Source organism: Cebus imitator, unplaced genomic scaffold (assembly GCF_001604975.1).
Source record: "Cebus imitator isolate Cc_AM_T3 unplaced genomic scaffold, Cebus_imitator-1.0 Scaffold548, whole genome shotgun sequence".
Classification (NCBI taxonomy): Eukaryota; Metazoa; Chordata; class Mammalia; order Primates; family Cebidae; genus Cebus; species Cebus imitator.
In genome coordinates this window covers 210,462-279,767 of record NW_016107863.1, presented here as the reverse complement: position 1 = coordinate 279,767, position 69,306 = coordinate 210,462, and the positions used below count along the sequence as shown (strand labels likewise).

Below are 69,306 nucleotides of genomic sequence, written 5' to 3'. Positions count from 1 at the left end.
ATGAGCCACCGCTCCTGGTCCTGCTGCATTTCTCTCTTTCTCTCTCTCTCTCTTTTTTGAGACGGAGTCTTACTGTCACCCAGGTTGGAGTGCAGTGGTGAGAGCTCAGCTCACTGCAGCCTCTGCCTCCCAGGTTCAAACAATTCTTCAGTCTCAGCCTCCTGAGTAGCTGGGACTACAGGCACGCGCCACCATGCCCAGCTAATTTTTATATTTTTAGTAGAGATGGGGTTTCGCCATGTTGGCCAGGCTGGTCTCAAACTCCTGACCTCTTGATCTGCCCTCCTTGGCCTCCCAAAGTGCTGGGATCACAGGTGTGAGCCACTGTGCCCGGTCTTTTTTTTTTTTTTTTTTAAATAAAGTCTTGCTCCGTCACCCAGGCTGGAGTGCAGTGGCACAATCCTGGCTCACTGCTGCCTCAACCTCCCAGGCTCAAGCAGTCCTCCCGCCTTGGCCTCCCAAGTAGCTGAGATTTCAGTTGTGAGCCATCATGCTTGGTTACCTGTTGTATTTATGTCTGTTATCCAACTAGGAGCTGCTGCCGGGCAATGGCTGGTGGGATCCAGGCCAGGACCACATAGGGCTCACAGTGAGCAGGGACCTGCAGGCCTGGCAGGGGCATCCACCTCCCCCAGAGAGAACTTTCCTTTCAGTGGGTGGACAACATGGAGCTGGTCTCCCCCTTCCCAGAGCTCTCCCCAGCCATACCTCGCACCACCTTCTGTCCAACATCCGCAGGTGTAGACTGTTAGACACTACACATAATGGATGCCTCAGCTTCAACTGAGGAAAAAGTCTGTTTTCACAAATAATTTGTATGATCTCTCCTTCCTGGAAACAACCTTCTCTCCTTTCTGTCCGTACTGCCAGAACACTCAGAGACAACCCCACCCAAATGAAATTGGCTCCTTTTGAGTATGTCAAAACTCTGGCTCCCTGCTGCAAGCACCCGCTGCAGAGAAGGCTGGTGCCTGCCTTGGAGTCTCCCAGAAACTGCAGTCTTTTATTTATTTATTTATTTGTTTGTTTATTTATTTATTTATTTATTTTTGAGACGGAGTCTTGCTCTGTCTCCCAGGCTCGATTGCTGTGGCTTGATCTTGGCTCACTCCAACCTCCACCTTCTGGGTTCAAAAGATTCTCCTGCCTCAGCCTCCGGAGTAGCTGGGACTACAGGTGTGTGCCACCACACCTGGCTTATTTTTGTATTTTTAGTAGAGACAGGGTTTCACCATGTTAGGCAGGCTGGTCTCAAACTCCTGACTTTAGGTGATCTGCCTGCCTCAGCCTCCCAAAGTGCTGGGATTACAGGCGTGAGCCACTGTGTCTGGCCTGGAAACTGCAGTCTTAAATAGACATGCTACGCAATCTAACTTAGTGCTTTCCAACAGGAGCGAAAGCCAGAAATGCAAGCCACTTACGGAATTCTAAATATTCTAGTAGCCACATTTAAAAAGTGAAAGGAAATAGGTGAAATTAATTTTAGTAGTAACCCAATACCCAAAACATTATCATTTCAACATATAATCTATAGAAAGTTATTAATGAGGTATTTGCATTCTTTTTTGTATAAAATCTTCAAAATATTATGTGCATTTTACGCTTGTAGCATATCCCAACTCACACTTAGCACATTTCAAGTGGCCAGCAGCTACCGTGTTGGTCAGCATAGGCAGAACTCATGTCCTGGGTCTGTGCCCATCTGTTTGTCTCTATCCTTCTGTCTCTCTTTTGTCACACACACACACACACACACACACCCCCAAACACACACACACCACATTCTACCCAGTTTATTCCAAATAACACTAATACAGACAGTTGGTGTGGAAAGGGCTAACCTTATCAGACAACTACAGCAGAGTGTGAAATGATAATATTTTTAAAGCAAAATCTTGACTTGCACACAAAGTGGACAACTGCCAAATATTTTATTTAGTTGTGAATTCATGTAGGAATCAATAAGATGTGACAGTCCAACGAGCTGGGCAGTGCCCATCTTGTGGCTCATCCCTGGGCCTGGTTCAGAGAAGAATTCAAAGAGCCAGTGCATGTGTAGACAGTCAGGAATGCTGAGATGAATTTGCTTAATAGATGAAAAATTGGCTTCTTCCACAGAGAAGGGAAAAATCAACTGTGCTTCCACTGGACAACATTTAACTGCGTGTCTACGGAGAAGAACCATCGCCTCGCTATTGGTTATAATTTACAGAGTTGTGGCGGGGCTTGGTGGCTCACGCCTATAATCCCAGCACTTTGGGAGGCTGAGGTGGGTGGATCAACTGAGGTCAGGAGTTCGAGACCAGCCTGGCTAACACCGCGAAACCTTGTCTCCATTAAAAATACAAAAATCAGCCAGGCATGGGTGCACACTTGTAATCCTAACTACTCAGGAGCGTGAGACATGAGAATCACTTGAACCTGGGAGGTGGAGGTTGCAGTGAGCTGAGATCATGAGACTGCACTCAAGCCTGGGAAACAGAGAGACACTCTGTCTCAAAATAATAATAATAATAATAATAATTGGCAGAGTTGTGAAACAGCTCAAAGGCTATGAAAGGAGCAGATACCCCATCAAATCGTCAAATCAGATAACTGGACACCTATGATCTTTTTGGTTCATTTCAGTCTTTCACAATTTATCTGGTAGAGCTTGGATTATAACATGATCCCTTACTTTATGAAATCAGCTTGTTGAACAAGTAGACTCACGTGGTAGAATCCTACTGGTACTTGATTTTGTTCACCCACTGTCCCAGCATGCTCAGTGGAGTGGGCTGGTGGCCTGCTCTTGGGGTGGAAACTCAGGCAGCTCGTGACTTTTGTAATCTCTTCTAAGCAACAGAAAAGACTTTAATTCCTTTAAGTCTCAAGTTTCAACTTAGTAATTAAATTACCAGACCCCAGATAAAATCAAAACTGACCACCTTTCTGGGTGAAAATGCCTTTCCTCAGCCGGGCGTGGTGGCTCATGCCTGTAATCCAAGCACTTTGGAGGCCAAGGTGGGTGGATCACCTGAGGTCAGGAGTTCAAGACCAGCCTGACCAACATGGTGAAACCCTGTCTTAAAAAAAAAAAAAAAGAAAATGCCTTTCCTCTTGGGACCTTCAGGAAGGGGTGCCCCTCCTTTCTCGCTCAGCTCCTCCCCACTGACCCCCAGTTGCAGGGATAGCAGCAGGGCTTGAAGGGAGGGGAGGAGGCAGGCTGAGCTCTTATCAGACAACTACACGAGGAATTTGTATGCTTTGGGTCTGGCCGAGGTTTGAGCTGTCGCTGCCTGTCTCTCTGTCTCTTTCTCTGTCTTTCTCTCTGGTGCTTTGGACATGCCCTGCTGCTCCTCTGGAACTCATGATAAGGATCACCCTCTCCTTTAGCTCCTGGGTTCTCAGATGAAGGGTGATGGGAACACTCTTCTCTCCTGAGAAGTGATCTCCCCACCCTCCAGCTGTCTGACCCTTTTACCCTTCATGGCACATGAGGGGCTCAGAAGTGGGGTGTGTATGTGGGGTGGGGTTGGGGGGCTGGGATGGGATCTGGGGCTGCTGGGAGTGGGCACGCATGTCCATGATGCCAGTTTCTGGGCATTTCCTCTAAAACTTTGCATGTACCCTGGCCCAGCCTTCAATGTCCATGTTCCTCGTGTCTTAATGCCTTGCCTATATTTGCAATGAGAAGTTGTTGTGTTTCAAATGGGTACCTCTGTGCCTTTCACAAAGGGCCCATGCAGGGAGGCACCTGAGCCAGTGTGCCAAGATAGGGTGCAGGCAGTGGGCCAGGGGAGGCTGTGTGGTTGGGGGTTGTCCCAGGGCCACTGCCCACCCACTGGGCTGTTGGGGAACGTTTGCTGAGCACCCAGCAAGTAGCCTCTTCTCTGCACAGCCCCAAGTAGCTGGGCAGTACCCACCTGTGGCTCATTCCTGGGCTTGGTGGAGGTGGTGTAAATCCCACCATCTCCTCTTCTAAAAGTCTGGCCTTGGCGAGATGCTCACACTCTGAGGGCCTCGGTGTCCTCATCTGTAAATTGGGCATGATCATAGTTCACATTGCACTTGGCAGCATCGGAGTGAACCAAGGTGAGCTGGTGAGGGGCCGGCTCCTGGGAGGTATATGGTGGCCATGATCAGGACGATGCCTGAACTGGGACCCTGGGATCCCCTTGGCTGGCCCCCAGCCCATCTGTCACAGTCAAGACATCACAGCAATTCCAATTTGGCAACAGAGTTTATTGAGGTGATCCCATGGGCCTGGTCCTGCCCCTCATTCCTCTTTCTCATCTCCGTGGGTGATGATGTAGCACAGGGACTTATAGTCGATGTTCCCTTCCAGGTCCATGGGCGTCAGGGCAAACATCTGCTCCACCTGGGGGAGGCGCTGGTGAGAGGCCTCCCCCTGGCTCCTGGCCCAGCCCAGCAGAGACCTGCCCTGAGTCTTGTGGCCCTTCTGCCTGCCCTCTGCACCTGTGCTTTCTGCCTTAGCTTTTCAACCCCAGACTCCAGACTCTGGGTGACTGCTTCTCTGTTGGCTGACTCTGGGCAGAGTGAGGAGTCAGTGCAAACTGGGGCCAAGGGACAAACAGCGTCCCTCCAGCCACAGGCACAGGCCCACCCCAAGTGTGTGAAACCTCTCCTAATGTGCTTCCCACCCCCACTCCCGGGGCTGTGCACAGTCTCCCTGTCTGCAGGGAGAGCAGCACACCCTGCTCTCTTTTCTGACTCCACATCTTTACCTTCTAGGTCTCAACAGAGATGGCACCTCCTCCAGAAAGGCCCCCCAGGTCACCCTTTCAGCAACTGCCTTACTGGTACTGGTCATGGGTGAGGGCCCAGAGAAGGTGCTGGGGATGGATATTGAAGGCAGTGGGCAGCCTCACCTCAGCCGGAGAGAACTTGTCTGCCTGGGTCAGGAGAAGCTGCTTGAACCTGGGGGGAGTGAGGAGGGTCTGAGGAGGAGACTGCAGGGGAATGACTGCACAGGGAAGGTGGGTACGGAGGCTCCCATGGTGCAGGGAAGGGCTGGCTGCGCCCCAAAGAGCAGTGAAGGCCCCGAAGTACCGGCAGCCCACCTCACAAGGGGCCTCATTCCCCTCTCTGCTTCCACCACTGTGCTCTCATCGTGCTGGGCCCACACTTACTCATCCTTGTTCACTACCCCTTTGCCGCTGGGGTCGAACATGCGGAAGGCACTCAGGATGGCTTCCTCGGGGTCTGTCCCTGGGAGGCCGAGGCAGGAAGGTGAGCATCCATGTCTCCTCCATCCCAGGTCCCACCCAGCAGGAACCGGGCTGTACGAGGAGCCACCCCCCCAGCCCCGCATCCCAGGAGGGGTAGGTCCATTCCTTAATATAAATTGTTTCTCGGGGATCCGTGGGGCTGGGAATAGTCATTCTCCCAAGGTGGGCAGCCTGGCTGGGAGATTGGAATTTGGGAGTGGAGGCTGAAGGCACATTTCCTGGCCCCAAGTCAGCACTGGGGTGACCAGTGCACATGGGATTCTGGGGCAGAGGATGGGCAGGGGCGGGGCCCACATGCTTTGAATGGGCCATGGCCAGGAAGCGTCCAGGTGGGTCCAGTGGGGTTCAGTTAGGGTTCAGATGGGGTTCAGGCAGGGTGCAGGCTTGCTGCATGGCCAAGGGTGCCCAGCTCTGTCCCAGGCTCACCATTGAGCTTCTCCCCAAAAAGCGTGAGGAAGACAGTGAAGTTGATGGGGCCCTTGCCCTCCTGCAGCATGGCATCCAGCTCCTCCTCTGGGACACTCACTTTCCCTGGTGGGGGTGGGGAATAAGGTGCACACAGGGACCCTGGGTGTTCCCCAGAAGGGCCCAGGCTGCCCTCCCTCCATCCTGGCCATAGGGGCTGGGGAGATGAAATTAAAGGAAGGTGTGACAAGAGGGGAAGGGCAGTGTGAGGAGACGGGGAGGAGGAGAAGCAGAGGACCAGGGTGCTGTCCCCCCAGCCACTCCCACCCACCCTGCAGCTCCAAGCAGGGACCCCGGTGTGCAGGGTGGGGCTGGGTAGGAGGTGGGTGCACGCACCTAACTGGGAGTAGGTCTCCCTTAGGTCTGCCTTGCAGATGATGCCATCACGATTCTGGTCGATGCAGCTGAAAGCCTATGGATGGGGGCCTTCAGGAGGGAGCAGCCCCCAGCTGTAGGGAAGGTGGGAGGCGGGGAAGAGGCCTGGGCGATGTGAGGGGCAAGGTCAGGGTAGAAGTGGGGTGTGTATGTGGGGTGTGTATGTGGGGTGGGGTCAGGGGTCCGGGACAGGGAATGAGGCTGCTGGGAGTGGGCACTCACCTCCTTGAACTCCTGGATCTGGGCTTGTTCAAACATGGAAAAGACGTTGGAAGAACCACGTTGGGCCTGCTTGGTGGCTGCCACCTTGCCCCGGGTCCCCGCCTTCCTGCTGGCCTGCAACACCATGCTTGGGGAGGGGTCCTCTCCCCAACTCCTCAAAGTCTCCCCACCCTACCCATCATGCACAATCCCAGAGCATTCCCAGAAGAGTCAGGGTCAGGATCCTTTTCCTCTCCCCGGGGACCACCCTGAACCCAATGCAAGCACAGAAAACTCTGCTACCCCAGCCCAAATTCCAGCACTTGGGAGACCACCAGCCTTTCTTCCCCGGCAGGCACTCACCATTCTCTCTGCAGAGGTGTGGCTGCTGTCGTGGAGGCAGGGCCCAGTCTCCTTTATGTCTCGGCCTTATCACCTGAAGTTCCAAATAAGGAGAGGAACAGAGGACAGGCCCAAACTTGGCAGCCCCTGCGTGGGCTGGGGGTGGACGAAGGCCCTAATAGATTCCAGCCACATTCCTGATGACCTTCATGTCCTCAGTGTGTAACATCCTGGTGTCTATCCATCCTGGCAGGGCTAAGTACAATGCCTGCCCAGAGCAGAGCAGGCTCGAAGCTCTCACCACCCTAGGTACTGATGAAGGGATCCAGTTGCCCCCATATCTGACCACCCTTCCTTGCTGGTCCAGTCAGAACACTAGCCAGTGCAAGAGGACAGCTGGGGAGGGCCAGTCCAGGGTGCCCGCCAGGCTTGGGAGGGCAGTGGGTAGTTCTGAAGATGGTCTGTGGCCTGAGACCCCCCAAGGATTTCCCAGAGGTTTTGGTGACCCTAAGCTCTGTCCTTTTCCCCTCTGACCAAGGGACAGAAGGCATCCCTGAGCTAGCTGTGACCCCAGGCAGAACATTGCTTGGCTTTGGGGCAGTTCTGTAGGGTGAAGGAGCTCCATCAGCTGCCCTCCCGTGCAGTCTGCCCTGCCCCGAGTCTGCTCTGCTGTTTGGAGCCTTGCCTTCCTCAAGCCCCATCTCAACCATACTCCTTCCTAACATCCTCAGTGGGGAGCTTCTGGGGCACGTTTCCCATTTGCCTGGTGGCTGCTGTGTTCGTCATTTCTGGCTTCTGTGCTCCTCCTGAGCATCCAGTCAGGTTGTCAGCTGCATCCCCAGAAGGCCTGGTGCACAGCGGGCTGATAGGCAGGCCTGCATGGTGCTGTTCCAAGAAGCAGCCTCACCAGCTTCTGGGGTTGAGGGCACAACAGAAGGGCTGGGGAAACGGGGGACATCCTGGAGGCAGCAGGAGCGGGCCACCCCTGCCTGGGCTGACTGGCCGCTCCCGCTCCCCTAGGCCAGACCCATGTCTGTCAGTAGCTGGCTGGCAAAGGGCCAGAGCTCTCATCTGTCAGACCCAATGCCCTTTTTATACAACAAGAGTTTTCTTTTAAATTTCTTAAATTCCTTTTTTTTTTTTTTTTTTTTTTTTTGAGACAGAGTCTCACTGTTGCACAGGCTGGAGTGCACTGGCACGACCTCGGCTCACTACAACCTCCACCTCCCAGGTTCAAGCGATTCTCATTTCTCAGCCTTCCAAGCAGCTAGGATTACAGGCAACTGGCACCACATGCAGCTAATTTCTGTATTTTTTTTTTTGTAGGTTTTGTCATGTTGGCTAAACTGGTCTCAAACTCCTGACCTCAGGTTATCTGCCTGCCTCAGCCTCACAAAGTGTTGGGATTACCAGTGTGAGCCACTGACCTCTGTCACCCAGGCTGGAGTGCAGTGGCATGAGTGGAGCTCACTGCAGATGATCTCCTGGGCTCAAGCGCTCCTTCCTGCCTCAGCCTCTGGAGTAGTTGGGACTACAGCTACATACCACCTTGCCCAGTGTTTTTCCTCTTTCTTTTGAAACTTAATTAATTAATTTTTTAGACAGAGTCTTGCTGCTCTGTTGCCCAGGCTGGAGTGCATTGGTACAATCTCTGCTCACTGCAACCTCCACCTCCGAGGCTCCAAGTGATTCTCCTGCTTCAGCCTCCTGAGTAGCTGAGATTACAGGCACCCGCCAACACACCCAGCTAAGTTTTGTATTTTTAGGAGAGACGGGGTTTCACCATGTTGGCCAGGCTGGTCTCAAGCTCCTGACCTCATGATCTGCACTTGAGCCTGGCGACAGAGCGAGACTCCATCTCAAAAAAAAAAAAAAAAACAGCATATATCTGGGCCCCCATTCACTGTCAAACCTAAGTGGCTCTGACTGGACAGGACAGTGCTGAGACTGACCTGCAGCAGGACCAGCCTCACCCCCTAGTTTCCCAGAGCAGCACCTGGCCTGGCACTCCCTTGGCACACATTCCATGGGCAGGCAAACAGGAACCTGGGCCAGGCAGCGTACTGTCCACTGCTCTGCCACCCCCCAGGGCACCCCATTCCTGTTCCTACAGCCTGGTCTGTCGCTCCTCACACTCCCCTGGGCACAGCTGGCCAGAGGAGCTGTCTGAAAGGCATGGCCAAGATACCCCTCAGCCCACTGAAGTGTCTTCATGCATGCAGTGATGACTCTTTGTATATTGTCTCCACAGTCTTATACACAGAAGTCAAAGAAGAGTGGACAGGCCATGTTTTAAAACTTTTAAAATTTTTAATTAAAAAACCCACGCAGTCTCAGGTTGGGCATGGAGAGGGTGGCATGTCATATGATGGGGTCCGGGTGGTCCCTTGGGGTGTGCTGAATGCTGCTTGGGTTTTCTTCCTGAGCCAGTGCTGTGGGAGCGGAAGATGCAGGGCTGGCCCTTCTTCCCTTCATGGGCCCCTTGGGGCAGGGGCTTGGGGGCTCTGTCTCTTGCACTTGCTGTGAGGGTCCATTCCAGAGCCACAAGCCACTCAGGGATGGGGGTATGGGAGAGAAAAGGTCTCTGGGGGTATTCGCAGCTTGGGACATGTCCTCCATGGAGCCCTCTCCCATTGCTCCCTGGGCCTCTTGAGCCTCAGGCAAGAAAACGGCCAGGACTGCGTGATCAGCAGCCCCTGGCTGCCCTGTTGGCCCAGGTCTAGGTCTGGTCAAGCTGTTGGAGCTGCCTCTCCGCACAGGATGAGTTCTCAGGGAAGTCAGGCCATAGCAGGGTCCAGAGGGCACTCCCTTCTCAGAGCCCCGGCCCAGGCGAGGCAACGGCTCTGACAGTGTGGAAATGAAACAAAGTCCTGAATGAGCAACTCCCTTCTGGGAAGTTGATTCCAGAGAGACACGTGGGGGGCTTCCAGAGTCTCTGTCCTCGCTCCTGCTGCACCCCTGTTAGGGCTCTGGGGCTGTCCCACCGAATGACTGAGGGTTCCCTAGCGGGATGGCAGGCTGCCAGGGTCTTTACAAGGCCAGGCCTCCTGCCCCCTCAGGCTGGGAGCACGTGTGGGGAGCACTTCCCCCGTAGATCCCGGGTGCCGTCGACTGTGGCATCCTCCCTGTGCTTGCCTCCGCTCTCACTGGCCCAGCATAGAGGCCTTCTTACAGGCCACCGCCGAGACCAGGGCCGCGCCCCGGCCACTGCCCTCCTCCGACTCGATGAAGGTGATCTCGCAGCTGGGCGTCAGCAGGCGCACGCTGGCATGGAACCGCTCCTTGAAGCTGGGCAGAAGAGAAGCAGGCTGCCGTCCCTCCTCCCAGCCCATTCTCCACAGCCATCACCGGGCGCCCTGAAGGCAGTCCACCCTTCCCCCAAATCTAGGCCAAGGGGGCCGAGAAGAGGCTTACGAATTCTTGGAGCTTGGGAGCCACAAGGAACCTCGGAGCGCGCGCTTTTTGGGCCCCACTTTACCAGGGAGGGGCAGGAGCGGGCTCACCTGGGGTGCAGCTTGTACACGGAGCCGTCCACGCCCACGGTGATGCGCATCACGTCCTCGCTGCGGCTCTCCCGCATGCGATTGATGACGCCAGCCAGCCCGGCGGAGCACATGTGCGCAGCGCGCGTAGACACGCTCTCACAGGCTCGGCGCACGATGTCACAGTCGGTGGCCGAGGGTCGCAGCCCCAGCGTGCTCAGGATGTTGTAGATCTGCTTGCGGTCGCCCGTGTCGCTGCGGGGTGGGAGGAGGTAGGGCGATCGCTGAGTCTCGCTCCGCCAGTCAGTCCCCCTCCAGCGGCGGCCTCTCCTTCTCCAGGAAGGGGCCGCGGCCAGCCGTGCCCCCAGCGGCAGCCTCTTTCCCTGGCTGAGGTGGGGCCCCTCTATGGATAAATGGGGGCGATCCTGCTCACCTCACTCACCCGAAGCGTTTGGGGCTTGGGCTCCGGAGGAGAGCGGGTCGCGGTTAAGCCAGGGACCAGCAGTCACCTGGTCAGTACTACTCCCTCTAACTAAGCTCAGGGTCTCCGCTCTAACGTGGGATTGTCAACCATGCCGCGCCTCGGGGCTGCGCGTGATGTGAGAGGGTGTCTACGACGGATAGGGAACACCGAGGGGACTCACGGATGGGGACCACTGCCGGGACGCAGGCTCGCCTTCATCCCTGCTCTTGGTATCCCCGTCGGACCCCGCCTTCTGCCCTTGGGCCAGCCCTCTGCGCCCAGTCTCGGGACCCCGACCCTTCCCTTTGCATCCCGGTCTTGACCCAGCCTCCTGCCCCTGGACCCGTCCCTGCCCCGCCCTCGCCTCCAGCGCCCCGCCTTGTGCCCTGCCCCGCCCCACCTTGGGCCACGCCCACGGCTGGAATCGCGCTCCAGGCCGTAGTTTCCCGCCCTTGCGTCCCCGGGCCTGGGACTCAGCCTCACCCTAAGACCCAGTCCCTGCCCTTTGCACCCGTCCTACTACTCCGCACACCTCTCCACCTGCGACACGAAGCGCGTCTCGAAGGCTCCGCGTGTGCGCAGCTGCTCGGAGGCCTCCCCGTGGAAGAGCAGGTTTTCGTCCACAAGCCTGAGCAGCACGAGCCGCACCAGCTCGCCCATGTACTTGCCGCCTATGAGCTTCTCATACCTGGACACAGGGCAGCTCCATTATATCAGCAGGCACGAGGGAGGGCCCCTCGTGCAGGTGGAAACCCGGATCCGGCCTCACTGCTCCCCATTGAGGTCACGAGGCGGCCACGTGGGGCACCGTGATCCCTACTCCCCCATCCAGTCCACGTCTTTTCCACTATTAATGAGCCAGAGCTTTCGAAACGTCAGGGATTAGGAACGTGCATGTTCAGCTCAATCACGGGAGCAACTTTGGCCTGCCTCTGGGCCCGTTGCAGTAATGGGAGACAGATAGCAAAGACCATGTCCAGTCCCTCCGAAACCTTCCTAGCAGGGGGCCCTGCGCCGAGCACAGGCTCTATAGCTTCAGTCCTCCTTTAGCCGCATCTGGAGCTGCTGTTCATTGGCCAGTTATGGTTGGGAAAACTAAGGCTTGGAGGGTTAGTGCCCTGTCGGAGGCAAGCACCACGTTGCTGGCGTTTTCATGCTTAATCTATGACCTTACGTATTTAACTTAAATAAATGGAATACTACTGGCCTATCATAATAGAGCCCTGTGAGCGGCAGAGAGGACGCTAATAAAGTAATTAGCCCAGGTCTGGCACAGTAGGCGGTTAACAAGTGACAGCTACGATTAATGACAAGCTCAGTGTGGGCTGGTTTCTCGGCTGTCACTGCCCACCCGCAGCATTCCACAAAAGACTAATACTCTTTTTGTGAATGTGGCCAAATATATATTTTGGGGAACACTGGGTTAAACCCAGAAACTTTGCTGGGGGCGTCCCAGAGCCTCCTCTATGCACAAGATCACCTGTCGGAAGGAGAGATCTGGGCTTATCAAATCACAACTGGGACTAACCCTTCACCTTTCACAGGGGCAGGTCATGACTGAGCAGAAGGGATGGAGCTTACGAAGGGATTGTCAGTTTGCTTTTCCCCAGAGTTGTTTAAAAACAAGCCCATTATCTGTAGTGGCCAGCTCCCATCTGCCGCTGTGCCAGAGCGGCCCAGGGCCTGGGCTGTGGGGGAGGGGGGCATCCTTACAGCTGCTGACCGGGGTTTGCAGAGCTCTCGTCCACCAGGCGGTCATACTCCAGCAGGAACTCGTCCAGCTCGCCGGAGTCCCCGAAGGCACCCCACTCGGTGTTGACGCACATGCGGCCCTCGTCCCCCTCCACCAGCTCCACATTCTGCATCTCCTCCATGTAGCAGGCATTGCAGCCCGTTCCTGGGGTGGAGGTCAGGAGACTGTCAGCGAGAGCTGCACTGCCCTGGGGAGTCCCCTGGTAGGGCCTGGTTCCTGCCCACAGGACGCCCCCTCCTGCCCCCCATGCCTGTCTCTGCTTTGCCTGGAGCAATGGAAAGGCAACTCTCCCTGGGATGGAAGACCTGGGTTGCCTCGGTGGCCAGGAACAGCTTTCTGGGCTGTCCTCTTCCCTAGCAGGCAGCAGTAACACCTTCCCTGCCTGTTACCTGGGTAGTTGGGAGGATTGAGGGGAACAGTGTGTATCAAAGAAATGGATGTGGGACATTATGATTTTATTTTGTCTATGCACCACCCTTGTTTTACAGCACTGCCAGTGCACATGTTTGCGCTTCTGTGTCCTCAGCCATGTTTGGATAGCACCCCAAAGCGAGTAAGGCACGGTGTGGGCCCTTGGGAGCCTCCCAGAGGCTCCTGTGGACAGGACCAGATGTAGAATTTTGTAATTTGCTGGCCCCTGTGCAGTGTGACAACATGGAGTCTTTTGTTCACAAGTTATTAAGAGTTTCAAACTGGTGACAGCAGAGCCTCAAGCTGGCATGAATGTGTGGTCTGCACACCCCCAAAGCTGTCAGGTATGGCAACTATAATGCTGGTCAGTCAAGCTGCCATGTAGGAATCAGGGCTCAGTGATGCCCAGCCTTCCAGTTTGTTTATTTATTTATTTATTTATTTGCAGACGCTCTGTCACCCAGGCTGGAATGCAGTGGCATAATCTTGGCTCACTGTAACCTCTGCCTCCCAGGTTCAAGTAGTTCTCCTGCCTCAGTCTCCTGAGTACCTGGGATTACAGGCATGTGCCATCACATCCAGCTAATTTTTGTATTTTTAGTAGAGACAGGGTTACACGTTGTTGGCCAGGCTGGTCTTGAACTGCTGACCTCAAGTGACCCGCCTGCCTCAGCCTCCCAAACTGTTGGGATTACTGGTGTGAGCCACCTTGCCTGGCCACCTTCTAGCTTTTTGTAAACAAACAGAAATGCAGACTTTGATGTGAATTCTCCTAATTTTTAGATCTTGGTATTTGTTATAAACATGTTTTTAAACACTGAACAGAGTCAAGAAGAGTGTATATAGGGCAGATGTGAGCCGTGGGTCACCCCCTGCCACCTCTGCCCCAGGAGGGGTTATGCCTGGGCTGAGCAGTTGCAGCTTGGCTTGGTGGGTATTCATGTGGAAGAGTCTTAGGGAGCCCCAGGGAGCTCCGGAGGAGAGGGTGGAAAGGGCTGACGGGAATCACAGCCAGGGATGGCTGAGGCTCACATTTAGATGCTGGATTTAAAGACAACATTCCTTCTGAAAGGGGAGAATGGAAGTAAGAGAAGTATAGAACCACGCGCCCGTGTGCACAGTGGATAACTGATCTGATTGGATCGCTCCTCACCGAAGGCTTATTATAATGACCTCTGGAACTTCTGAGAAAGGTCCGGGTTGGTGTGGACGACCCCTCTGCTGGGAGGAGCAGGCTGCTGCTCCCTTTCCTAGTACCTGCCTTCACTTTGGGTGGAGGCAGTGGCAGGGGCAGGCCTGTGGAAAGACCATCCGGGAAGGGATGGCATCACTTTTGCTTATCCTCCTCCACCTGGACAAATCTGTCCAGTTGGTCAATTTACTAGATAAAATGTTCTAATTATAATCCTGACGGGCCAGGTGGATGTGCATCTGGCATACCATCTGATGCAGGAATGCGGCATTACAACGTTGAAATGCCTTCCACTGTACACGGTCCTTCCATCTTGATACCCCAAGAGAACCCAGGATCCAGCACCAGGCCCTGCTCTGATGCCATTGGTTGTTAAGTACTTTGGTCCTCACCCCACAGGGCTCCAGGAAGCCTGCTGTATATAGGGAGCCTCGGGAGTCTGGAAGGGGCAGGGGTACAAGGAGCCCTTACCCACGATCATGCCGACCTCACACTGATGGTCTTCGTAGTAGCAGGAGATCATTGTGGCCACCGTGTCGTTCACCATCGCCACCACATCCATTTCGAAGTCCTGCCGAGAAACACAGAGGCTGCAGTGCTGGGAGCCAAGGAGAAAGGCACGCAGTGGGGGGTGGAGGCCCAGGGCAGCTCCCTAGCAGGCACAGGTGCTCCCTCACCCCTCTCCGTTTGATAGCGTCTCGCAGAAGCCCCACGACGTTGTTCCCTTCTGCTCCTGAGGCCTTGAAGCCCTTGGTCCAGTTGAGAAGGATGCCCTGTGGGGAGAGGGAGGCCTTGTGGCTGTTGACATGTGCTGGGGCCATGCTGCTGTGGCCTGCCACCACCTCCTGCCCAGGGCCGCTAGAGTATGCACTCTACTTTACAGCTGAGGAAACAGGCTCAGAGCAGCCCCGTGGCTTCCAGAGGTGTTGGGAACAATTCTCCATGAATAGCTCATATTTCCTCAGGGCTGAGTCCCAGCCAATTTAAGAATGTACTGCACAGCTCTGAGACGTCATCCCAGAGTCAAGGCAAGGCCTGGAGGGAGCAGCTCTGTGTAAGATCAGGATTTCCCTCCTGCAAGACACCCCGCTGCCTGCGCAGGTGCCACCTGGCCCTCTCTGTGTCCCTGCAGAGACTGGGGCTTAGAAAAACCCATGAGATGTTGCTGTGGCTGCTGCTTCTGCTGTGAGTGAGGACTCAGCTTTCTCCCTGACCCAAAGGTCTCATGTTTTATGTGTGTGCATATATAACTTTGTGTGTATGTGCGTGTGGTGTGTGCATAGATGTAACTGGCAGGCCACCTTGGTAGCTTGCAGGAAGGGTGGAATCTCAGTCACTTCACATTTCTGACTCAGCTAGAGGTAGTGTGGCATGACGGTGGCCTGCAGGTGAGCTGGAGCCTGGATGCCTGAGTTTGAGCCCCACTCCACTGCCAGCTGCTCTTCCCACTGGAGTGAGGTGATCCCAGCTTGTGCCTCACAGGGCCCAGAGCCAGAATCAGCCAATGTGATTCTTTTCCACAGCCTCAGAGGTGGCAGGTGACAGGGCTGCAATCTGAATCCAGATCTCCCTTCAGAGCACGGACTGTGGGGGCTGCATGTGAAAGCAGACTTCCTCTGGGGCACCTGTGCCTCCCTCTTCTGCCTTCCATCCCTCCACCTGGCCCACCTTGTCAATGTCTTCATGCCTCACGGGAAAGGAGAAGGTGAAGCCCAGGGGCAGCTTCTTGTGCTTCATCTGATGCTTATCCAGGAAGTCGGAGATGCACTCGGAGATGTAGTCAAAGAGCTGGAAGATGCAGGCCACAGTGACCGTCAGGCGGGGGCGGGGGCGCTGGCCGGCAGCCCTCCCCGGGGCCTCATGCCGTGCTCCTCCTCAGAGAGCACGCACCAGATGGTGCCACTGAATGGCCCGCCACCGAATGCCAGGCCTGTTCGAAGTTTCCCTCTCCTCTTCTGCTGCTGCTTGTTGGGCTCAGGCCCTAAGCCTCCCCCATGCCAGAGACCTGCTGACAGTAGCCCCCGGGACAGGACAACACGGGGCAGGCTGGTCCCCAGCCCGCTGTGCTCTGTCAGCCTGGCCTTCCCAGCTGAACCTTGTGAGGTTCAGTCTCAAGCCTGGCCGGCTGTTCCTGAGGCTCCAGATGCAGGCACATCCTTGATTTCTGTCTCCAGCACCCGGGGTCTCCTTTCCTACTTCCAGGCGTCCTGGCCACCCAGCCCTGCTGAAGGCCAGTCCTGACTCCCCTTGCACGGGCTGCTCTATGGAATTGGGCACTGCTGAATGCTTTGTTCATTGACCAGGCTTCTTGCTGGCTGCTGGGGCCAGGGAGGTCCGCACGCCATCCCCATAAATCAGTGCCTTGATTCATGTCCAGCCCACGAACAGACTAGCAAGCCACAGGGGTGTGAGGATTGGCAGCCACAGGCAACCCCCTGCCTCACAGCCTGGCCCCTCCAGGAACTGGCTTTGGCCATATGCTCAGCTGCAGCCAGGTGCAGGCCTCATTCTGTGTCCCCCGCACCCTAGTCCTCCCCATGGTCAGGGGTCCTTGCTACCTGGGCAGACATTGTGATTGCTGTCACCCCACTTTCTGTGCATGTTGATGGAGGGCGAGGGATGCCCCTTGCAGAGGGGTGGAGTGCACCGGCTCCTTCCACTAACCTCTGCTCAGCCCATTCCCTCAACACTGGCCAGATGGTGATTGTGGGACTTCGGGACTCCTTGTGGGACTTGGCCGCTCCTGTTCACCAAGGCCTCCAGGCCTCTGAAGCTGGGTGGTCCTCCAGCCCCCGCTCTCCCCACCCCAGGTGGACGGATGGGACCTCCCGTCAGGACTAGCCGGGCCCTGAGATCCTGCATGGCCTTGGCACCCCTTGCTCCAGCCCCTGTGGTGCTCACCATCTCAGCAGTGCCGGTCATGGCATCCTCGGGGATGGAGTACATCTGGTGTTTGGTCTTCACGCTCCACTGCCCCTCCTCACCTTCTCCCACCTTCACCAGCATTACCCTGAAGTTGGTGCCACCCAGGTCCAGAGAGAGGAAGTCCCCGACTTCTACAGGCACAGAGAGAAGTGTGTCAGCCTCAGGGGCACACACAGGCTGGCCTTGGGTGGGGCAGGCCGCGGGTGACTGATCCCAGATACCGCAGAGAGGAGGAGGGAAGGCACAAGGGGACCAAGGACAAGGGGTCACCGGACACCTGGGAACACCAGTGCCAACATGGAGGGGTAAAGTTCAGCCAGGGAAAAGTAATGGGAAACTCCTGCCCTGGACAGAGTCACCGAGAGCCCAGGGACCAACTGAGGACCTGGTGCACTGGCCCAGCTGCAGAACTGGGCTAGGGGTTCTCTAAGTGCCCTAATGGGAGCAGTGAGGTTTTTTTTGTTTTTGTTTTTGAGATGGAGTCTCACTCTGTCACCCAGGCTAGAGTGCAGTGGCTCGATCTAGGCTCACTGCAACCTCCGCCTCACAGGTTCAAGTGATTCTCCTGCCTCAGCCTCCAGAGTAACTGGGACTACAGGCATGCCCCTACCACGCCCAGCTAATTTTTGTATTTTTGGTAGAGACAGGGTTTCACCATGTTGGCCAGGCTGGTCTCAAACTCCTGGCCTTGAGATCTGCCCGCCTTGGCCTCCCAAAGTGCTGAAATTACAGGCGTGAGTCACTGCACAGGCTTTAAAAAAACTGGCTTTAAAAAGCCAGTTTTCCTGAGGCTTGCCGGCTCCAGGGTGAGCCAGAGTGCCGCAGGGCTGGACCAGAGGAGTGCAGGTGTGAAGTGTTTCCACAGGTCAGTACTTCATTTCTCCCCAGGAGGTTCTGTCTTGGGCTGGCTGCGAGTTTGGAAGTGCCTGGGGTGCTCCTCCCAGCTAGGGCTGAGCCCATCGCTGCGTCTGGATGAGGAGCCGGTTCTGGGTGGTACCTGAGCCCTCTGGGGTGGAGCGCACATAGGTGGGCAGCATCTTCACACTGGCCTCCTCGTGGGTCTCCAGCCTCAGGCCACGGTCCATCTCCTTCTGCATCCGCCTCATCACCTTTTTCAGGTCCTCCTCCTGCAGCTGGAACTCTGCCAGGATCTGCTCCACCTGCATGGGGAGGGGGATGGGAGCAGCCGGGCTGGGGAGGGGGTAGGCTGGGGACCTCAGGGGGGCTGTCATCAGGCACCCACATGCCGAGGGTCTCACGGGGCATTTCCCCCACACACCGTGGGTCTCCTTCCATCCTCTAACCCCTGGTTTAGGGTGACCCATCATCTCAAACTTTATGACACGTAAAACCAGATGGAAAGTCAGAAGAGCGGAGTCCAGGACCAGCGGCTCAGCAAATGCAGCCCAGGGCGTGTTGGCGTTGTGAGCCGCAGAGGGCAGAGTGGCTTCTGTCCCTGACGATATCCCTGTGGCACAGCACCCTGTAGCACCCCCTTCATCCCTCAGGTCGGGACCAGGGAAAGGATGGGCTAACTGGGACAGTTGGCAAGTTGGGGCTTGAGCCACCTGTCTGGAGGGTGCCAGGCAGCTGGCATTGCTGTCACAGAGATCTGGTCCTCTGACTTCTGGGATTTACACCAGAAAATAAATGGGCCAGTCTGCACACGTGGGCTAAGGGCCAGCCAGGAGTGAGCATGAACATCTAGGAGGAGGTGTCTGCTACCAAAACCATCTGTGCAATGGGGACACCAGGCCACAGAAGGAAGAGGGTCCCTATGCACTGTCATGAGAGACGCTTGAGCTCACAAAGTTCAGATCCAATCTGCCACTCCCGTGAGCATGGGCGGCCCGTGGTGTGGCCGCTTGCTCTCCACCCGGCAGAGTGAGGACACACTGTGAATGTAGCTGTGGCTGTGCCCATGCATCCCCGGCAAGCTGGAGTGTGGACAGCTATGTGTCTGTCCCCTGGGCACTCTAGTGCTATTCATGGAGAAAAGGCCATGTTAATGCGATGGTTATCTCTGAGCAGTGGTAAGAAAAATAATCATAAGGATATTTTCATCTTGAACCAAAAAGAAGGAAAGATGCACTGATAAAAGCTATGGATCTGTTCCACAAAAATACACTCTTATGCATAAGCTCGAGGGATTGGAGATGCTCTGAATCCCAGCTGGGAGGCAACATGGCCATTTTCCTCTGCTTCCTCAGTTTTTAGAACTCAGATTTTGTTGGTAGGGGGAGCACTGCACCATGACTGGTCTAAGGTAGGCACAGAAATTCTATCCTCCTCCTATTGATGATTGGTCTAGAGTTGGGCATGTCACCCAGTTCTGGCCAATGACAGGTGAAGGGAAGCCTGATTTTAGCAGGGGGAGGAGCTTCAGTGTTTCCCTAAATTTGTAAACACAGCTGTGTAAGGATGTAAGGACCAGAATGTGACAGCCTCCCTGTAACCATGAGGAAACAAGGCCGGGGGTTAAAGCTGTTAGCAAACTGTGAATACAGGGAAGAGAGAGTAATGCCAGACCCACCTTCCACAGGCAGGTTATGGGAGCACGAGGATCACTTATGCTACAGCGAGTCAGGTGTTTGGTTTCCTGCAGCCCAAAGCATTCCTAATAGATACCGATCTTTGGTTAAGAACCATGTCTCTTAATCAGGCCCCGCTTGTAAAATTTAAACCCAGGCAAGGTCAGAGACGGATGGGGCTGATAAAGTCTGTGTCAAAAGCCCAGAATCAAACGCCAGTGTTGGCTGAGCAGGCGCCATTTTGCAGCTCTGAGCATGGGATGGGAGTGCAAGCTTTCCCCAACCCCCAATCCTCCAGCCCTCCAACCCAACTGTACCTGCAGAGCACACCCCTGGAGCACACCCCACCGCTGTTCCACACTCAGGGCTCTGTGGAACAATCCAGGCTGTCCTCAGTGCCCCACAACTACAACCTTTGCCTCCTCTGTCTTTGTTTCCTATACCCACCAATGTAGAGGATGCCAGGAACTACCTGTGAGGGCATCTACCATTTGCTGAATTCCTCTATATGCCAGGCCTTGCACCAGGCGCATCACACAGCAGCCTCACACCCTGAGCCCTGTCACCACAGCACTGGGGAGGAGGCGCCAGCAGCACCCAACTTGCAGATGAAGAAAGCCTTACAGAAATCACTTGTGCAGCCACAGGCAGCCAGCAGCCCTTGGCCAGGCCAGCTCCCAAATCCATGCACACAGCAGCTACTGGCAGGAAGTCCTGGGGAACCCTTCAGACAAGACTGTTCAGAGGGACCTGTGGGCTCCCAACAAAAGTGATGCTGCTCTTGCAAAGGCCCAGCCCTCATGCCTGCCTGGCATCACCCTTGTGCCTCTTTCCAGATGGCTTATCTTGGCGACCACAGACCTGGACTCTGGTCTCTTGGCCGCAGGCCCTTCATGTGAGGATCCGACATTTGAGTCTGAGGTTTTGGCAGAGGACAATGGCATGGAGCCTGTGCCCAGGCAGCTGATCAGAGTGTGGCTGTATTGTCGGACAGTTGGGGCCCTTGAGTGATCCTCTCTTGCAGGGCTGTGGGGGACCTCACACTTCTCCCCACCCAGCACTTGGAGGACAGGGAGAGCCAGGCACATGGCAGCTGCTGTTGCTCTTATCACATGTTGGGAGGCTGGGCCCTGTAGGGTGTTGGGGAGGCTCAAGTCTTCCCCCTCTGTATCAAGGCCTGCAGGTGGCCCTGCCACTGACTAGGTGAAATCCTAGCTCTGCTGGCTTCTAGGCCAGAAAGTTTTTCCCGGGTAATCCCGGGACTGCATGAAGTCAAACTGATACCATCTGTTCAGAGGGCAATTTGGAGTTTCTCTAAGTTTAACTTTGATCTGACAGTTTCTCTCCTAAGAATCTGTTCTGCAGCCAGAGGGCTGTGGGCATTTCCAAGATGCACAGGGCGGTGTCCCCTTGCTGCAGCAGTGAGGACCCCCATATTCACCAGCGAGGACTTTAAATCAACACCAGGACGCTTCCTGCAGGGCCTCCTGTGGCTTTCCCATGAAGGACACGTATAGGCATAAGTGAAAACGTGAGATGGGACCTGAGGTAGGACCTCATCCCATTTCTGTAAATAAACTTGCATCTGGCCTGCGAATCTGATTTGTCGTGTATAATATTCTCAAAAGCTTAAATTTGCTGCCGCCACTTAAAATCTATTTAAAAAGAGACACTTTTACACAAAAATCTGGATATCTGTAAAAGTAGGTCTGCATTCTCTGTGGGGCTGCAGGGAGGCAGGGGATGTGGGGTCAGGGAGCCCATCTCTCCACAGTGGCAGAACTGGCTAGGGTCTCCTGGCACAGGGCTCTCAGCTGCGCCCTGCCCTAACCAGCTGCTGCAGGGTTCCTGCATCATCCGCACCGCAGGGCCTGTGAGAACCCCTCACACACTTCCCAGTGGGCATGGGTTGGAGGATGGGTGCAGTAAGGTTCTGAGGCTGCAGTTACCAGCAGACCTGGGGGGTCACCTCTCATGTGGGGAGCATCCTCCAAAGGTGAGCCTTGTTCTTGGTGGGAGCAAGCCCCTTCCTCAGGGTGCATCTGGGCCTCAGAAGTCCCCCTTCTGGTACTTGGTGAGCATGCAACCCGAGGAGGAAGCTCTGACCCAGCTTGGTCTCACAAGCCTGGGGGTCATGTTGCGGGGCCGAGGTCAGCCTCACAGACCCCCAGGACAAGTCCAGTGGCAGGGACTGAGGCTGATGCACACTTCCCTGTGCCAGACCCACTCTGACGCCCCTCCCTATCATTGCTACAGCAAGCTTGGGATATGGGTACTGGTATTATTTCCATTTTTTATAAGCGAGGAAACTGGACGCAGAGGTGCAAACCCTTCCCCGAGCCCACAGAGCCAGGCACTGGCTCCCAGCTTTCCTCTCTCCCAGCCCGGCTGCATCCTTCAGGCCCAGCACCAAGCTGCTCCTGGTGCCCAGACCCCAGCTGCCAGTGTCTCTCTGGTGAGCCTGATGCTGGGTATCTGTGCAAGCTTACAGGACTTTCCCAAGCAGTCAGGAAATGTGGTGGTGCCTGGGGAGCCCCAAGATACAGCCTGGCCGCCCCCCAGGTGTCACCTCGGAAGAAGAGCACAGACAGAGCCTGTTCCTCCCGCTGGCAGCCTCTGGGAGGCAACCCCAGCCGGCTTGCCGAGGTTCTCTTGCTGACCTTGCCCTAGAGGTCACAGGACACATAATCAGGGCCCATGGCCAAAGGTACAACTTTTCTTGCTTGAAGACATTCCACACTCCCTGCAGGGCATCTGACCCTCATCTCTTCAGTGATGCCCACCAAATGCCAGGTGCAGTGCAGGGCACAGAAGCAGAGTCCACAGCTAAACAAGCCTCTCTCAAGGGTGGGGATTGGCAGGAAAGAACTTAGTCAAGCTGGGGACAGGTTGCGGGGTAAAGGAATGGGGGCAGATGAAGCAGGGACGAGGTCGGGCAGCTGCTACCAGGAGATGGGGGCAGGAGACCTGCACTGACACTGGAGCAGAGCGAGGAGGGAGGGAGTGAGGCTGAGCTGTGAGCAGCAAAAGGTGAGAGGCCTGGAGGCGCTGGGCCACAGAGCACGGGCATCTTGGGGCAGGGTGGAAGCAGGGCGTCAGTCTGTCCTAACAGCCCCTGTGCAGGGACGGTGGGCACAGGCTTGGTGAGAGGGTAAGAGTCTAGACTCTGAAGGGAGGTGGGAGGGGCTGAGGAGAGGAACAGGAGGGCCTGGGAAGAAGAGGTTCCACCCGACCTGGGAGTTGGGTTGTGGGAGTCGGGATCTTGCTCTGCGCGTGTTAACACATCTGCCAGCCAAGGGGCGATTTGTTCCAAGTAGCAGTTGGCTATGCAAGGCCAGAGTTCAGTGGAAAGTTGGGCTGGAGAGGTAGATATGGGGACAGCCCTTAAGGCCACCGGTCTGGACATGGTCACCAGGGCGTACAGGTTGGACAGCAGTGGGAGAGGCGGAGCTGGTCAGTCAGGGCTGCCGGGGCAGGATGCCATCTCTTTTACACAGCTGGCAGTGCTTTGTGGCCCCACCTCCAGAATGCAGTAAAAAAGGCAGGATGCTTTCTAGTGCCACCTTTGGCAGACGTGGACTGGGGAGCTGTCTATTCCAGCACTGGGCAGCGGGGGGAGGGGGGCAGCTGGTGGAGCTGTGGGCCCCCGGGGACACAGCCAAGGACTAGGGCAGTCCCTGGACAAACACTGCAGGCTGGTGGGCTCCAAAGACCATCCCAGTGCCACATGTCCAGCTGTAGCCTGGCCCCTCCATCCCCGGGTCCTCAGGTGGCTATGTACCTAGTCATGAGTGACTTTGGGCTAGTACCCACATTCTCCTGAGGGACAGACTCTCCCATCCACCAACCCCTGGAAATGCCATGCAGAGCCCCCAGAGAGCCAGACAACTGGCTCCCCCCATAAAAGCCCCAGGCCAGGCCCCAGACACTAGTGTCCTGGGTCACTGTTAGTTCCAGGAGCAAGTGCCCTAGAGCCCCTCGAGAGGCTGGACATTGGGCAGCCACAGTGAGGATGGTGGGGAGGGACCAGTGGCAGGCATAGCTGCTCTAGCCAGGACCCCCAAGGATTGTGTGCCTCCTTCCAAGGCGCCCAGAGCCCGCTCGCCTTCCCTGCCCCAGCCTTGGTTTTGGTAATCTGCAAAACCAGGGGCCTTCCCTGGGGGCGGCTTTCCCAATGCAAAGTCCTTGGCTTTGATGTGACCCTTACCAGAGTCAAGGCTGTCTGGTCCTGGTTCTTTGTGACATCCATGGCCATCTCTCTGAGGTACCAAGAGGTAGATGTTTGGGAGGCAGAGATGCTCCTGTCTGCTGAGGTCTAGCACATGCTGTATCCTTGGAGTCTAAGGCCTGCCTGTGGCGACAGTGGCTGTCTGGATGGAGAGCTGCCTGAGGCCGGCAGCCCAGGGCTTCTGTACTGAATGGGCTCAGCCAGTGGCTGCTGAAATACTCTGCCTCCTGCCATGGGGTCAGAGGCAGGGCCAGAAGGGGAGGGGAGGCCCACGTGGGGTCAGAGTTGACAGGGCCATGGGGACAGAGCCAGGGGGCAGCCGGCCACAGTCTGTGAACATCAGGTGAGGATTGCCGCCCGGCGGGAGAAGGTGTGCAGAGCCAGCCCACTTATCTTCTGTTCCTCAGCCTTGGGTGGGCAGGAAGTCACCAGGCTCTCTTGGGACAGAACACTTACTGAAATGCCCTTGGACAGGGAGGGGGTTCTAAGGGGGCCTGGCCCATGCCAGTGCAGGTCTGGACTTGCTCTTGGAGGCAAGGGGATCCCCAGTGGCTTTTCATCTGCAGAGGGGTTTGATTTGCATTTCATATAATCCAGGAGTCTATATGGCACTTGGGGAAAGGGTGGTGGAGGACGATGCCCAACTGACCAAAAACAAACAAAAAACCGGGGCTATCATTCTTAGTTTTGTGACTGCAAAGTCCTGGCTTTGGCTCGTTTTGGGTGCCTCCATGGGCGGAGACCATGACACCCAGGCTCTAGTCCAGGCCCCTCCTTGGGCTCACCCCGGAGTGACATCCACATGCCATGTACTTGTTGGCACCTGCCAAGGCCTGCTAAAATTAGCTGGAGCTGGCAAGTGGGTCAGGGTACAGAGGGTGTCTTGTCAGAACACCAGGTCTCCCGCCAATGGCCAGAGTGGTCACTCCCAAGAAAGCCCTTGATACAATTGATCCCTTTCCCAAAATAGAGCAGAGATGGCCTCATCAGACCTCATGTGACAGGCCACTGACCCCCATAGCCCCCAGCTCTGAGCTACTGTTTGCTCATGGAGGCAGGGCTCACACCCACGTTTGGAGTGGCACTGGGGCCTTCTGGTACAGCCAGGCCAAGGAGCAGCTACCCATCTCCTGGGTAGCTTGCCTTTCTCCTGGGCCAAGCACACAGCACAGCGGAGGAGAATCTAAATTCTGTTCTCAAGAAAGGCTGAGGATGTGTACAAAGGCTGAAGCCAAGGCAAGTGGGCTTCCTTCCTGGGTTGGCTGAATTGCCAGTGCCCTCTCTAGTCTATATATTGAGCAACAGGCCTCCCCTAGAGTTTCTTTCTGGGGGCCACCTGCTGATGTTCATTGGCATCCGTGAGGGCAGAAAGGGCTGCAGCACCTCTACTTCCCCACGCCGGCTAATTCTCCAGGACCACATTCTCATGACCCATGCCAGCCCTTCCGGGTGCCCACCCTTGTCCTGTCTCAATGCTTCCTCTTCAGGTGAAGGGGAGACACCAACAGGCCTGCACTGCACTGGAATTGAGGGTCAGTATAGCAGGAACAGTTCCTGCTTTCCAGGAATTTTGGAAGGGCAAGCCTGTCCAGAACCTGTCCAGAGAAGTGGGGCCAGGAAGGGGAGGGCCTCAGAGACGATGGCTCGTGGAGGGTGTTCAGGACATGCTTAGAGTCTTCAATAGCTCAAGGGCTGTCCCGAGGAGGATGGATGAATATTATTTTTGCTTAGAGCTTTCTAAAAAGACAGGCTGTGCAGCTGTGGACTAGGATATCTCAGTAGATAGTGAACTCCCCAATTAATGAGGAGAGAAAGAGAAGAACAGAGTCAGAAGGGACCCTGCTTTCTGTCTCAGAGGTACCCCCATTTATTAGTTGCTCAGGTTTCTGCTTGATAGGCATGATTTGATTTTCTTTTTCATTTATCACAAGAAAATAATATGACAGATTTAGTGATGGATATTCAAGATGATTAATTCTAGTATCAAAAAATGAGACACAACCCACATATCCAACTACAGGAGGTTGGTTAAATAAATTATGCGACACTTATATGTAGTCATTAAAAATGATAAGATTCATCTGCTCCTATTGGCATGGAAAGATGTTCATGACATACTGTTGAAAGGGAATGTGTAGCCACCCTTGAAGCTGGCCTTCAATTAGCCTGGCTTCTGGTATTCACACTATGGTATAGTCCCTTCTCATGCGGAATAGGTCTAGCCAGTGTAACTAATATGAAAATACAGAAATGGTGGAATGTGACTTCGGAGGCTAAGCCAGAAAAGACTGTGGCTTCTGCCTCGTTCTCTCCTGGACTGTTCCTTCTGGGGGAAGCCAACTGCTATGCTATGGGGATGCACACAAGAACTCCGGGAAGATCCACTGAGAAGAAGTGAGTCCTCCTGCCAATAGGCAGCTCCAACTTGCTAGCCAAGTGAGTGGACCACCTTGGAAGCAGATCCTCCAGCCCCAGTCAAGCCATCAGATGATGCAGCTCCAGCCAACACCTTGACTGCAGCCTCAGGAGAGAAACCAAGCCAGACCACCCAGCTAAGCTGCTTCTGAATTCCTGACCTGCAGAAACTGCGTCAGACAACAAAGTTTTGTTGTTTCAAGTGTCTATGTCTTTTTTTGTTTTTTGCTTTTTTTTTTTGCTACTATGTTTTTTTAAAAAAGCATTTTATAAAATAAAATTTTGTTATTACAGGACAAATAAGTTTAGAAACCATTTTCTATTTTTTAGCATATGGTCCAGATATAGGACAGTGTCATACCACATTCTTGTCATCATAATACATGGAAAGGTGAAGCCACTAAGTTTTGAGGCAGTTTGTATACAGCAATAGATGACTAACATGGGGGAAATACAGGAAACATGGTAGGATCCATTTTTTGTCATATATATGCATATATATTATATAGATAATACACATATTGGGAGGAAATACAACACATGATAATAATTATCTTGATGGTGGTAAAAGTGATTTTAATTTATTTCCCTTTTTGCTTATCTGTATTTCCCACATTTTCTGCAGTAAATGTGTATTAACAAAGCAATATATAACAATCAAGTTAAAAAAAGAAAGGTTGAGCCTTATCTGCCATTTTGCACAGAAGCTGGGAGGCCCAGACTCTAAAGGATAGAGATTCACAGTTAAATGAGTCAAACTGCTAGACCTCAGGCCATTGGGAAAGATAGTGGAAGCCAGAAAGCCAGGGAACCCAAAGTATCCCACCACTGGCCTGTTCCCTGACACCTTCAGTACCAGCTGGGCACCAAGTGTGGGCATGCTGATGCAACCGGGCCTGGAGGTCAGCTTGATGTTGCAAGTGTTTGCTTACAGCAGGGTAGACTTGAGACTGGCTGTGCTCTTGTGCTAAGGGGCAGGTTGAGGGCCTGGTGAGTGGGAGGGGGTGAGGCAGTGGGTTGTGGCCAGGACGTCAGGGAGAGAGGCCAGGGGAGAAGAACCATGAGGCAGCAAAGCATGCCACAATGAAATGACCACAACTGGTGTGTGTTCTGTGGCTTCCACATGCCAGGGGAATGTCCTAGACCCTTTATATGGATTGCAACTGGCCTGTGAGCTGAAGGCTGTCATTTTATATGCAGGGAAACTGAAGCCCATGGGAGTTAAGGGGCTTGCTAGGATGCAACAACTATAAGCAACTTGGCTAAGATTCACCCCTAGGTCACTCTGACTTCAAGATTCTCAACAGTTTGGTCTTCTTGACTAGATGGGGAGAGCTCAGGGTCAAGCATATGCTGGGGGACAGGAAATATCTTTTGGGGTTTCTTCTCGCTGGAGATGTTCAGAGGCTTCAGCTGAAGCTGGTGGAGGTGGACACGGTGGTAGCCACAGAGGTTGGTTCTGCCCCAGTGTTTGCCTCTGATAACAGATAGAACGGAGGGAGGTTTGGGACTGTGTGTCAGGAATAAAGCCTGAGGCCAGCAGTGTTGGGGAAGAAGGGCAGAGCATGAGTGAGGGTGCAGGGAATAGTCCTCGGCATTACCCAGGGAGAGGGCAGGAGAATCATCCAAGACCTTGTGCTGAGAGGCAGGATAACACTGGGGTAACACATAACTGTGAGGTCTCCAGCTTGAGTCTGAAGACTGGCTTTGCCACTCAATGGGTCTAGGGGCTTGGACAAATTCCTTAATGTTTCTAAGTCTCAGTAAGGGTCAGGTAACAATTTTACTACCTCACAGGACTATTGAGAAGATTCAATGATATGATGCAGATAAGGCTCTTGACACATATAAGTTGTTCAACAATTTGTAGCCGTTGTTGCTCCCAAAAGATTTTAGCCCTTGGGTCAGCGTTTAAGATGTGGGCTGTCCCCAGCTCTTGATTTATGTCAGATCTAATGCCAAACTCCTATCCCAATACATACTGATTATTTCAGTGTGCTAAGGAGATAGATTAGGTGGCATGTTCTCTTTGATATAGTGGCATGTTCTCTCCTATAGTAAATCAATGACGCCCTTTGTTTGAAAAGATAATTACTAGGGAATCATGTCATGGAACTGACAAAGTAGGGAACTTCAGGAATCGGTTCCTCTATCTAAACAAACATTTTGTTAGGAAAGAAAAACATCCTGTAAGAGACAACTATTTCAGAATTCTGGAACCTGACTGGACACGTACAGCAACCATGGGAGTAGTGGATGAAGGGAGGGGCATGCTGATGGCTCATAAGTGAGTGGTGTGGGCAAACCAGCTACCATCCTGAATTCTTCAACATTTCTGTGGCCATGGAACAGTAATTGTGTTCCTAGAGCAGCTGGCTGGAGCAGGGGTTGGCGGAAAGGATCTTGTCTTCCAGAAATTTGTAGAACCAAATTTCTTTTGTTTATCTGGTGGTTCCCGAGGGTTCAGAATAGAGCTTGCCTTTGTTTCTGCCCCTTCAGGCAGCAGCAGCCTTCCTGGTGGTATCCATCAGATTTTTAAAAAGGTACATGCTAGGTTTTTTGTTTCTTGGGTTTAAAAAAAAAATCTATGCATTTAAGGAATACTCTTCCAGGTCATAGGCTGACTGCAGAGACACCGGGAGAGAAACGTCAGTGACCAAACACAACAAAGAATACATACTTTGCAAAAATAGTTTGGAAAAGTCACTATACGAATGGACAACTGCAGCCCTCAACAAACAACAAAACCAATCTCAAAGGAGGGAGAGAATCTGGCTTCCAGAATTACCACATTACACTATTCAAAGTGTCCAGTTTTCAACAAAGCATTACAAAGCAAAAGACTCTATAACAGTACAAAAATAATTTAAAAGAAGCTATCCATAAGGACGTTTAGACATTGGAATTACTAGTCAAAGACATTAAGTCAACTGCCTTAAATATGCTTAATGAACTAAAAACCATGGACTAAGAACTACAGGAATTTCGGAGAGCAATGTATGAACAGTTGGGGAATGACAATAAAGAGAATTTATTAAAGAGGAACCAAATAGAAATTCTGGATCTGAAAAGTACAATACTGAAATGAAAAAGTCACTGGAGGGGTTAAATGGCCGGTTCGAGCAGACAGAAGAAAGAATCAGCGAACTTGAAGAAAAAGCAATTGAAGTTATCCAGTCTGCAGAACAGAAAAAAAGAAGACAAAAGAAAAATGAACAGAACCCAAGGGACCAATAGGATACCATCAAACATGCCAACATAAGTATATGGAAGCTCCAGAAGAAGAGAGATGGAAAGAGGAAGAAAAAAATATTTGAGAAATGGTGAAATAATTTCCCAGATTTGGTGAAAGACAAACATACACATCCAAGAAGCTCAATGGAATCTAAGTGGGATAAACTCTAAGAAATCCACACTGAAACACATTATAGTCAAATTGTCAAAAGACAAAGACAGAGAAAGAATCTTGGAAGCAGCAGGAGAGAAATGACAGATAGCATACATATCAAGAATTTGCAATAAGTTAATAGAAGATTTCTGATTAGAAGTCAAGGAGGCCAAATTGCAGCTGTAATAATAATTAAACCTTAGGCTGGGTGCGGTGGCTCACGCCTGTTATCCCAACACTTTGGGAGGCTAAAGTGGGTGGATCACTTGAGATCAGGAGTTCAAGACCAGCCTGGCCAACATGGTGAAACTCCATCTCTACTAAAAATACAAAAATTAGCTGGGGATGGTGGCAGGGACCTGTAATTCCAGCAAACTCGGAAGGCCACGGCAGGAGAATTGCTTGAACCAGGGAGGCAGAGGGTGCAGTAAGCAGAGATTGCACCTCTGCACTCCAGCCTGAATGACAGAGGGAGACTCCATCGCAAAATAATAATAATAATAGTAATAATAATAAGGGCCAGGGGCAATGGCTCATACCCGTAATCCCAGCACTTTGGGAGGCCGAGGTGGGTGGATCACAAGGTCAGGAGATCAAGACCATCCTGGCTAACATAGTTTCTACTAAAAATACAAAGAAAAAGAAAATAGCCAGGCGTGGTGGCACGTGCCTGTCATTCCAGCTTCTCGGGAGGCTGAGGCAGGAGAATCACTTGAACCCAGGAAGTGCAGCTTGCAGTGAGCCAAGATCATGTCACTGCACTCTAGCCTGGGCAACAGAGTGAGACTCTGTTTAAAATAATAATAATAATAATTATTATTATTAAAATGCTGAAAGAAAAAAGACTATTAACTAAGAATCTTATAGCCAGAAAAACTATTCTTCAAGAATAAAAAAGAAATTAGACATTTCAGATAAAGAAAATCTGAGGAAATTAATTACCAGCAGGCCTGCCCTATAAGAAATCTAAAGGGAAACACTGAGGCTAAAATGAAAAGACACTAGGTAGTCATTTAAAGACATCTGAAGACAGAAAAGTACACTGTTAAATGTCACTACACAGGTAAATATAACAGCCAATATTAATGTGGTTTTTGTTTGTGATTCTTGTTTTCCTATATGATTTAAAAGGCAAATGCAGAAAATAATTATAAATTTATGTTAGTGAGGATATAATGTCTAAAAACATAATTTGTGGTAATAACAATATAAAGGGAGAAGGATGGAGATATATAGGAGTACAGCTAGTGCTCGACTTACGATCACGATTGGTTCCAAAAGACTGGTCGTTAACACGATTTGGTCATAAGTTGAGTAGGCTATATGCACGCGGAGATGGTAGTGCTGCCGGAAGCTGGTCCGCGCTGTCGTATGCCCAGCTGGGCAACGTTTGCGCTGCCAGACGTGGAGCAGTCGTGGCTAGCGATTGTGGTTGTAAAGTCGAATGGTCGTAAGTTGCATAGGTCGTAAGTCGATCAATACCTGTAGAGTGTTCATATACCATTGGGACTATTTTCCTTTTTTTTTTTTTTTTTTTTTGAGATGGAGTTTCACTGTTGTTACCCAGGCTGGAGTGCAATGGCACGATCTTGGCTCACCGCACCCTCCGCCTCCTGGGTTCAGGCAATTCTCCTGCCTCAGCCTCCTGAGTAGCTGGGATTACAGGCACGCGCCACCATGCCCAGCTAATGTTTTGTATTTTTAGTAGAGACGGGGTTTCACCATGTTGACCAGGATGGTCTCGATCTCTTGACCTTGTGATCCACCCGCCTTGGCCTCCCAAAGTGCTGGGATTACAGGCTTGAGCCACCGCACCTGGCCAGGACTATTTTTCAAACTAGCTTCTTATAAGTAAGATGTTAATTGCCATCCCCAAGGCGATCATTAGGAAAATAACTAAAAAATACAAGAAAAGGAAAGTGACACAGAATTTTCTTGGTCACTGTGCAAGCCAGGGACTTTGGCAATGCCCCACCCAGGCCTCACTTGGCCATGCTACCTGCTGCAGGAGATGGTCCACCACCTGCCCACTTGTGCTGCCTAGGCTAAGTCTGGCTTGTGCACCCATATGTGAGTTCTTGTCCTGTGCCCAAGAAGAATGAGGATACACTGACAACCGAAGAGTGAGCAAGGCAAGGAGTTTTACTGAGTGATGAAACAGCTTTCAGTGGAGAGGAGATGCAGGGGTGATCCCCCTGCTTGAAGTTGGTGAAGTCCCTCCAATGTGGCTGAATCCAGGGCTTTTATGGGCTCAGAATGGGGGAGGGGCAGGCCACAGGTAGTATTGGAAAAGGCGACATTCAATTAGTTAAAAGGGATTATTCAGAAAGAATAAACCAGGAGAGGGCAGGCAAACAGGATCAGAAGTTTTCACTCTGGATTGTGGGTTTCATCTGGGACCACCAGTCTGGTCTTTCAACATTTAGGCCGTTTTTGGCTTAAAGGTGGGGTTTCATGGGGGACCTGTCCCTATCTGCCTAGGTATTTGGCTTCCTCCTGTTGCTATCAAAAGAAGAAAAGAATCAAAATGTAACAACACACACACAAAATCAAGAAGTAAAAAAAAAACCCCCAGTAATGGAGGAATTGAGAAACTTAAATGTATTAAAAATGTATAAGACACACAGAAAAAAATAGCTCACTGGTAGAAGTCCTTCCTAATCAGTAATTATTTTATATGTAAATAAATTAAAAGGCAGAGATTGGCAGAGTGAATAAAGAAAACATTATCCACCTATATACTATCCATAAGAGGCTCACTTTAGATATAAAGATATAAGAATCTGAAAGTAGAAGGATGGAAAAAGATACTCTATAAAAACAGTAACCAAAATGAGACTTGTGGGGGCTGTATTATCAGCCCAAATAGAATTTAAGCAAAAAAAAAAAATGGCCTCAAGAAACAAAGAACTTTATATGTTGATAAAAGGTTTGATCCATTAAGATATAAAAATTATAAACAACAGAACACCAAAATACAGGAAACAAAATTTTGCAAAATTGAAGGGAGAAATAGAGAGTTTTACAATACTTGTTGGAGACTTCAGTACACTACTTTCTTTTTTTTATTTTTCTTGGGACAGTGTCTTGATCTGTTGACCAGGATGGAATGCCATGGCGAGATATCGGCTCACTGCAACCTCTCCCTCCTGGTTTCAAGCGATTCTTCTGCCTCAGCCTCCCAAGTAGCTGGAATGACAGGCACACACCACCATACTCGGCTAATTTTTTGTATTTTTGGTAGAGATGGGTTTTCACCATGTTGGCCAGGCTGGTCTCAAACTCCTGACCTCATGATCTGCCCTTCCTCAGCCTCCCAAAGTGCTGGGATTACAGGCGTGAGCCACCATGCCTGTCCAGTACTTTCAACAGTAGATTGAAAAACTAGAGAGAAGATCAATGAAGAGAGGACTAGAACAATACTCTAAAGCAATTAAACCTAACAAACATATACAGAACACTCTATCCAACAAGAGCAGAATGTGCATTTTTTTCAAATGTGCATGGAAATTCTCAAGGATATTTTAGTCATAAAACAAGTCTTAGTAAATTTTAAAAATTTGAAATCATACAAAGTATCTTTTTGGATCACATGAAATAAAACTAGAAATGAATAACAGGAAAAACTGGAAAACTCACAGATGTATACAAATTAAACAAGACACTTCAAAATGACTCGATTGCAGGGAAGAGGGGAGAGAGAGAACTCAGATTACTAAAATCAGAAATGAAAAAATGAAAGAGTAAACATTATTACTGACTTTACAGAAATAAAAGGGATTATGAGAGAATACTATGAACAATTTAGTATTGTTTGTTGACTTAGACAAGTTAGATAAAATGGAACTTTAACTTAGGTAAACTTGGATAACTTAGATAAAATGGAAAAATTTCTAGAAACATGTGAGCTATTACAATTAACTCAGGAAGAAACAAAAAATCTCATTAGGCTAATAACAAAGAAGTGGAATTAGTACTAAAAAACCTGCCAACGAAGAGAATCCCAGGACTAGATGTCTGCACTGCTAATTCTACCAACCATTTAAAGAAGAATTAACACAAATTCTCTCAAATTCTTCCAAAAAATAAAAGAGGAAGTAACACTTCCTAGCTCATTTCATGAGGCCAGCATTGCCTTGTTACTGAAGCCAGATAAAGATACTATGGGAAGAGAAACTACAGAGCAATATTTCTTGTGAATATAGATGCAAAATCCTCAATGAAATACCAGCAAATAAAAATTCTTCGGTATCAAAAAATATGTGTGTGTGTACGTGTGTGTGTGTGTGTGTGTGTGTGTGTGTGTGTTTTGAGATAGAGTCTCACTCTATCGCCCAGGCTGGAGTGCAGTGGTGCAATCTCAGTTCACTGCAACCTTTGCCTCCTGGGTTCAAGCGATTCTCCTGCCTCAGCCTCCTGAATAGCTGGAACTACAAACGAATGCCACCACACTGGCTAATTTTTTGTATTTTTAGTAGAGATGGGGTTTCACCATGTTAGCCAGGATGGTCTTAATCTCCTGACCTTGTGATCCACCCACCTTGGCCTCCCAAAGTGCTGGGATTACAGGCGTGAGCCACCACACCTGGCCAAAAAATTTGTTTTTAGAGATGGGGTCTCACTCTGTTGTTCAAGCTGGATGGAGTGCAGTGGTGCAATCATGGCTCACTGAAGCCTTAACCTTCTGGGCTCAAGCGATCCTCCTGCCTCAGCCTCCTGAGTAGCTAGGACTAAAGATGCACAACCACCACCTTGAGTTAATTTTTAATTTTTATTTATTTATTTTTTTTGTAGAGATGTGATCTTGCTTAGTTGCCTAAGCTTTTCTCAAACTCCTGATTTCAGGTGATCCTCCCACCCCAGCCTCCCAAAGTTTTGGAATTACAGGCATGAGCCATTGCACCCAGCCTCTTCAGTATATCTTCAGGTCATGGTTATGGATTATACACTATAACCAAGTGAACTGCATCCCAGGAATACAAAGATAGTTCAACATGCAAAAATTAATATAATATACTACATTAATGGAATAAAAGAAAAAAACTACATGGTCATATTGATTGATGCAGAAAAAGTGTCTGACAAAACTCAACACCATGATATCATTGAATCAAGAAGAGAATTCCTTAACATGATAAATGCTGTATATGGAAACACCATAGCTAATGTCATACTCATTGGCAAAAGACTTAAACTTTCCTCCTAAGACAGGAAGAAGACAAGAATAGCCACTTTTGCCACTTCTATTCAACATAGTGAAGCAGTTAGGGAAGAAATTTCTAACCAAGGCAATTAAGGAAGAAAAATAAATAAAAGGTATCCATACTGGAAAGTGCTATGGAAAGAACGTTCGTGTCTCCTCAAAATTCATTTATTAAATCTGTGGTTTGATGACATTAAGAGGTGCGGCCTTAGGAGGTGACTAGGTCATGGGGGTAGAGCCCTCACAAATGGGATTAGTGCCCTTATGAAAGGAATCCCAGAGAACTATCTTGCCTCTTCCACCATGTGAGGACACAGCTAGAAGGTGCCACGTATGGACCAGAAAGCAGGCCTTCATCAGAAAGTGAATTAGCTGGTGCCTTGAACTTGGACTTCTCAGCATCCAGAACTATGAGAAATAAAATTCTGTTGTTTATAAGCTAGCCAACTCATGGCATTTTGTTACAGCAGCCCAAATGGACTAAGACAGAAAGACGGAAATAAAACTATCTTTATTTCAGATGACGTGATCTTATGTAGAGAACCATAAATAATCCACAAAAATATTTGAGGTAATATGCCAATTGAGCAAAGTTGCAGCACACAAATATCAACACAAAAATCAGTTGTATTTTTATTCACTAGAAACAAATAACCTCAACAGGAAATTAAGAAACGATTATGTGAAATTAGGGAACACTTCACACAGTCATTTAGGAATCCAGGCTTCTTCTACTGTATGGCTCCACCCACCCACTAAAGCCTCATCATTATCTGCAGCTAGCCCACAGAAAGGTGAGAAAAAACATGAAGGAGCCACCCTCTTCTTAGGAGCCTACACTTAGAAATGGAAATGCTATACGTTGCACCACTGAAATTGCATGGAGACAGCTCACTGCAAGGGAGGCTGAGAACTACCGAACAGCTGGCCAGCTGTTCCTGACATTGTCATCACAGTGGACAAAGAGCACATGGGTTTGGGTCTACTGCTAGCAACCTCTGCTATGTTCACTGGATTCCTAAATGGCTGTGTGGAGGAGAAACTGCCAGCTGACAAAGAACTGCATTTGGCCATTATATGGCCAAGAAATACAATTCTACTATGCCATTCTATTTCATGTTTTGCTGTATTGATTATTGCAGTGAAGTGTTCCCTAACAAGTACTCAGAAAGATGGTATCAATGACAAAAATATGTTGGAAGAGGATACTGGATCACTCATTATTCAATGTTTATTGAGGACCTAATTTGTGCTTAGTCTGAAGTTAGAAAAGTGATTAGTTTCTAGTTTCCAGGGAGCTTACCATCTAGCAGAAGAGACAAATGAACAACTTAATACAATCGGGTACCAGCAAAGCTACAGCATCTTTGGGAACATAAGGAGACCGGTAAGTTTTGTTTTGTTTTCTGAAGGCAACAGGGCAGGATTTCTTTGATGCACTAGGGGGAACTGGCCAGGAAGGGAAGGACATGCCAGATAGAGGCCAGCAGGACAATGTCAGGGGTGTTTGGAGAAACACAAATATTTGAGTGGCTCAGACTTAAGTGACACCAAGCGAACACCTAACAAATGAGGCTGAGGCAGACGAGAAATGAACAATAGAGGTGAAACCAAAATATTCTGTCTGCTCAGAAAGAGAAAACTACTTCTACAAATGGTATTTGGGGCAAAGGGGAAATCTGCATTGCATTACAGACCATTTAAAAATGAATAATCATGAATTATATTAATAATAATCATTAATATTAATCATCACAAAATATTAAAAGTATGGCTAATAAGCAAAGCTGTCTCAGAGGAACATTTACACCCATAAAGGCACTTACTATAAAATAAATGGGGGCTGGCATGGTGGCTCATGTTTGTAATCCCAGTACTTTGGGAAGCTGAGGTGGTAGGATTACTTGAACCAAGGAGTTAGAAACCAGCCTGGGCAACATAGTGTGACCCTGTCTCTACAAAAAAAAAAAAAAAAAAAAAATTAGGCAGGCATGGTGGTGTGTGCCTGAGGTCCCAGCTACTCAGGATGCTGAAGTGGGAGAATTGCTTGAGCCCAGGAGGTGAAGTCCGCAGTGAGCCATGATTGCACCACTGTACTTCAGCCTGGGCTATATAGCGAGACCCTATCTCAAAAAAATAAACAAAACGAGCAAAGCGTTTCTCTCAATATGCTCAACACCTCAATACACAGAAGATAAAGTAAACAAAAGGAAAATCAGATTAAAGAAATTGGTAGTGGTAAAAGCAGAGACTAATTATCCAGAAAACACACAAACAAAAACCACAATGAACTCCATTAAGAAATCCCAAACCCAGTTTTTTAAAAAGGCTGATAAAATAGATGAACCCTCTGATCAGATTTGGTAATCTGATAGAAGATAACAGGCTTGACGGGGTGGGCTGGGCTATGTGTGAAGGGACCCGCGGAAGCAAACCATTCCACCCACTGCCTTCGTCCGGCATTACCTACCCAACCACCCAAGCTCAGTCAGGCCAAAGATTCCCTTCTGGATTTCCTGGGAGGGTGAATCGCACGCATGACCTTTGCATTGAAAAGGTGTTGGAGAGCTAATTTACTGATAGACGGATCACTCTTTAGGATTATAATATTCTAGAGTTTTACATGAAAAAAAGTAGGATGCCCATCTGAAAACTCCATCTAATCCCCCTAATATCAGGAAACTCTCCGAATATAGCAATCCACCAAGGATTTCTGCACAATGTAACATATTTAAAATACCAATTACCTAATTATATAATCCCTAAATAACTCAGCAGTGGGTACATTTGTATATAGTATATGATGACCCTGTTCATTTCAGATGCTGTAGTAGATGCTATTGGTGCCTGCTGGGACCCTGGGCCTACCCCCAGCCTCCCAGTTAGGGAGAAGAGCTGGACTCCTTTCCTGGGACTTACTCCTAATCTACAAAGTTACTTCACCTAGAAATACCTGGGAAGTTATGCCCTTACTAGGGCTATTGGAGAAAACACACTATGTTATGCACAATTTGGGACATATACTAAGAAATGATTTGTTGTTTATCCAAAATTCGAATTTAACTGAGTGCCCTAATTTTTATTTGCTAAGGCTGGCAGTCCTAGCCTCTCCCCAGGGGCCTCGAGCCAGTGAGTGACTCATGTAGGAGCACAATGGCTGGCCCCTGCCTCAGATGGACAACCCTGTGATATCATTTACATTGAGAGCTCTCTGCAGGGTCAGACCGAGGCTCAGCTGCTGCTGAATCTGTACCTCTGCCTACTTCGACCGCATCTTATCCCGAGAGCACCCTCCCACCCAATCACAGGTGACAGAATCCTTATCTCAGGCTCTGTTTCAAGAACCTAACACAGTCAGTACCCGGGTGGTCCTAGAAATTAGCCTATAAAGGCAGGACTCTGGAGTTGGATCACTTCCCAGCTGGATGCCACCTCACTGGTGGTAGGAGTACTGGCAGTCCCTGGCACATTGCAGTAGTGGATCACCAAGGCCCTGCCCATGTGGAGTGAGGATGGGGGTGGACAGCGAGAGAAAAGGCCCCCTTCTCACAGCAAGACTACTTCTGTAGATGCAGATGGCTCATGGGAATCTGGGAATTCAAAATTCTCAAGTGTACTTACTAGCACATCAGAAAGCCGAGGGTGCACATCTCTTTCCAAATCTTCATTCAGTGGCACCATGTTGGCAGCTGGGAATGGGCCATGGTGGGTATATTTAAACCATGAACATAAGAAAATGCTACAAACCAGGACATCCCCCATCTCTAGAGAGCAGGTTGTTAGCCATTTGCCAGCACACCATTGCGTAAACTCCTTCCCATGAGGGCCCTGGCTTGCCTCAGTGTTCACACTATGCACTCAGAAATAGATAACCGTGGGATCAGAGAAGGAAGCCATGCATGTGCCCAGAAGCATAGGCTCCCTCTCACCAAGGCTGCTGTCAAATGTAGGAACTGCCAACAATAGCGACCGGTGCTGAATCCCTGGTTTGGCACTGTTCTGGAGGAGACCAACCAGGCGTGACTGTGTGACAAGTTGACAGTATCAGGCCCTTTCCAACCTGGAAAGGGCGGCAGTTTCTCTTGATTGGATTGACATGTATTCCAGCCAGCAATGGACTTGCCTTTCCTACCCTCAGTGCCTCAGCCAGTCCTACTGAGGAATCACAGATAGTGTGGTGGAATATCCTTCTGGAGGCACAGTGGAGCTGTCATCTTGAAGATGACACCCACGAGGAGGGCCCACTTTCCTCCAGAATGCAATATACACTCTAATGGCTATGGGATGATGCCGTGTTCCTGAAAGGTAAAATATGTGGCTTTGGGAACCAAGAACTCTTCATCATCCTCCGTGACCCACTTGGGAAATCTGTGCTTCCGCCACCGACGACTTTAGGTTTCGTGGGTCTAGAAGTCCTGGTTCTCAGAGGGGGCCCTTCCACCAGGTGATACATTAACATGTTCACTAAATGCACAGCAGCAGCCGCCTCCTGGCCATGCTGTGTTCCTTGTGCCAGTAGCCAAGCAGGTGGAGAAAAGCATTACCATCTTGGCAGAAGGAGCACAATGTGGCAATTGACATCATTAGGAGGAGGAGCTACAGCTACATAATGGAGCAGGAAGAATATGGTTTGCACTCATGATTTGCAGGGTGTTTCTTGGTAATCTCACACCCAGTTGTAATTGGGAATGGACAACTTACAACAGCAATAGCCTGATAAAGGAATCCAGGATTCAGATGCCTCAGGGAAAAGGGTTTGGCACCTGCTCTGGGCAAGCCACCTAGACCAGCCAAGAGGAAAGGGACACTAGAATGGATGGTGGGGGTGGGGCATGATGATGAGTATCAGTGACAGTCATCTTACGATCACCTGCAGAAGTGGGCATTGTAGTTCATTCCTCTGTTTCTCCAATTATAAGCTTTCCCAGAAGCTGTGCCTGGATGGAGAGAGCTTAAAGTGGAAAGCAGTAGGTCTGAGCTGTCAAGGGGTGGGCTGTAGTGCCTGCTATTGGTGCCTTACTGGCCAACTGGCCTGCACACCCAGCCTCTAGCTGCAGTGAGCAGCAGCTGCAGATTGCTCACAGTTATACCCTTCTCCTGAGAGTTTCCTGGAAGTGCCTAGAAGATCTTCCCTCCCCTGTGGCCCTCAGCTGATGACTCTGACACAGGTGCAACAGGCTGGCCCCTCTCCCAGGAGGGACAACCCTGTGATATTCTTCATGCATCACAGTCCAGGTGAGACCAGACTGAGGCAGCCTTAAGTCGGACCTGCCTCTTTGCCTGGCTTCTTCCCTCTGGTTTTCTGTCCCCACAACTTCCTTACAGCTTCTGCTGACAGTGCTTCCGCAAATGCCATTTTCCAAGAATTCCAATCTCAGGCTCTACTTCTTTGGAACCTGACCTAAAACAGATACAAATCATATTTTCCCTTCCTACTGCACAGGCTGGTAGCAGACACACGATGCAGGCAGGCAGTGAGCCTGAGATTGGGTCCTCCTGGAGGAACAGCGGGGATATGATTGATGCCCACACCCTCTCCCAGGACCCAGGTGCAACTTGAATATTGATTCATCATACTCACTTTTCATTTAGAGAGTGAATTTTGGGCAAATGTCTTTGCAATCCATGAAAGTGAATACTCAGAACATTTTCAGGCAGCAGAGGATCCCTGTTATTTCCAAGACAGAGTGTTCATTGAGATCAGCCTCACAGCCATGCCCTCTGGGTCACAGCCCAGGAGCACAGAAAATCCCACTTCTTGGCCTCTCCAGCACTCCCTTTCCTACTTTGTTTATTGGCAAGGCTGATAGTTGCTGGTTGTCTATAACAAAACTCCCACTAGCAGGGACAGATGCTCAGGTATTGCCAGGTAAGGAATGCTGTGAATATCACTCCAGGTCACAAATGCATGTGTTAGAAGACTCCTGATTCTAAGAAGGATTTGGTAAAGGTAATCTGTGTTCAATCTAGCCTCATTTTATTTTTCTTTCTTTTATAGTGTTTAATTTTTTGGTAATAGAGAACTTCAAAGTAAGAGGGATAGTATAATAAAACCTGATGAACTCACTGCCTGATATCAGAAATTGCAACCTTAATTAATTCTAGTATATTTTTACAAGTGTTTTAGACTAAAATAAAGGGAGATGTTCAGCCTCAGGTGTAGAAGCAGTGGACCAATTCCCCCCATGAGGGAGAATGAAGAGCAGGAGAGGAGAGGCTGGTGGCTCCCAGGAGCAGGTCATCCGCTCCCACTGTAAGGCTCCTGTGTGTTCAATAAACTGCCCTTTGCACAGGTACTAAGGCTCAGTTATTGGAAACCATTATTATTACAGTTTCTAAGTAATTAACAAGTGATGCATAGGGATGGTCAGTTATGTGACTGTGCGTGTGCGTGTGTGCACGCACGAGCGCATGTTTGGATCATAACAGAAACACCACCATTTCTTTGTAATCAGCTGAAATCAACACTCATTAGTGGGCCTTTCATGGGCAATAACAGATTTTACAGCCACCTGTCCTTTCTTTTTTCTTTACAACTTTGTGTGTTTGTGTTTTCACGGCATGCTCAGGGCACAGTATGTTCTGCACGCAAGAGGGGGCTGCACAGGCTCTGGCTCCCCCTCAGGCACGTCCCTCTTGATATAATGTGTAGCGTGGAACTTCTCTCTGTGTGTTCTGTGAAGGGGCCCCGCAGTCCCCCAGCTGGGACACCTGCCCTGGAGCCTTTGGCAGGGCTGGGCACTGGTGGAGCCTGAGGCTAGACTCAGGGAGCCACATGGTGGGAACCACAGGACACTGGGACGTGGGTTTAATCTGAGCCTGTCTGCGGGTAGTAGTGTCACAGTGGGAGGGACAGGAGGCAGGGTGAGTCCGTGACTCCTGGAGAGGGATCTGTCACGATCCACATGGCGTTCCTTCTCTCATCCTTCTGTGCTTCTACTTGCGGGACTTTCCTACAATTCTATCTGTGCCCATGCACAGTTATATAGCATCAAGATGAGGCTCCCTCTTTGCTTGGGCCAGAGAGAGAGAGAAACAGAGAGAGAAACAGAGAGACAGGGAGACAGAAAGAGAGAGACACAGAGAAGTTCACACAGCTGACAGTGGGCTAAAGGAGGAAGTGTCCACCCTGAGAAGGGAAAGGAAGAGGAAGGCAGAAGGAGGGGCCGGGCCAGGTGTCCCAACACAGCGACAGGAGCACACAGGGACATGCCAGGGCTGCCTCCAAAGACCTGGTTCAGCTGAGGAATGACAGACCCCACAAAGGGCTTCCCACATCAGATGGGCCAGAATGTTCCCTGGAGGTCACGAAAGAGGAGCTCAAATCTCTCTTGCCTTGGGGTGGCTTCAAGGCAGAGGCCAAGGGCACTTTGTACCTCTCTCCATCCGTCCCCTCTCCTCCTGGGAGTCCTGCTGTGGGCAGGTGTAGGTGTGGGCCTAGCTGCATCAGTTAGGAGGGTTCAAGCTGGGGTTCCTGTGGCCCACCGATCCCCTGGATCTCACTGCTGATGTCCCCCTTGGCTCGCTTCTGCCCTGGGGTTTCCCAGACATAGCTGCTCCTTCTGAGGTGTCCTCATCCCCAGAGGCCTGGGCCACAGGCAGAAGAGAGCTTCTCCTGGGGACAGCCCCCAGTCTTGTCACCTCCCAGCCCGGCCTGGCCTCCTGTCCTGGCTACAACAGAGGCACTGGGGTTGTGACATGGATCTGATGGATGGCCCAGTCCTGGTCCCACAGATGCCGCCCCAGCCTTCACCCCTACACCAGCCGCCTGCCCACAGAGTGTCCATCCCCTGAAGTCCGGGACCTGTCACTGCTCTCCTAGGCCTTGGTGCTGCCTGCTCCTCTCACACCGGCCCCTCCTCCCAGCACACCTGCTTGGGGGCCATCTGGAGCTTTACACTCTGCACACCTGTCTCAGAGCAGGTGCCATGGTAGTATGGGGGCATCTCTCCTGCTGGGGCTGGGACAATTCCTGCCAGGGATGTGGGTGACCATGATGGAGCGCTGTACCTTATTCCATCCTCATTCCACTTCCGAGCCTGCCCCTTCAATGGGGCAAACGTGCCCAGGGCAGCTGGAGAGAGAATGGTCAGTTCCTCCTGGGATGCCCTCGTCATGTTACAGATTGAATTGTGTCACCCCAAATTCATATGTTGAAGCCCTAATCCCAATGTGATGGTGTTTGGAGATGGGGCCTTTGGGAGATAGTTAGATTTAGGCAAGGTAAGGAGGGGGAGGCCCTATGATACAGTTATATTCTTATAAGAAGAGACACCAGAGAGTTTGTTTTCACACTCTCTCCACCATATGAGGACACAGCAAGAAGGTGGCTGTCTACAAGCCAGGAAGAGAGCCCTCCCTGCAACCTGACCATGCTGTCACTTGATCTTGGACCTTCAGCCTCCAGAATAGTGAGAAATAAATTTCTGTTGTTGCTAAGCCATCAGTGGATGGTATTCTGTTATGGCAGCCTGAGCTGATCAACACACCTGAATCTCATCTTTCCAGGCTCCTTCCTGAAAAAGGATCACCAAATCTACCAGGTAAAGCTAACCAGACTTGCAGTGGACCTTCATCTGTCCATAGTGAGGTGACAGTGAAAATATAGACCAAGAGAAGTGCCCAGGGCCCAATTTCAGGCCACCCAGAAATGGTGGTCCAGTAAGGGATGGACCTCGATGCCAAAGGAATGAGTCAGTGCTGGTGGGGTACCAGGCAACCACAGCTGATAAGGAAGGGGCTTATGAGGGGTGGGGGTGGCATCAGTGGGATCAGGCTTGCCGCTAAGGAGCTGACATCCACATGGAGAAGTCACCGGGCATGGAAGTCACCGGCCACAGCCTCCTGCAGATTATAAAGGAATGACCTTTATAATCCACAGGTAAGATCTGGAAGGTTAGTACCGGCAAGATGGCTGCTCTCGATCAGAGAATTGGAAAGGGGGAAAACAGCAATACTTTAGTCTCTTCCAAAGCAACGAAAAGGAGAAGGAAGACAGTTCCTCCTGGGAGTCTGCATAGAGACAACCACAGCTGATGTCTTGGGGACAACTTTGAAAGGGCAAGGAGGGCATTGCTCATTGCTCCAAGGTCAAACACTGGCTTGGGGTAGGGGCAGCACTTCCCAGAGACACTGGACTGGACCTGGGTCGGCCTGGGCAGCCAGCTCACTTGGAAAACATCAGATCCTTAGGATGATCCTAAAACCAAGCCTGGTTCCCCCGAGACAAGGACCAAGTCCTCTCTGCAGTCAGAGCAAGCAGGCAGGAGTGGCCATTGCAGCTCCACGCTTCCCTCATCTGGAACTTGGCACCCTGCGATCTGGGCACTGGAGGAGGAGTAGGTGGAGCAGAGACAAGTGCAGAAGTCAGTGATACTCATCCTGTCTGTTTAAAATTTGGTATTTTGTCCGTCATAATTTGTTTACATTCATTTGGATTATTTAAAATAACATGTAATCTTGATGATTGATGTTTCTGGTGACCCCTTAAAGTTTGTGCCTGAGGCACTGCCTTGCTCCATTCTTGGCCCTGACAAGGGTGTCAGTGACCTCTCAGGGTTCTGGGGTCAACAGCTGGCCCTGGTCAGGACCAGCACCCCCTCAGACATGGAGCAGATACAGGATGGGGCATGGGCAGCCTCAGAGTCTGAGGCTGGATGCCTAGCCCAAGAAGGTGGCTCACTCACATGCCACTGTGAACGCAAGGGGCTCGGGGACAGCTCTGCTGTGGCCTTTATTAAAGTGATTCCCTGTGCACACATGTGTGCATATGCATGTACACATGGAGGTATGCACATGCACACATAAGCACAGGCAAAAACATGCACACATAGCACATTCACACGCGCGCACATACACACGGGCACCCTGTGCTTTCTCTCCCCATTTGGGGAAAGTGCCGGCTCTCCACAGCCCACATGTCCACCCCTCCCCAGCTTTAAGCCATCTCTCTGGTCATGCCACAGAGAGCCACCTCCTTCTCCCCAGGTGGCCTGAAGGGGCCCCTTGGGGCAGGATTTCTTATCCAAATTGCTGCCATAGCACCAGTGACAGGCAGATCTGGGACTTGGCTGGGGCCTTGGCCGGTCCAGCTGTCTGGCTGCACACCCTCTCACTTGGGCTGGCTGTTTTCCTCCTAACATCATTAGTTCTGCCAGAAGCAGAGCCAGCCTGGGGTTTATGCTGACCTGGTCATTTCACACAGAGGCAAGAGGGAAGCATGCCCAGAGTGACTGGCTCTGCCCACTTACCCCTTCTCCCCAATTCTGCCTGGGCCCCCAGCTGGGGTGATGCAGGCATGTTCCCCCCAATGTTTCACAGCAAAGTCCCCTGTCCCCAACTCTCTCCTTGCTCACTTCTGGGCTCAGGGCTGGCTCAGAGCATGCCTGAATTTCTCTGTTTTTGGAAAAAGCAACTGTCCTACATGCCCCAGCAGGCCACAGCAGCCCTGTGAAGTCATTCCTGTGAGGAGGTGAGGCATCTTTGACTTGTCACCATGTCAAGTGAGTGTTGTCTCGAAATCAGGTAGTGGGCTTTTCCCACAAGACGTCACATCCCTAACCGCCCCCCCAACCCCATCTAGGGCTCTAAACTCTCCAGAACCCCTCCCCAGTGGAGGCCACTGCCCGGACCTCTTGGCAGCCTAACTTCCAGGTCGCAGGGCCAGAGTCCAAAGCTGGACAGGTCTGCCAGGCCGCTGGGGCCTTTCTGCCCCACAAGGCACCCCTGGAAAGACCCTTCTCAAAGAGCCTGTGCATAACATCAGATTCTCAGTTTCAAACCCTCATTAGTGCCACACCACGGAATGCTGGGGACAGGCAAGCAAACACTCCCAGAATGCCCAATGGAGGGCGAGCTACCTTCTCCTTCTTGGTGGCCTCCATCCTGACTCTGTCATCCAGCATCTGCACAGCAGCCAGCGTGGGGAGCTGGGACCCCTCAGCCTTCCCCAACAGGCTTCTGAAGTGAAAATGTCCAAGGCTTCTCCCCCGCAGGGGTCACAGCCCGCCCTAGGTCCCCGGGAGAATATGATCCTGCTCAGACTGGTTTGGGGTTTGAAGTTCAGTCAGTTTCCTCCTTTTCATTGTTCTCCAGAGAGTTGGCAAGCGTTCCCTTCCAGACCCTTCCTCACTGCACCCGGGTGTTCTCCAGGCAGGGCCATTGCTTGGCGCTTGGGTGGCGTCCTCAGTGCCTTCTTTCCCAGTTGTGCTGAGCTGTGGGGCTTAGTGTCTTTCAGACAGGCTCCGTAGGAAAGGTCCTCTCCCTCCTGCGGCCTGAGGACAGCTTTTGAGTAATTAGGCTGCAGGTGACTGTGTCTCACACCTAGCCTGCTTCCCCGGGGCTCAGGCGCCACTTGGCACTTCTTGCTCCAACCAGGTGTGGAGTGGGGGATACTCCTGCCAGGGCTTCTGTGCTCCTGAGAGGGCCTGTGGTTGTCATGGTGACCAGGAGTGACCTCAGCAGGGCTGACCATCCTGTCATTAGAGCTGCCATGCATAAAACTGGGACTGATGGCAAAGAGCCTCCATCCCCATCACCATGGTGACCACTCAATCACCTTGTCGCTGCAGTGACTGCTAGTCTGTTAAGCCTTTGCCACCTGTTCAGGTCCTAGGGCAGTGTCTCAGGGTCTCCCACACTCCTGTTCTGAGGAGCAGAGTCCCCAGTTGGTTGAAATGTCACCTGATCCAAGGGCAGCTGCACTACACATTGGCCAGAGCCTAGTAGAGCTGAGCATCTCAGCTTTAAAATGCATTTCAAAGCCTTTTTCTTTAGTCTTAAAATGTAGCCTTGAAATGTGCTTTGAAACTCTGCTTCTCTCCCTTTCCCACTAGACACTCCTTTGCACTGCGCCTGCTTATCTAACTATATGCTTACTTGGGAATTCCAGGGGCTAATCTCGAAACAAAAACCAGACACAGAACTCCTGCAGAATCCCCCAACTTAGGGGGAGTCAGAACAATTCGTCCACCACCACCTGGCCGAAGTCAAGATAATGTCAGGACAGGTGATTACTCAAGACAACCATGGGAACAAGACACACAGACCCTGTACCCTGCACTGCTCCCATGTATCTCCCATTCCAAGTTTTCCTTTGAGAATCCGATGATACATTTTAAAACCTGAGATAATAGAATGCTTTAAAACAACGATTCAACATCTTCTCAGTTTGCTGGCTCTGGTTAAAACTACTTTTCCTCCCACCAAACCTCTACTTTTGTATTTGGCTTTCAAGCAGCGGAATCCAAGTCTGGTTACAATGGGGAACATTTACCCATCAGGGTCTACTTGAAACAATGAGTGGTTTAGTTGAGGACCCCAGAGTGGCAGAATCTCTGAACCATTCAATGCACCCAAAGGAAAGTCCTCCGTCCTCCTCCCTGTGGTGGGGTGGATGGTACATTCCTGGCTGATGAATTGGGGAGCAGGTGGGGAGGGAGCTGCCCTCCCCAGGTGTAGGGCTGAGGGCCCCACAGGGTCGTGGGGTGAGCCTTATGCTGTGCTGAGGTGCAGGATCCGAGAAATAAAGAGACAGGACACAGAAGTACAAGGAAAACACAGCTGGGCTCGGGGGGCCACGCCACCTATAAGCGGAGTCAGGCGAGGCCCCAAATGTCCAGAAGCATGTGTATTTATTGTGTATAGGTTAGGGGGCAGGGCAGCGAGTAAAATCATCTTTAAGGATAGTGATAGGGTCGTAAGCAATAAAAGATGGGGTCAACTCCCATTAGGTTACCTAGGCCAGGAGGTGGACAGTGCGCAGCAAGGGGCCCGTTCCCATGAAGGCAAGGGCCGTGTGCAGTAAGGGGTCCACCCCCATTAGGTCACCGAGGCTTGAAGGTGGGCCGTGTGCAGTGAAGAGGGTGCAGTGTGCAATACTTCTATCTATGGGCAAACTACTTCTAAGAAGATTTATAGGAGGATGCTTTAAGTCATATAGCAGTGGCAGAGCTGTCAAGGTTACCGCCACCTTCTGGCAGCTTCCAATGGGTTCTATGGGAAGATGCTTTTCAAGCAGCACAGTAGCAAGAGCTGATAAAGTTCACAGTCACCAAGGTGGATTGCAGGTCTGAGGGCGGCCTTCCACAAGAACTGGAGCAAAGTCCTACAACTCCTTTATCAGGAGGAGTGGCTCTTGCCCCAAGCCTGCCATACAGCGGGTATCTTTACGATACTGAATGCTGCCACCTGGGCCATGGATTCTTGTCCGGTATAACTTTTTCCCTTAAATCATGCTCTGCACTGTGTCTGCTCTAGGCATTCCTCCAACTATAAGCTGCTTATCCCTTAATTCATGCTCTGTACTGTGTCCACTCTAGACATTCCTCTGATAAGAACTAAGATATAATTATAGGTATATATGTAGGGAAATATTCTTTAGGCACTCATACTACCAACTATTATATGATTATATCTAGAGGATTATATAAAGGGATTCTTCAAGCCCTAATTCTATAAACTAATATATGATTATGTAAAGGATTATATAAAAGGAAATAGCTGGGTAGTAACACTATAAAGTGAGACATTCCTCAAGCCCTAGCTGTGACAGAGTTCTGTTTAGCTCTCATTCCTCGGTGCCTGTATGGAGGGTTACCCCCACCCAGGTGGAGCTTCTTCAGGATGCCCTTTGTCTCTCTGGCCCCATCCCTCCAGACACTCAACAATTCTGCTTCAGCCCCTCCTCCACCCTGCTGGCCCCTGCTCCCTGGCCCGTTGCCTCCTACTTCACACCTGCTCCCCTCTCTCCCCTGCCACCCTTGGTAGCGTCTCCCATTTGTGCCACCTTGTAATTGTTCTCTCCTTGCCCTTTGTCTTGTGTCATTATAATGGAGAATATTTGGGAGGGAGTTCACACAAACATGTATTTAATCATCCATGATAACTCAAAGTTTGTATGTATCTTGCTTGGCGTTCCCTGACCCTCTCCAATCTGTGCCAGTTACTTTGCCTCTCTCTTCTTAAGTGTTGAACAAAGTCCTGAGCTTTGCTCTGATTGGATGGCCTACTGATGGCCAGCTGAGTGGCCTGCTGATTGGCTGAAGCTTGGATCAGGTGCCCATCCATGGATCAATTGCTGTGGCAATAAGGACCACTGGTTGATAGGCTCAGGCCCAGGGCACCACGTGGTAGAGGTAGATGAGCCTCTAGGTCATGATGTGGTTTTCCTGTGAGGACTTTCCCTGTGTGCTCACTGTTGTTGTTTGTTAGGTTGTGTTTGGTGTCCCCTTTCCAAGGGAACACCTTGTGTTCTTTCCCTTCCTTTGCATCCTCCTTTCTGCTCTCACTGGGCCTAAAGCCTAGAGGATGTGGGAGGTACATGCCTGGTCATGGAGCAGGGGATTCCTCTGCAGGCCTTCCCACCTGCCCCTCTTTGCTAGCTCTGCAGACTTTCTCTCCCTTTTCATACGGGGCAGCCCCATGGCCATCAGGGTATCATCAACAGGACAAGCCACTGGCCTAAATGACTATGTGTCCCAATTCTAAATTCCTGGCATTCATCCAGCATGGCTACTGATATGGTTTGGATATATGTCCCCAACAAATTTCATCTGAATTGTAATCTCAATGTTGGAGGTGTGGCCTGGTGGGAGGTGTTTGAGTCATGGGGGAGGATCCCTTATGAATGGCTTGGGCTATCCCCTTGGTAATGGGTGAGTTCTTGCTCTGAGTTCACACAAGATCTGGTTGTTTAAAAGTGTGGCACTTCCTAATGCCTCTCTCTCTCTCACTCCTGCTTCCGCTATGTGATGTACCTGCTTCCCCTTTGCCTTCTGCCATGACTGTAAGTTTCCTGAGGCCTCCTCAGAGGCTGAGTAGATGCCAGCACTATGCCTCCTGTAGAGCCAGCAGAACTGTGAGCCAATGAAACCTCTTTTCTTTATAAATTACCCAGTCTCAGGTATTTCTTTATAGCAATACAAAAATGGCCGAATACAGTTACCTATCCATTTCTGGCCCCCCAGCTGCAGAGGGGTGTCTTAGGACAAATACAACTTCTGGGAAGCCCCTGCGGGGGCACAGTCTCAAAATCAGGGCACCTGCCTCCTGTCTTCCTTGGCTGTAATACCTTCCTGCCCATATACACTCTTGTCCTGTCCCTCCCTTACTCTGACACCCCCTATTGCTTCATAGCCAGTGGCAGAGCTCAAGCCTTTGGTGGCAGACTATGCCTGTCTTCCCTGTGGCCTGGAGAACCCAGAGGGAGCCCTAGATGCCTCAGTGTGGGGTTGTGGTGGGGAGCAGTTCTCCTGGGGGCTGTGTCTGCTGACGTCAAGTCTGTGCACCTGAGGCTTGGTGAACTAAGGCCATGGAGGCCTGACCACATTAGTGGCCCCTTTCCACACCTCTTTCCTATTGAGCTGTGGAGTCATATAGCTCAGCTATATGCCTTGGCCTTGGCTAATTGAATGAGGAGGTGTGGGGGCAAGGACCATCGTGTGGCTGGGCTCCCCACCTGGACTGGGCCTTCTGGGGGTATGCTCCTTGATAGGCTTTTTCCCAACTCCTCAAAGGTTCTGCTGTATAGCAAGGGCTGGCACCTTATATGAGCTGGGCAAGGCTGCAAAAGTGGGTGGGTACCTGTTTTGCCCAGTGGGGCAAACTTACAGGGCCTGGGCTGTTTATCTTGGACAGTGTTAACTCCAGTTCTGTCTACAGAAAGGCTTTTCTTCTAGGTCCCAGCACCAAAGCGGGAAGCCTGGACTAGAGAACTCTGCTACCCACACTCCTGTGCAGGCTTCATTCATAGCCTTACTGCCCCGTCCCTGCATTTTCCATTCCCACAATTTTGTACCTACAGAACAGTTGCAAGGACAACAAGAAATTCCTAGATACCTTTCACGCTGATTCCTGTATTTGCTTTATCACACACATACACACACACACACACACACACACACACCACAGTGAGTAATTTGCAGACAAAATGTCTCTTTACTTCTAAATTCTTATGCATATTTCCTATAAACAAAGACCTCTCTTATATAACCATGGCATGGTGATTGAAAGCAGGAAATTAAAATAGATACAATACTATTGTTTAATCTAGAGGCCTTAGTTGGGTTTTAGCCTATCTTCAAATCTCTACTTCCCATAGATTGTAGAACGCCTTCAACCCACTACGATTAATAATCCTTTTTCTCATTAATGAGAAGACAAATAATTATCACCTGTTAAATATCAGCAATCACTAGAGCTTGTAATATAATGTTTTATCATTCCCAACAACATTCCTGTGGAAAGAATACTTGTCTAGTTTTATAGACGAAGAAAAAAAAGGAGACTCAGGGAGGTAACAGTTTGCTCACTTTTGTGATTCTGTGATGTGTCAGTGCTGGGATTGAATCCAAGTTGGGTGACAGCCAGGGTGACAGAGTGGAAGGCAGGCAGGTCTTGCTTTTCGGTAACACAGTGAACTTGGGAAGTCTGCAACCACATGACTATGAATGAGGCTTCCTGGAATGGTAGAGGCTGAGCAAGGCCAGAGAGGAGCAGGAAGAGTTGCCAGGGGCGGAGCTGGGCTGCATGACTGTTAAGCATTTCATCACTGTTGACATCTGAACCCCAACTCTGTCCCTTACTAACAATCTCCTTAAACTGAATCTCAGTTTCTATGTCTGTAAGGTGGCAATAATATCTTCCCCTGTTTTTTTGTGAGGATTAAATGAAGTAGCACATGGAAAGTACTTGGTCTAAGGTAAACTTTGGGACAACTACTATAATGTGTCAAGTGAATACACTGAAATTTATTCCATCTAAGCACTGTCTTCCTGATCTTTTTGCACAACTTTAAGCGGAAAGAAGAGGGTTCCAGATTTTCCTGAGAAATGGCTCTCATCTGCCTCCTACAGGGAAATGGTGTCAATGCAGTCAGATGAGCCTGGACTGATAGCACCCAGCAACCCAGCTTGTCAGACTACGTATCTGTGGATGGCTGAGCCTAGCCATGGCCAGTGGCTGCTCCTGATGTTTACCACCAAAACAGAGGAAATGTGGAAAACCCCTTTCCACCCTCTGTACCTGGAAACACCCAAGAAAGAGGGTTGGTGAGAGAGGTACTGTGTAAGTGGGCAGGTGGTGGGAACTTCCTTTCACCACAGATTAATTAAGGCAATGTTTCTCAGCTGGGCAGAGTGGCGCATGCTTATAATCCCAGCACTTTGGGAGGCTGAGGTGGGTGGAGCGCATGAGGTCAGGAGTTCGAGACCAGCCTGGCCAACATGGTGAAATCCTGTCTCTATTAAAGATACAAAAATTAGCTGGGTGTTGGGGTGCACGCCTGTAATCCCAGCTACTCAGGAAGCTGAGGCACGAGAATTGCTTGAACCCAGGAGGGAGAGGTTGCAGTGAGCGGGTTCATACCACGGCACTTCTGCCTGGGCAACAGAGCAAGACCCTGTCTCAAAACAAAACAAAACAAACAAGTACACACACACACACACACACACACACACACACACACAGCAATGTTTCTCTAAACTACTGCTCCCAAGGGACATTTTGACATTTTTGATTGTGCAGTGGGGAGGGGGTGGGTTGGTACTGACATCTAGCGGGTACAAGGCCTGAGATGCTGCCTGCACAATGCACAAGGCAGTCTCTCAACAACAAAGAACTATCCAACCCAAAATGTCCATATTGCCGAGGTTGAGAAACCTTGATTTAGAGTAATGTTTAAAGTGATGCTGTTGTTTTTTCAATATATCATCTCTTTCCCATAATCTCAGATACGGCTGTTTCTGGCATCATGATTTTGTGACCTTTACTGACAACTTCCAAAGACCAAGGTCCTTTCAGATGTATATGTCTTGCAAGTTCCTTTCTGATTACATGTGAAACTGTGTCTGAGGGGGTTAAAGAAACTAGTAACTAATAGAAATCTTTATGTTGTCTTGCAGGGCAGCTGATAAACAGTTTGCTGTAATGCCCTCTGCTTATACAACTTGCTGAAACAGGCTGCAACCAATATGGCCGACTGGAGCCTTGGCAAAATAGACTTATTAGCCTGATGAGTGGGTCTTTGATGTCACAGCCCGAATTTCCACATTTTGTTTTATACCAACTCCCCTGAATTTGCACGTGACCCAGGAAACAGTATGAAGAAGCAACAGCATATGGCCAAGGGATTTTCTAACCGCTTCTTCGTTTCAGCCAATCACTGCCCAGCTCGAAACTCCGCCTCCAAAATCTCTCCCTTAAATTTACTGCTGCGAAGCAAGTACTGGGAGACCGATTTGAGCCCATTTTCTGTCTCCTTGCAAGGCTGCTTGAAAACAAATCTTTCTTGCTACAAAAATCCAATGCTTGGATGTTTGGTTTTACGTTGTGCGTAGGCAAACGCACCCCGTTTAGTTTAGTAACACGTGATATCACTTACTACACAAGAAATGGGCAAGGTACGGCATCTTCAGGGAACTGTGCCTCACTCATTCCCATCCGTGGGCTTGCCTTCTTTCAACAACTCAAGCAAAAAGTTCTCAACGTCACTGTGCACCAAGCTGCTCCTTGCAGTGTGGAACTCAATTTCTGCCGGCTTTAGAGGTAAACAGGCTCTGCTCCTCTGTGAAGTCCTAAATCAGTGCTTTCCCATGCATCCCGGCAGCCTTGTGCCTTGGGGTCCCGTGTCACCCGGGGTCTGCTCCTCCACGCGGCAGGAGCAGTCAATGATCTGAAACCTGAAGGGGCCTCTGAAACAAAAGGGTCCTGACTCCCGGAAGATATGCAGAGAACTGGCACCTCGGTATTGCCCTGGGTTTCACTGCCCAAGAAGTAGCTATGGACCTATAGACTGCACTTGTTACCTGGCGTACAGAGTGAGAGTGACCTGGACGGCTCAGCACAACCCTGAGGGGCTGGGGACCACGACGGAGGGTTCAAGCCGCTCCGAGAGGCCCAGCACCACGCAATACAAGACGGCACAGTACCCCACCTTGCGGCCGACTCCACCTGGAGAGCAGGGAGGGGCCAGGCTCACGGGAGGCGTGGGGTTCCGCCTCTCGCTGCAATGTGCCCCCGTCCACTCCTTTCTGCATCCGGGGTATGAGAACCCGCAGCCAGGCTGACCGGATCCGGAAGTGGATTGCGAACCAGGAGGAGGAAGCCGGCGGTGGCCCCGTCAGCAGCCGGCGGCTGAGAGGCTGGTGGGCGGCGGCGGTCCGAAGAGGCGGCGGCCGCGCTGCTCCCTGAGAGCGGGTCCTGCGGCTGGGCAGGCGGGCGGCCTGAAGGCGCGGAGCCATGAAGCTATATAGCCTCAGCGTCCTCTACAAAGGCGACGCCAAGGTGGTGCTGCTCAAAGCCGCGCACGATGTGTCTTCCTTCAGCTTTTTCCAGAGATCCAGGTGAGTGGCGCAGGCGGGTGGGCCGTGGGGATCGGGCGGAGAGGACTGGGGCCGGGGTCGAGGGATGGATCAGGGGAGGATGGAGGAGGCTGGAGGGTAGGGGTTGGGCGGGGTGCCCGAGGGCCTGGGATCAGAGAAGGCTGCAGTGCCAGTCTGGGGAGGGGCGGGGATGGTCCAGGGTCCGTGGTTCGGGCTTGGCCTCCTGTAGTGGAATCTGCCCGTGGACTGTACCTCTGAGGAATCATCCAACATTCGCTCTTAAAAAGCTTATGCTATTCTAGAATATAGTTCTCTACCCAGTGTTTTTCAAATTTCTGACTTGTAAAAATTTTAAGGGTAATGTAAAATGGAGTGCAGGTTTCCAAGCTTCATGCCCAGATGTTCTAAATTAGTAGATCGAGGCCTCGAAATCTATATGTTAGACCAACACCTCCCATCCAGGGATTCCGACTCTGGGAGCCTGGGTGCCACATCTTGAGAGCCATACTTTGATTATCTGGCAGGGCTTCCCAACAATTCAGTGTGAGAGATACTGATATACTTTTTTTTTTTTTTTTTTTTTTATAATGGGTGAAGTCACTGAGGTACCAAGAGATTATACCACAACGAGCTAGAACTGAAAGCCAGATTTAACCCTTTTTAGTCGGACACTAGTCGTACAAAAGGATTCCACACTGAAGATTCAAAAGAAGCATGGGATCTGCAGGGCTTACAAGCTTTTAAATGTTTCTGGAGTGCTTTAATTGCTGGGACGTGTGAGAAGTACCACAGACACTTCCAGACCATTCATGGGAGGGAGTGGGGTGACTCAGGCACCAAAGAAGAAGGACCCTGCATGGTCAGTGTCCACGGTCATTTTGTCTCAAAGTCTGATGGAATCTGCCATTTGGATTCTGTTTTCCCTACTTCAGTGCAGCTGGTTCTTGATGAGAGTTCTTTGCTAGTGACTTGCTGGATGTAAAAAAAAATCTCTTATTTTGTTGAAACTTTCTGCTCCTTTGAGTTCTTTTAAAAAATTGTTTTTTAATTGTAGTAAAATGGCACATAAAATTTATCATCTTCACTGTCTTTAAGGGTGGAGTGAGTGCAGTGATACAAGATAGATTGATAGTGTTGTGCAGCGATCACTGTCACCAGTCTCCAGAACTCCTTTTTATCAAACTTGTTTCTGTTAAACACCAACTCCCCATTCCCATCACCCCCAGCTCATGGCAGCCACCATTCTAATTTGTCTCTGTGATTGTGACTTTTCTGGCAGCCTAAGATAAATGGAATCATAGTTTTTGTGTGTCTGGCTTATTTCACGTAGCATAATGTCCTCAAGGCTCAGGCATCTTGTTGTACATATCAGAATTTCCTTTTGAAGGCTGAATAATCCATTGTCTGTATTCACATTTTGTTTATCCATTCATCTGTCAGTGGACACTTGGGCTGCTTCCACATTTCAGGCATTGTGAATGATACTGCTATGAACATGGATGTACAAATATGTCTTCAAGACCCTGCTCACATATCTTTTTGGTATTTACCCAGAAGCGGAATTGCTGCATCATCTTTTAGCTCCTTCTTGGAGTTCTTGATATTTGCAGTCTTTACCATGGCCTACATTCACTCTGTGTTGTTGCTTTTCTCAGATGGAACTTTTGGTGCCAACTTGGCTCTGATTCTTTTTCCTTTTTCCTTCCCATTAGTACTTAGAATTCTCAAAGATTTCACTTGTAGGACTTACACCTCACTTGCTTGGGATACCCACACTAGTTTCCAGTGACTGACAGCTACAACACTAAAGAGACATCTCTACTAATAGGTCTTAGAACAACACGTGTCCAGCTGAGCTTGTTGTTGTTGTTTTTTTTTTTTTTTTTTTTTTTGAGAGCCTTGTGCCATCACCCAGGATGGAGTGCTATAGTGCGATCTCAGCTCACTACAACCTCTGCCTCCTGGCTTCAAGCGTTTCTCCTCCCTCAGCCTCCCAAGTAGCTGGGATTACAGGCGCCTACCACCACGCTGGCTAAAGTTTTTGTATTTTTAATAGAGACAGGTTTTCACCATGTTTGCCAGGCTGGTTTCAAACTCCTGAGCTCCAGTGATCCGTCTGCCTTGGCCTCCCAAAGTGCAAGGATTACAGGCATGAGTCATGGCTTCTGGCCTGAGCTTGTTTTCTTATAAGACCTCTTCACTTACATCCCTCCTGCCCCATTAATTATCAGATCCCAAACTTGAAAAAATAGTTTCCCAGCTTTTTTGGCCTTTGTATACATGCTGTCACAATGCAGTTCTTCCTTTGTCTCATTTTAGCCCTACCTCAAAGCCCTTCTTGTTTGGGGTCTTCTTTTCTGAGGGGCTATTTTGATCACAGCAGTCCCTCAAGATACCAACAAGTAATACTGTGTATGCAGGCATTGTGCCAAGTGCTTTACACGTAGTACCTCGTTTAACTGTTGCACAAATCTTGATTTTTATCGTGGAGGCACAGCACACAGGGGTCCCAGAGTCAGGCGTTCAGTTTCCTTTATGGCTCTGCCGGAGCCTGCTGTGAGCTCCCAGTTGAGCACCCTGCTCTAATGGCCCTGGCTGCCCTTTATATCATATCCCCAATTGGAGGCTCCTTGTCAGCACCCGTTCCTCTGGCTGTACCAAATCCTATGACTGTTCTGTTCTGGATAGATCTCTCCGTTGAGCCCATGATGGACCTTCTCCTTCCTTTCATCCTGTGTATGTGCCATTTCCCTATTCCTTGTCTTGGATAAGCTGTTTTCCTTTTATTCCTTCCAGAGTGCCTTGTGCTCGTTCTGTGGACAAGCCCCAGCAGACCTGAGCTAGCATTCACTATGGGTGTATGTGGCAATGTGAGGGTCTGTCATGTGGACACAGCCATAAATGGTTGTGTATTTTCACCTGACAGTTTTTGGACTAATATTTTCCTAGTGCAGTTCTTATTTGTCCTGCTTCTTGGAAGTTATTGGGACCTTGAGAGCAGGACTGCCTTCTTGTTTCTCCATTGCATCCCAAATTGTGCTCTGACCAAAATGTAAAATTGACTGTACCCTGTGGAAGATCCCCAAGAAAATTCACCTGTTTTGGTGAGCTAGGTAGCAAACAGATGTAGCTTGAATGGTGACAGTGATTCATAATTATTAGTATTTGTGCTCATTTATAGAGTGTTTATTACTAGGGATGGGAGGGAAAGAAATGAAACCAAGAAACAATGTCTCCTTAATGTATAAGCCGAGAGGTCACCTTCCACTGTGTTGGGGACAAGGTGATAAGAAGAAGGCAGTAAATACATTTTGTGTTTCTTAGCGTTCAGGAATTTATGACCTTCACGAGTCAACTGATTGTGGAGCGCTCATCGAAAGGCACTAGAGCTTCTGTCAAAGAACAAGGTAAGAGGACCCTCCAACTTCTGCATGTGTGCTGACCTGGCTGCCATGCCTCACCTCATGCAGCACCCAGCTCTCTCCTTTCTACTGGGACCCCACCCTCCTCTATGTGAGATTTCTGTGCTGTTAACATCACAGATGTAAAATGGCATCACAAATATTTCAGTGATCTTACTCTGTTCTCTTTCAAATTGTGCCTGCCCTTCCCACCTTTATTACTTAAAGACAGTTCCCCCACTGACCAGCTTCTCAGTTTCTTTGGAGGGTGTGCACTTTGACCCCATGTTTGAATCGTAATTGGGGATGGTATACAAAATCTGGAGAGATTTGGTGATAATCCCCTTTTCTCTTCCTCCTCCTCATTCCTGTTCTTATTTATCTCTGCTCTTTTCTGATTTCAGGGGTTCACCATCATTCCCTCCTCTTTTATTTGTTTTTCTGTTGTTTAGCATTGGAATCTTCTGGGTCAGATCCTTAAGGACGAGAAGGTTCTTATTCGTAAGCTGTAATCCTTACGTTTCTGTTTCCTTGGGGATATGGTTAGCTGTATCAACTCTGAATCCTTTAAAAGTGATGTAAATGATCAATCCTGTGGATTGTGAATATTTTGCAGAAGACCTGTACAACTGTACCTTTCAATCATATGAGGATTTTAGCACAGTGCACTAGAGGCCTTAGCTGGCAGTGGCTGATCTTTTTCTAGACTAATCCCCCTACTCCCAGGCACCCACCAGAGTGGAGCAAACCCGGCAGGTTGCTATAATGTGGAAGACTGAGGCCCTGGGAGGTAATTTCCTGTCTTTTGGCTGCTCTGAAATGATTTTTTAGGAAAGCAGAGGCCGCTTGACTTCCCTAAGTTTGGGAGCAGCACAGGGCCCCAAGGGCTTCCCCAAGTTTGGGAGCAGCACAGGGCCCCAGGGGCTTCAGATCCCCAAGATACAGGTTGGCCTGACCTGAGCTTGAAGAAGATGCTTGGAAGTGCTCCTGGTGCCATGTTGTCTGAGGAGTGCTTTCTGCACCACTGGCTGTTCATTTAAGCCCTGGCTTTGCATACTGGGCCTCTGGGTATTTACTGTTCCTAAAGCAGGTGTTGGGCCAAGCTCCTGTGTGTGGCCCATTGGGCCGCGCTGCGCCTCTCCACAAGCCTTGCTCAGAGCTGTTGAGCTTCAGAGTGGCTTCATTTGGCCCAGCATTGTGATGCTTTGATTTGGGGCGATTAAAAGAAGTCTGAAGCCCTCATGTCAGCATCCATGTGTCTGATCTCTTGTCTCCTTAGACTATCTGTGCCATGTCTATGTCCGGAATGACAGTCTTGCAGGTGTGGTCATTGCTGACAATGAATACCCATCTCGGGTGGCCTTTACCTTGCTGGAGAAGGTGAGTTTTTGATTTGCCTCTACAGGACTTGGATGATGAATGGGCATTTTCATGGACTGGGGCAGGGGGTGATGGCAGTGCCTGAGGCATAAGGGATGAAATAATGTGTCCAAAGTCAACGCATTTTTCAGCCCCCTTCCCTGCAACCCAAGAGACAATTTGGCATCCCTGCGTGGGTTTCCTCCCTGGTGCTATCTTATGTGACCTGGGTCTAGGCCACTGAGTCACAGCATCTCTTCTCTGGGTCGGGACCCTCTGAGACAGCTGAGCCTCGTGTTCTCACCCCCTGTGCTTCTGCTCAAGGAGTCTCCCTCTTGAATGCCCTCACTCTCCACATTGCCTCCTGCAGTTCCTGCATCCCTCTACCTTGCTGTCAGTCAGTTGCATCTCAGCTTAGCACCTAAGCATTCTTTAATTATTTGTGTATGCAGTACTAATTATTAATGTAAACTCTTTGAAGTCAGAGGCTTCATTCTATAACCCAGAGCACCAAAATACCTCCAAACACGTGAAATCTGGTGGTTTCTTAAATCCAGGGGACTAATTCTCTTTTTTAAAAAAATCACTTTGGAAAATTAGAGGGCCAGTGCCCTTTTTTTCAGGAATTCTATAGTTTAAAAAGTCAAATACCTTTATTACTCCCCAGGTGAGGTTCATCTCAGGCCGGGCATACTTTTGATTCTCAGAATATTTAGGATATGTTTTAATGATAAAAGCTTGGAAAGAACTTTAGCTTAGATTTTCTCTCTTGCCATTATACATCCCCCTCATTCCTTTTTCCTGGGCTCTGGGGATCAGAGAGTCTCGTTCAAGGTGAGGTGCTCAGGGTTGAAACGTTGTCGTTGAGACCACTGGTGAGTACAGTGTGGGAGCTTCTTGAGGCTTCTTTGTCTTGCAGGTACTAGATGAATTCTCCAAGCAAGTTGACAGGATAGACTGGCCAGTAGGATCCCCTGCTACAATCAATTATACAGCCCTGGAAGGTCACCTCAGTAGATACCAGGTAGGGTTAAAGGAAGCTTCATGCAGACACCATGTAGCCCAGAATCCATGTGAAACTGAAAAAGCCAATTGGTCTCATAGTTCTGGTCTGGTTACGTCAAACAGCTTCTGATGCTGGTGTTCTCTCTCAAGCCTTCTGTGTGGAAAACAGAATCCACCTTCAGACCTGGGAACCAAAGCTGTAGGCAGGCTTTGGGTTTCTGTTACTTGTTCAACAGGCTGTGGTTTTTAACCTGTGAAAGTTTGTCCACCTTCCTCAGTTTTAGGCTTTGTTTCCGGGTAGCCACTTCAGTCCTGACTCTATTATTTTTCACTCTGTCCTAGAACCCACGAGAAGCTGATCCCATGAGTAAAGTGCAGGCCGAACTAGATGAGACCAAAGTCATTCTGGTAAGTAGGAAGATGGAGAGCAAGCCCAAGAACTGAGGCGGGGGTGCGATTTGCCACTGGCCAGGCATGCACAGATCCATCCTTAATAGTAACCACAGCACTCTCCAGGAAGTGGGATTGCCCACTCCTTGCCCCACCCCAGGCATTAGGCTGGCTCTCCTATATCCTTGTTTTGGTTAATGACACCCATTGTTTGTAGGGGACCAAGCTGGGAACCATGGGAGCCCTCAAGTGCCCCCTCCCCATGGCTACTGCCTGTCTGGGCATTTACTGGGTTCCTAGGGTTTGGCCTCTGAAGGCCTGGATTTCCAGCCTGGTGCCTTTGATGTCAGATGCCTCCACACCCCACAGGTGCCTTCCCTTGCAGCGTTTGCCTTAAAGGTGAACAGATTGAAGCACAGTGCACTGACCACAGGGCAGCTTCTGACAAACGGGCCCAGAGTTGTCACATAGGTCCATTTGAGAAGAGCCAGAACCCTGCATTTTGAGCTGATTTGTAACTGCTGAACTCTCCTGATTTGTGTGTGTGCAGGCATTGTGTCAAGTTCTTTACACGTAGTACCTCGTTTAACTGTTGCACAAATCTTGATTTTTATCGTGGAGGCACAGCACACAGGGGTCCCAGAGTCAGGCATTCAGTTTCCTTTATGGCTCTGCTGGAGCCTGCTGTGAGCTCCCAGTTGAGCACCCTGCTGTAATGGCCCTGGCTGCCCTTTATATCATATCCCCAATTGGAGGCTCCTTATCAGCACCCGTTCCTCTGGCTGTACCAAATCCTATGACTGTTCTGTTCTGGATAGATCTCTCTGTTGAAATCTCCTGATTTGTAACTGCTGCTTCAACTCCTTTTTTTTTCTTAAGTTTTGCATACAAGTGAAATGCACGCAGCCTATAGCCTTTGCCTATAATTGGTCCCCTTGCTTCCTGCTCACGGCCAGTCTGTCCACCAGATAGCAGTCATTGATCTGCACAGCAACCCTTCAGCAGCTCTCAGATCTGCCCCAGGACAAAGTGCAAACTCCTAACTCACAGTCTCCTGACTGGGCCCTGTTCTTTCTTACACCCTTTCCTGTCCAGCTTATACACAGGCACCTGAAGCTTGAGCCTTTCTGAATGTCACAGTTTTGTCACTGCTTTCTTACATGTCTCCCTGACCGGCATATGAGCACTGGGACATCTTTCCATCCTGCTCACGATACGGTGCCTGGTTTACACCTGTATTCAGCAGTAGATAGATACCTGGAGTGGATTGAAGCCCAGATACAAAGCTTTACCATTTACACAGGCATGGCTTTAGTGTGTGCATCAGAATCTCCTGGGGTTGGAGTTATTGGTTTAGGGTGGGGCCTGGGAACCTGCATTTTATAAAAAGCATCCCAGGGGCTTCAAATGCAGGTCTGCCGAGCATACTCTGAATAACGTGGCTTTGGAATGAACGATAGATGTGAAAGCTTCATGGAATCTGTGTCTTTCGAAACCTTGTGACCTTTCTTAACACCTAGGTGGCATTTCCCTGTTTTCTTCTCAAGCCGTCTCTTCTTTCTGTTGCTCAAGTCCTAGTCTGAGTATCATGGCACCTGGGACACCTGCTGTTTCTCCTCTCCCCATGGTGCGGAGTGGATGAGTCCTATTCACCCAGCCTCATCTCGCTGCAGTTGTAAAGTCTAGATGATTGGTGTGTATATCTGAATCAGTTAACTTTGTGTGTTGAAAATCTGAGTTGCTCAACTGCATAGGGATGAAGGACATTCTTGCTGGCTCCTCGTTCTGTGCCGCTTCATATGTGCATCCAGCTGCTGTAGCAGTGGCCATCTAGGGAGAGAAGGGAGCTGCTGCTTCCTGAGGGCGCTGGTAGCAGGGCTGCTGGCTCTTGTGAAGCCTCCATCTGTAGACCCCTTCTTGTGGGGTCAGTGTTTTCATTTCCTAAATCAGAGTTTGATGACCTTTAGGACATAGCCCATTTAGAAGGCAGGACATGTTCTGTCATAGTGTTGTCCGATATATATTTGTGGCATGTGTGTAACTTGGAATTTTCTAGGAGCTATATTTTAAAATGATAAAAGGAAAATAGGTGGAATTTAATTATCTGTTTTACTTAACCCAACATATCCAAATAAAACTTTCCCAGCATGTAATCAGTATAAAACTTATTAATGAGGCATGTGTGAGTCTGCATCTGAAATTTGGTATGTTTCACTCAGAGCACTGCTCAGTTTGGACTCGCCTCATGTCAAGTGCTCAGCAGCCATTTCCCACTGCCTTTGTTTCCTGTGGCTGCTATTAACAGATACCCTTAAATATTTGCTGTTAACAAATAGCCCAGTGGGCCCGGCTGGTGTCTTCTGGGGCTCTGAGGGAGGGTCTGTGGTGTTCCTTGGATTAGAGATGCATCACTCCAGGCTCTGCCTCTGCCATCTCGTAACCTTCTCTTTTATGTGTTTTCATTTTCTAAGACATCAGTCATGGAATTAGAGGCCACCCTAATCCACTATGCCATCTTCCTAACTACTTATATCTACAAAGACCCTATTTCTAAATAAGGTCACATTCAGAGGTTCTGGGGATGTTAATTTTGGGTGGAGGGTGGGGGCCACTATCCAACCGAGTACAGCCATTTAGTGCCCAGCCACTCTTCTCGTTTTCCAGAGCCCTGTGCACATGTACGCGTATGCACACACACACAAATGTATATATAAATGTGTGTATACATGAGTTTTCCTGGAGTGCTCTTTATCTAATCCTGTGCTGGGGACAGCTTTTTGGGAAGTTTGCTACATCCCAGTTAGATCTTCTAGATTTCACAGGAATGTCACCAGGTTCTGTTCCATCCACTTGGACAGTAACTGTTCTTGGACCGAGTCTTAACACTTAGAGGTGAAGTTTGTGTGTGTTGGAGAGGAATCCCGGTAAGGCGCTTTCCCCCATGACTGAACTACGAGGGACTCATGTCAGGGAACTTATTGAACAGAGCTGGGTTCCCTTTTCTCTTTTGTCCAGCACAACACCATGGAGTCTTTGTTAGAGCGAGGTGAGAAGCTAGATGACTTGGTGTCCAAATCCGAGGTGCTTGGAACGCAGTCTAAAGCCTTCTATAAAACTGTGAGTACCTAGCACCTGTCTCCTCCGTGGTGTTCTCTCCAGAGAGCAGTTGCAGCTTGCTGCTTCTGGCATGCTCTACTATGAACAGGTCTTTCTTAGATTTTGAATCATAGTGGATGGGGGTTTCCCTCCTTGTACACTGAGAGCCTAAGGTGAGCCTTAGGCCCAAGTGGTTGGAGGCAGTTCACTTAGGTACCATTGAAGCAGATATAGGCAGAGGTCTTGTTCCACCCCTGCCTCTGCTCTGCCCTCTGCTCTGAGCTCTTACCTCCAGTCTAGGAAGGCTGGTTCAAGTTCTGATCCCCAGAGGTTTAGTGTTGAATCGTATTCCTCTGTAGAGCAGTTAGTCTAAGTCTTTAAGATGCAAGTAATTCAGCCTTCCCAAAGAGGTACTTAAGCTTTTAGTTAATCTCTCTTTGACAGAAGTATTTAACTGACAAGGATGGGCGTTGCTGACTGCCGCTTTCTCTCAGGTCAGTGCTCATGTCTTTCCATGTGGAGATGGCACTGTTGGCCCATAGTTGGACAGTCATAGGGACAAATTTACATGGTCTGTCTACACTCATTTGCTTTCATGTGCACATTGGAGGGAGATGGCCAGGTGGGATTAGGAAGATAGTCTGTGACCAGAAACCTAGAGAGAAGGTGGCAACAGTGGTCCCTACAAACCACATCCCAACCGGGAAACACATCTGCTGTCCTCAGGACCATCTTCTGGGAAGAAACACCACCATGGTGGTTAGATAGCATTGTTCGAAGACAAGAGTGGGGGCAAAGTTAAAGGCAAAGTTAAGATATTCTGCGAATCCCATTTGTATTTTATTTTTTTTGAGACAGAGTCTCAGAGTCAGGCTGAAGTGCAGTGGTGCGATCTTGGCTCACTGCAACTTCCGCCTCCTGGATTCAAGTGAATCTTGTGTCTCAGCCTCCTGAGTAGCTGGGACTACAGACACCGGCCACCATGCCCAGCTGATTTTCTTTTTTTTTTTTTTTTTTTTGTATTTTTAGTAGAGACAGGGTTTCACTATGTTGGCCAGGCTGGTCTTGGACTTCTGGTCTCAAGTGATTAACTTGCCTCAGCCTCCCGAAGTGCTGGGATTACAGGCGTGAGCCACCGTGTCCAGCCCCATTTGTATTATTGTTCCTTTGTTTGTACCAGGCCTAACTGTAGGAATTTTACTCACTTTTTGATAGCATTGATGGAGTGTGGGAAAAGAAAGTAAAAAAGGATGCCAGACTAGTTTTGGAAGCTGTGGCCCGTCTTGTGCTTGGTATGGGAATTGCTTGTGGACAGCTTCCCTCAAGGCCTTCACCCCCACCCCGTTCTAGTGCTAGTTTATCTGGCTGGCTGTGTCCAGTAGAGCTCCCCCTGCCACGCCTGCCAGGATTGGGGCTGCCCTGACTTCCTCAGTCCTCCTCCTCAGCAACGCTTTGTTTTTTCCAAGGCCCGGAAACAAAACTCGTGCTGTGCAATCATGTGATGCAGCCTGCCAGAGGCCCAGCGCTGGAACGGCACTTTCATTCACATCAGAACTGCAGCCCCTGGAAAAGAAGAGACAGCCATAGACGAGGACCCAGAGTGGGACCCAGAGTGGGGCCATTTTTATTTTGAAGTTCCTGGGAGAAACAGGGATGGTGGAAGGGTGGCGAATGTTCAAATTCATATGTGTGGTAGTGATTCTTGAAAGAATTTGAGGTCCCCAAAGGTGTATTTTTGGGCAAATGAAACCATAAACTCTGATTGGCTTCTGTAGATGCCAAAGGGCTCATCTTCAGCTAACCCTGGGAAGGCTCTGTGGGAGGGAGGTCAGAGCCAGCTGTTTCTCCATCTTTGATATATCTTTGGATTTTGTCTGTACATTCATGATATTAACACTCCATTGGGGGGTGGGGAGTCCCTGGTGCCAGGGCTGGGTTGGGTAGAGTTTGAAAACTCTTGGGAAAGCCTCTCCTGGGGCCACTGTTGGGGGTGGGAGTGAGCCCACCACAGTGGCCACAGGCAGGCCGGTACTTCAGGCCCAAGGCTTGGGAGTGGGTGGGCAGACACTGGGTCTCAGATCCTGAGACTGTTCTTTAGCTTACCTTTCTGCTAGGATTGGCTTCCCACTGACGGCAGGGCCCATCCTAAGCAGCTTCCAGGTCCCACAAAGGTGGCTTATTGGGAGGGTTTGGAAGGAGCTGCAGTGTGGGTGGGAGTGTGTGGGTTGAGGTCGGACCAGCAGGTAGACTGGGAACTGAGCCCAGGAAAGGGGGATGTTCTGGTGTTCAGATGGTCAGCTGGGAGTGTCCGTCTTCAGGGAAGCTCAAACACAGGTGCACTCAGCTGCCCAGGGCCTCTGGGACACTTGCCTTGACTTGCATCTTGCCTTTGAACATCACAATCAAAGCAGCGGGTGCTTTGGTCTCTCAAACTGATTTTTATTTGCCTCTCTGGCTACAAGACTGCCTTGAACCGCCTGAGGCCTATGCATCTGAACAAGTGGGTCTCTCCCATGGACACCAGGAGTGGGTGCCAGCCGGCCTGAGGACTCCCAGCACCCCACCTGTGGTCTGGCCAGCATAGGCCTGCTAGTTCCTTCTTAGTCAGAGGCAGCTGCATGGGGAATGGAGGCCAAAGGGTTGATCTAAGTTGTGCCTTGCCACCTGGCAGGAGGCCCACTCACCACCAAGTCCTGGAAACAGGCTGGAGTAACCCAGAAGATGGGCCCAGGATGTTCCAGATCCCTTGGGTCCTAGTGCCATATTCCAGGCTGCCCACCTGTGCTCAGGATGCATCCCTGGGATCCAGCCCCCATGGGAGCTCCTGCTGGGATGGTGTCACCTCTGAGTTTTGAGCCAGTGTGATATGGTCCTTGGGAGCCCTGCTCTGAGCTTGCCACACTGCTGAGAGCACCCACTATCCTGACCAGAGTCCCAGTGGTCCTGACTCCCAGTGTGGGCAGGGTCTGGGCAGGAGGGTGGGGTCTGCTGTGGGTTCAGAGGACCCCGTCTCCTGGCTGGTTTACCGGCTGCTGCCCATTTTCTCTGGGCACTGCTGGCCAGAGGACTTTAGCCTACCCCTGAAGAACCTGTCCATGTCATTTTCCTATTGCCATAGACACCCCAAGCCCAGGATTCCTTGAGGCCCAGACCCAGCCTGCCCTCTGGTGCCGGAGGTGGAGTGGAGTGGGCCTGGATCCGAGGGATGCTACCTCTCCCACTTGAGGACCCTAGGGAGAGATGGGGGTGGGGAAAATGGAGGTGTGAATTTGTGGTAAGAGGAAGTGAGACCTCAGCCTGGGTTAGCCCCTGCTAAGCAGGGTGTTTGGGCTTGATCCAGGCCCTGTGAGATAGAGGGCCCAGCCTGGCCCCACCCACAGATCTCCTGCTCCCTGTTATGTTCTGTTGTAAATCATTTGGCAAGAGTGTATTTTAATAACTTCTGCCTAAGTTACCAGTGTTCTGTTTGAGAGGCGCCTGTCTGAATAAAGTTGTCTTGAAATTCCACAGTGGTCCTGTGCTTGCTTTGTGCTTCAGGGGAGCCCTTTCCTCACCAAGCCCTGCCCCAGGGGGAGAGAGGCCTCGAGCTGTGTGACTGCCACGTGCAAGGGTCTAAGTTATCCTGGCTGGCTCCTGTCTTCACCTCCTTTCTCTAGACCTTACTAGCAGGAATTGTATTTTCTTTTTTGCTGTTAACCAGATGAGGGAGCCCTGGAGTAGAAACCCTGTCATTTCTGATTCCATTGCCTGATCTTAGCTGCAACCAGGAGACTTCCATGGGAAAGCTGCCTCACAGCTGCAGAGCCAGGGGACAGGAGGTCCCATCCCCATCCCAATCCTGCTGTAGGCTTCCCGTCCCTCGCTGGTGACCCTGGGATCAATCTGAGACCACCCGGCATCCCACCAAGCACAGGTGGAAACTTGAGGAAAAGAGGAGGCTCCACAGGGTACCTGGAAGCTTCCTGCTTCCTGGAGGAGCAAAGCTGACCCATGCAGGTTGGGCAGATCATTTGAGGTCAGGAGTTCAAGACCAGCCTGACCAGCATGGTGAAACCCTGTCTCAACTAACACAAAAATTAGCTGGGCATGGTGGTGGGTACCTGTAATCTCAGCTACTTAGAAGGCTGAAGCAGGAGAATCACTTGAACCATGGAGGCAGAGGTTGCAGTGAGCCAAGATCGTGCCACTGCACTCCAGCCTGGGTGACAGGAAGACTCCCTCTCAAAAAAAATACAAAAGTGATGAATAAAATGTCTGTCAGTGGTGTCCCTTTTGCCTGTAGTGCTTGGCCCCGTACAGGGTGGCTCAGCCCTGTGTGTTGTGCCCTAAAACCTCATCAGAGCTGCTACCCTGATGGCATCTGCAGAAGGGCCTCAGGAATAATGTATGTGAGGGTGCACGATCCGCAGTGCCTGCAGCCTTCCTGGGGGAGGCCTGGCCTGGAAAGGCTCCTCTGATTACAGTTGATAGGAGCCCTAGATACCATGCTAGGGACAGACACTGCAGCAATCGTGGGCACTGGCCTAGATTCTTTGCACCTGGCTCTTGAGACCTGCCACCTGCCCACCTACACACCTGTCCAGGTGCAGACCATGGGGAGCAAGACGCTGACATCCAGGACCACTTGGCCGCGTGAAAGTGTTTAACCAGATGTTGAGGGTGGAGGAGGCAGCTGAGGGCTTTGGCTAGTCCTGGCGTATCCTTCAGGCTCCCCGCCCATAGTGGATAGGACTGAGAGTGTGTAGGGGCACTTGTCAGAAGCTACTTGGCCCCAAGATGCAGGTATATTTAGTGTCTGGAACTGTTTTAAAGCCTATCCTGTTTCAGGCAAATGCTGTGGCACTGTCACAAATGTACCCACTGCCTGGGACAGAGGTGTGGAGGGGAGCCAAGGGCGAGGCCATACTCTGAGCAGGTTGTCATAGAGACATGGTGCACTGGGGGCCCGGCAGGGGCCACGAGGGTGTGTCTGGGAGGGAGGAGGGCACTGAGGCTGAGAAGGGTCAGCATAGCACAGGCAGATGCAGTTGCTTTCCCAGGCTGGGCCTCAGCATGTGCCCTGCGGGGCCAGGCAATATAGGTGGTGGGTAGAGCCTGAGAACGGGAGAAACCTGGCAGGGGGTTAATCCTTACTCCGAGCTAAGGGTTTGCTCTTAGCTTGGGCTGGAGATGTAGAGGGAAGGCCTGAGGGGTAACTGTCTCCATACCCAGGACAAAGTCCCTAAGCCTGGCCTGGCTCACAGGCACGTAGCACCTGGCCAGTCTGGGCTGGCATCTGGCTTCCCTGTCTCCACCTCAGCTCTGTGTCCTGGATTCTGGGTTGTTTGGCCTCCGCTGGAGCTTCCTGGCCCCCATGGTGGCTGCCTACTGTATCACCTTGCACCTTGCCTGCATCTGGTGCCAAGGCTGATGTCCACACAGGCCTGCATGCCATCTGTCTGTGTAATCCACTGGGGTAGAGCCCGGCTCCGTGGTCACTGTGTGTCTTCAGTGTCCAGAATAGCCAATACAGGTAGCAGGGGCGAAGGGAGACAGCAGACAGCCAGAGGTCTTGGTCCTGGGACTCCTTCCTGCCCAGAGGCTGCCCCTGGCCTCATCTTTAGTGGCCACTGGGAGTGACTGTAGAGGTCAGGGAAATTGGGGGCTGGGAGCCAGTTTCAGTTCCAGCATCCAGGGTGGTCAGCCCTGGGCCCAGAAGACTTCAGAGGACCAGAGGAAGAGGTGGGGACAGCTGGCGGAGCTATGATCTATGACTAGTGCCCTACCCGGGGTGGGTTCACTAGAGGGGCTCAGGATTGCCGGGGCCAGTTCAGGGCTCCATAGCACTACCTTCCACTGGAGGAGGGGCCTAAGTAGGGTCTTGGCCAGGGACTAGGCTTGAGTCTGTATTTTAGCACGGGAGGTCGGCAGGATTCCAGCTAAAGCACCCAGCTGCACTTGAAGCAGTTTGTCCTGTTTTTCTTTTATTTGCAGTTTCCCGAGACAGAACAAAATAAGAATAATTTTTGTACACTTACAAGGCTCAGAAAGAAAAGACAATGAAACTCAGCAAAAAGAGAGGGGAGGGGAGGCCAGCCAGCACCGTGGGTAGCCGACCCCTGCAGCGCTGGCCAGCGGCTGCCACCACCACA

General features: G+C 50.5%; 3 protein-coding genes across 6 annotated transcripts; 1 reads left to right on the top strand and 2 right to left on the bottom strand.

Moving 5' to 3' along the window:
* Positions 1-4,203: 4,203 nt before the first annotated feature.
* On the bottom strand, positions 4,204-6,747 carry MYL7 (myosin light chain 7). Of its 3 annotated transcripts, none has more exons than XM_017515340.2 (7): positions 6,636-6,747; positions 6,294-6,407; positions 6,033-6,108; positions 5,658-5,762; positions 5,133-5,211; positions 4,872-4,920; positions 4,204-4,360 (listed from the first exon to the last, which is right to left on the bottom strand). In XM_017515340.2, exons 1-7 carry the CDS (start codon positions 6,636-6,638, stop codon positions 4,259-4,261), a joined length of 528 nt encoding a protein of 175 aa, XP_017370829.1. In that variant the 5' UTR covers positions 6,639-6,747; the 3' UTR covers positions 4,204-4,258. The 3 variants fall into 3 exon arrangements, with proteins under 3 accessions (XP_017370829.1, XP_037589741.1, XP_017370828.1); XM_037733813.1 differs by having other exon boundaries at positions 6,294-6,311; positions 6,636-6,695; XM_017515339.2 differs by having other exon boundaries at positions 5,658-6,108.
* Positions 6,748-8,900: 2,153 nt separating this feature from the next.
* GCK (glucokinase) lies at positions 8,901-46,002 on the bottom strand. 2 transcript variants are annotated; one of them, XM_017515405.2, is made up of 10 exons: positions 45,465-46,002; positions 17,838-18,000; positions 16,817-16,971; positions 15,584-15,703; positions 14,593-14,688; positions 14,387-14,486; positions 12,273-12,456; positions 11,092-11,247; positions 10,118-10,351; positions 8,901-9,902 (listed from the first exon to the last, which is right to left on the bottom strand). In XM_017515405.2, the coding sequence occupies exons 1-10, from the start codon at positions 45,507-45,509 to the stop codon at positions 9,758-9,760; spliced, it is 1,398 nt and encodes a 465-aa protein (XP_017370894.1). In that variant the 5' UTR covers positions 45,510-46,002; the 3' UTR covers positions 8,901-9,757. The 2 variants fall into 2 exon arrangements, with proteins under 2 accessions (XP_017370894.1, XP_017370893.1); XM_017515404.2 differs by lacking the exon at positions 45,465-46,002 and adding an exon at positions 23,579-23,787.
* A 7,619-nt stretch (positions 46,003-53,621) lies between these two features.
* YKT6 (YKT6 v-SNARE homolog) lies at positions 53,622-66,680 on the top strand. Its single transcript, XM_017515403.2, has 7 exons — positions 53,622-53,945; positions 57,249-57,331; positions 58,605-58,705; positions 59,604-59,708; positions 60,032-60,097; positions 63,095-63,196; positions 64,642-66,680. The coding sequence occupies exons 1-7, from the start codon at positions 53,842-53,844 to the stop codon at positions 64,675-64,677; spliced, it is 597 nt and encodes a 198-aa protein (XP_017370892.1). The 5' UTR covers positions 53,622-53,841; the 3' UTR covers positions 64,678-66,680.
* Positions 66,681-69,306: the final 2,626 nt, after the last annotated feature.

What these genes read in the sequence shown, in the direction of transcription:
- MYL7 (XM_017515339.2), bottom strand. An exon ending in GGGGTAGTGAACAAGGATGA is followed by an intron (nt 4,921 to 5,132) that starts GTAAGTGTGGGC and finishes CACTCCCCCCAG; the next exon opens with GTTCAAGCAGCTTCTCCTGA. An exon ending in ACAAGTTCTCTCCGGCTGAG is followed by an intron (nt 4,361 to 4,871) that starts GTGAGGCTGCCC and finishes CGCCTCCCCCAG; the next exon opens with GTGGAGCAGATGTTTGCCCT.
- GCK (XM_017515404.2), bottom strand. Translation starts at nt 23,626, where the DNA reads ATGGCCATGGATGTCACAAAGAACCAGGACCAGACAGCCTTGACTCTG. An exon ending in CTCCACCCCAGAGGGCTCAG is followed by an intron (nt 16,972 to 17,837) that starts GTACCACCCAGA and finishes CTGTGCCTGTAG; the next exon opens with AAGTCGGGGACTTCCTCTCT. An exon ending in GGCATGAAGACATTGACAAG is followed by an intron (nt 14,689 to 15,583) that starts GTGGGCCAGGTG and finishes CTCTCCCCACAG; the next exon opens with GGCATCCTTCTCAACTGGAC.
- YKT6 (XM_017515403.2), top strand. Translation starts at nt 53,842, where the DNA reads ATGAAGCTATATAGCCTCAGCGTCCTCTACAAAGGCGACGCCAAGGTG. An exon ending in CCTTTACCTTGCTGGAGAAG is followed by an intron (nt 58,706 to 59,603) that starts GTGAGTTTTTGA and finishes TTTGTCTTGCAG; the next exon opens with GTACTAGATGAATTCTCCAA. An exon ending in GTCACCTCAGTAGATACCAG is followed by an intron (nt 59,709 to 60,031) that starts GTAGGGTTAAAG and finishes ACTCTGTCCTAG; the next exon opens with AACCCACGAGAAGCTGATCC.